This window comes from Capra hircus, chromosome 17 (assembly GCF_001704415.2).
Source record: "Capra hircus breed San Clemente chromosome 17, ASM170441v1, whole genome shotgun sequence".
NCBI lineage: Eukaryota > Metazoa > Chordata > Mammalia > Artiodactyla > Bovidae > Capra > Capra hircus.
Genome location: NC_030824.1, coordinates 31,732,095 through 31,804,183, shown reverse-complemented (window position 1 = coordinate 31,804,183; position 72,089 = coordinate 31,732,095). Strand labels below are relative to the sequence as shown.

General features: G+C 39.1%; 1 pseudogene; it reads right to left on the bottom strand.

Moving 5' to 3' along the window:
- Positions 48,701–50,790, bottom strand: LOC102190344 (annotated as a pseudogene).

The following is a 72,089-nucleotide window of genomic DNA, read 5'->3' as shown; positions in this document are numbered from 1 at the left end:
CAGTAAAGCATCTGCCTACAATGCAGGAGACCTGGGTTTGATCCCCAGGACAGGAAGATTCCCTGGAGAAAGAAATGGCAACCCACTCCAGTATCTTGCCTGGAGAATTCTATGGAGAGAGGAGCCTGGTGGGGTCTCAAAGAGTCGGACACAGCTGAGTGATTCACACACACACTGCTAGTTAGTCTCTCCTAATTCTTATAACAAGACCCCAAAATAGAGCTTGAATTAATCTCAGAATGCCTGATGACAAAATTCGAGTTTACTATAGAAGTCTACCTGTATGGCTGTGTCAAATGCATACTGAGTGTATTAGAGTATGGAGCTGCCTTAACAAAATATCACAGACTGAGTGGCTTATCTCCCAAAACTTTATTTTCTCTCTGTTCGGAAGGCTAGAAGTCCAAGATCAGAGTGTGGACATGTTTGGTTCTTTCTGAGGCACATACCCTAGAGGTGAGAAAGGACCAGCACCAGGTGGACGTGCACCCTAGGAAGAATCCCAATGAACTAGCTGTAAGATTCTTCAGTTGCTTGACATTAAATTAGTGTTTTCATGAATTCAAGCAGGTGCTTTCTTCTTGAAGTTATATAACCATTTTTAGACAACGGACTTATTGAGGAGAAAGAAAATCCTTCAAGGGCCTACAGTTTGTGGGCAGACCATGGACATTTTCACTAACAAGACTTCCATTCTGGTCTCCATAATTAATCACCTTAACCATCAGGCACAGAGAACATACAAAGTGCAGAAGACTGTCATGCTGAGGTCACATGTCTAAATCTGCCAGTGCTTCTCAACCCTTCTGTGCTAGTGGTGAACTAATATTTGGGGTCTATATCCTGTTCAAGGAGATGAGTCCACTTGGATGCTAGTGTGTTTTGACAATTTCAAATTGCTATAATATGTTTCTATTCACTGGCCCTGATTCTCCTCACTTACCTTTCTGCAGATTGGTAGCTTATCTTATGGTGGATAAGATAGCACAGGGTCTAAGTACCACAGCTCTCTGTAATCAATTGGCCACTAGAAGGAGGATGACAACCTCACCCTTCTCCTTCTCACTGCAGACAAAAATGGAAGCAGATGAAAGCAAATATGTCACACAGACTTAAAAGCTCAAAACCTATCTCCCTAACATTGACATAGATGAACATGGCAATCCACTCTCATCTCTCAGTTTTTTAATAGTACATCTGAAGTGGAAATGGATGTAAATCTTTAATGATAAAAAAATTCATTTTTTATTTTTAATATAAATTTATTTATTTTAATTGGAAGCTAATTACTTTACAATATTGTATTGGTTTTGCCATGCATCAGCATGAATCTGCCATGGGTGTACATGTGTTCCCCATCCTGACCCCCCTCCCACCTCCCTCCCAATACTATCCCTCTGGGTCATCCCAGTGCACCAGCCCCGAGCATCCTGTATCATGTATAGAATCTGGACTGGCAATTCATTTCATGTATGATATTATACATGTTTCAACACCATTCTCCCAAATCATCCCACCCTCTCCCTCTCCCTCAGAGTCCATAAGACTGTTGTATACATCTGTGTCTCTTTTGCTGTCTTGCATACAGAGTTATAGTTACCATCTTCCTAAATTCCATATATATGCATTAGTATACTGCATTGATGTTTTTCTTTCTGGCTTACTTCACTCTGTATAATAGGCTCCAGTTTCATCCACTTCATTAAAACTAATTCAAATGTATTTTTTTAATGGCTGAGTAATACTCCATTGTGTATATGTACCACAGCTTTCTTATTCATTTGTCTGCTGATGGACATCTAGGTGGCTTCCATGTCCTGGCTATTATAAACAGAGCTGCAATGAACATTGTGGTACATGTGTCTCTTTCAGTTCTGGTTTCCTCAGTGTGTATACCCAGCAGTGGGATTGCTGGGTCATAAGGCAGTTCTATGTCCAATTTTTTAAGGAATCTCCACACTGTTCTCCATAGTGGCTGAACTAGTTTGCATTCCCACCAACAGTGTAAGAGGGTTCCCTTTTCTCCACACCTTCTCCAGCATTTATTGCTTGTAGTCTTTTGGATAGCAGCCATTCTGACTGGCGTGAAATGGTTCTTCATTGTGGTTTTGATTTGCATTTCTCTGATAATGAGTGATGTTGAGCATCTTTTCATGTGTTTGTTAGCCATCTTCTTTGGAGAAATGTCTATTTAGTTCTTTGGCCCATTTTTTGATTGGATCGTCTATTTTTCTGGAATTGAGCTGCAGGAGTTGTTTGTATATTTTTGAGATTAGTTGTTTGTCAGTTGCTTCATTTTTTATTATTTTCTCCCATTCCGAAGGCTGTCTTTTCACCTTGCTTATATTTTCCTTTGTTGTGCAGAAGCTTTTAATTTTAATTAGGTTCCATTTGTTTATTTTTGTTTTTATTTCCAATATTCTGGGAGGTGGGTCATAGAGAATCCTGCTGTGATTCATGTCGGAGAGTGTTTTGCTTAGGTTCTCCTCTAGGAGTTGTATAGTTTCTGCTTTTACATTTAGATCTTTAATCCATTTTGAGTTTATTTTTGTGTATGGTGTTAGAAGGTGTTCTAGTTTCATTCTTTTACAAGTGGTTGACCAGTTTTCCCAGCACCACTTGTTAAAGAGATTGTCTTTTCTCCATTGCATATTTTTGTCTCCTTTGTCAAAGATAAAGTGTCCATGGTGAAGTCGCTCAGTCGTGTCCAACTCTTTGCGACCCTGTGGACTGTAGCCTACCAGGCTCCTCCATCAGTGGGATTCTCCAAGCAAGAATACTGGAGTGGGTTGCCATTTCCTTCTCCAGGGGATCTTCCTGACCAGGGATTGAACCCAGGTTTCCCACATTGGAGGCAGATGCTTTAACCTCTGAGCCACCAGGGAAGCCAAGATGTCCATAGGCACATGGATTTATCTCTGGGCTTTCTATTTTGTTCCATTGATCTATATGTCTGTTTTTGTGCCAGTACCATACTGTCTTGATGACTGTGGCTTTGTAGTAGAGCCTGAAGTCAGGCAGGTTGATTCCTCCAGTTCCATTCTTCTTTCTCAAGATTGCTTTGGCTATTCGAGGTTTTCTGTATTTCCACACAAATTGTGAAATTATTTGTTCTAGCTCTGTGAAAAATACCACTGGTAGCTTGATAGGGATTGCATTAAATCTATAGATTGCTTTGGGTAGTATACTCATTTTCGCTATGTTGATTCTTCTGATCCATGAACATGGTATATTTCTCCATCTATTAGTGTCCTCTTTGATTTCTTTCACCAGTGTTTTATAGTTTTCTATATATAAGTCTGTTGTTTCTTTAGGTAGATATATCCCTAAGTATTTTATTCTTTTCGTTGCAATGGTGAATGGAATTGTTTCCTTAATTTCTCTATTTTCTCATTATTAGCGTATAGGAATGCAAGGGATTTCTGTGTGTTGATTTTATATCCTGCAACTTTACTATATTCATTGATTAGCTCTAGTAGTTTTCTGGTGGAGTCTTTAGGGTTTTCTATGTAGAGGATCATGTCATCTGCAAACAGTGAGAGTTTTACTTCTTTTCCAATTTGGATTCCTTTTATTTCTTTTTCTGCTCTGATTGCTGTGGCCAAACTATATTCCAAAACTATGTTGAATAGTAGTGGTGAAAGTGGGCACCCTTGCCTTGTTCCTGACTTTAGGGGAAATGCTTTCAATTTTTCACCATTGAGGATAATGTTTGCTGTGGGTTTGTCATATATAGCTTTTATTATGTTGAGGTATGTTCCTTCTATTCCTGCTTTCTGGAGGGTTTTTATCATAAATGGATGTTGAATTTTGTCAAAGGCTCTCTCTGCATCTATTGAGAAAATCATATGGCTTTTATTTTTCAATTTGTTAATGTGGTGTATTACATTGATTGATTTGTGGATATTGGAGAATCCTTGCATCCCTGGGATAAAGCCTACTTGGTCAAGATGTATGATCTTTTTAATGTCTTGTTGGATTCTGATTGCTAGAATCTTGTTAAGGATTTTTGCATTTATGTTCATCAGTGATATTGGCCTGTAGTTTTCTTTCTTTGTGGCATCTTTGTCAGGTTTTGGTATTAGGATGATGGTGGCCTCATAGAATGAGTTTGCAAGTTTACCTTCCTCTGCAATTTTCTGGAAGAGTTTGAGTAGGATAGGTGTTAGCTCTTCTCTAAATTTTTGGTAGAATTCAGCTGTGAAGCCATCTGGACTTGGGCTTTTGTTTGCTGGAAGATTTCTGATTACAGTTTCAATTTCCATGCTTGTGATGGGTCTGTTAAGATTTTCTATTTCTTCCTGGATTAGTTTTGGAAAGTTGTATTTTTCTAAGAACTTGTCCATTTCTTCCAAGTTGTCTATTTTATTGGCATATAATTGCTGTTAGTAGTGCTGGGAGGGATTGAGGGCAGAAGGAGAAGGGGACGACAGAGGATGAGATGGCTGGATGGCATCATGGACTCAATGGACATGAGTCTGAGTGAACTCCAGGAGATGGTGATGAACAGGAAGACTGGTGTGCTGAGATTCATGGGGTCGCAAAGAGTTGGACACGACTGAGCGACTGAGCTGAACTGAACTGAGTCTCTTATGATCCTTTGTATTTCTGTGTTGCCTGTTGTGATCTCTCCATTTTCATTTCTAATTTTATTGATTTGATTTTTTTCCCTTTGTTTCTTGATGAGTCTGGCTAATGGTTTGTCAATTTTATTTATCCTCTCAAAGAACCAGCTTTTGGCTTTGTTGATTTTTGCTATAGTCTCTTTTGTTTCTTTTGCATTTATTTCTGCCCTAATTTTTAAGATTTCTTTCCTTCTGCTAATCCTGGGGTTCTTCATTTCTTCCTTTTCTGGTTGGTTTAGGTGTGGAGTTAGGTTATTTATTTGACTTTTTTCTTGTTTCTTGATGTATGCCTGTATTGCTATGAACCTTCCCCTTAGCACTGCTTTTACAGTGTCCCACGGGTTTTGGGTTGCTGTGTTTTCATTTTCATTCGTTTCTATGCATAATTTTTTTTTCTTCTGTGATTTGTTGGTTATTCAGCAGCGTGTTGTTCAGCCTCCATATGTTGGAATTTTTAGTAGTTTTTCTCCTGTAATTGAGATCTAATCTTACTGCATTGTGGTCAGAAAAGATGCTTGGAATGATTTCAATTTTTTTGAATTTACCAAGGCTCGATTTATGGCCCAGGATGTGATCTATCCTGGGAGAAGTTTCCGTGTGCACTTGAGAAAAAGGTGAAATTCATTGTTTTGGGCTGAAACGTCCTATAGATATCAATTATATCTAACTGGTCTATTGTATCATTTAAAGTTTGTGTTTCCTTGTTAATTTTCTGTTTAGTTGATCTATCCATAGGTGTGAGTGAGGTATTAAAGTCTCCCACTATTACTGTGTTATTGTTAATTTCCCCTTTCATACTTGTTAGCATTTGTCTTACATATTGAGGTGCTCCTATGTTGGGTGCATATATATTTATAATTGTTATGTCTTCTTTTTGGATTGATCCTTTGATCATTATGTAGTATCCTTCTTTGTCTCTTTTCACAGCCTTTGTTTTAAAGTCTATTTTATCTGATATGAGTATTGCTACTCCTGCTTTCTTTTGGTCTCTATTTGTATGGAATATCTTTTTCCAGCACTTCACTTTCAGTCTGCATGTGTCCCTTGTTTTGAGGTGGGTCTCTTGTAGACAACATATATATAGGGGTCTTGTTTTTTTATCTATTCAGCCAGTCTTTGTCTTTTGGTTGAGGCATTCAACCCATTTATGTTTAAGATAATTATTGATAAGTATGATCCCATTTCTATTTACTTTGCTGTTTTGGGTTCGAGTTTATACACTCTTTTTGTGTTTCCTATCTAGAGAAAATCCTTTAGCATTTGTTGGATAGCTGGTTTGGTGGTGCTGAATTCTCTCAGCTTTTGCTTGTCTGGAAAGCTTTTGATTTCTCCTTCACATTTGAATGAGATCCTTGCTGGGTACAGTAATCTGGGCTGTAGGTTATTTTCTTTCATCACTTTAAGTATGTCTTGCCATTCCCTCCTGGCCTGAAGAGTTTCTATTGAAAGATCAACTGTTATCCTTATGGGAATCCCCTTGTGTGTTATTTGTTGTTTTCCCTTGCTGCTTTTAATATTTGTTCTTTGTGTTTGATCTTTGTTAATTTGATTAATATGTGTCTTGGGGTGTTTCGCCTTGGGTTTATCCTGTTTGGTACTCTCTGGGTTTCTTGGATTTGGGTGATTATTTCCTTCCCCATTTTAGGGAAGTTTTCAACTATTATCTCAAGTATTTTCTCATGGTCTTTCTTTTTGTCTTCTTCTTCTGGGACTCCTATGATTCGAATGTTGGGGCATTTAACATTGTCCCAGAGGTCTCTGAGATTGTCCTCATTTCTTTTAATCCGTTTTTCTTTTTTCCTCTCTGATTCATTTATTTCTACCATTCTATCTTCTACTTCACTAATCCTATGTTCTGCCTCCATTATTCTACTATCTGTTGCCTCCAGAGTGTTTCTGATATCATTTATTGCATTATTCATTATATATTGACTCTTTGTTATTTCTTCTAGGTCCTTGTTAAACCTTTCTTGCATCTTCTCAATCCTTGTCTCCAGGCTATTTATCTGTGATTCCATTTTGTTTTCAAGATTTTGGATCATTTTCACTATCATTATTTGCAATTCTTTATCAGGTAGATTCCCTATCTCTTCCTCTTTTGTTTGGTTTGTTGAGCATTTATCCTGTTCCTTTATCTGCTGGGTATTCCTCTGTCTCTTCATCTTGTTTATATTGCTGTGTTTGGGGTGGCTTTTCTGTATTCTGGCAGTTTGTGGAGTTCTCTTTATTGTGGAGCTTCCATGCTGTGGGTGGGGTTGTGAAAAGTGAAAGTGAAAGTGAAGTCATGTCCCACTCTTTGTGACTCCGTGGAATGTAGCCTACCAGGCTCCTCCTTCCATGGAATTCTCCAGGCAAGAGTACTGGAGTGGGTTTCTGTTTCCTTTTCCAGGGGATCTTCTTGACCCAGGGATCAAACTCTGGTCTCCTGCATTCCAGGCAGACGCTTTAACCTCTGAGCCACCAGGGAGTCAGTGGTGTTGTACAGGTGGCTTATCAAGGTTTCCTGGTGAGGAAAGCTTGTGTCAGTGTTCTGGTGGGTGGGGCTGGACCTCTCTGGAGTATAATGAAGTGTCCAGTAATGAGTTATGAGATGTCAATGGGTTTGGATTGACTTTGGGCAGCCTGTATATTGAAGCTCAGGGCTATGTTCCTGTGTTGCTGGAGAATTTGTGTGGTATGTCTTGCTCTGGAACTTGTTGGCTTTTAGGTGGTACTTGGTTTCAGTGTAGGTATGGAGGCATTTGATGAGCTCCTGTTGACTAATGTTTGCTGGAGTCAGGATTTCTGTGGTGTTCTCAGGATTTGGACTTAAGCCTCCTGCCTCTGGTTTTCAGTATTATTTTTACAGTAGCCTCAAGACTTCTCCATCTATACAGCAACATTGATAAAACATCTAGGTTAAAGATGAAAAGTTTCTCCACAGTGAGGGACAACCAGAGAGGTTCACAGAGTTACATAGAGAAGAGAAAAGGAAGGAGGGAGATAGAGGTGACCAGGATGAGATGAGGGGGAATCAAAGAGGAGAGAGCAAGCTAACCAGTAATCACTTCTTTACGTGCACTCCACAGTCTGGACTGCTCAGAGATGTTCATGGAGTTATACAGAGAAGAGGGAGGAAGGAGACAGAGGGGGCCAGGAGGATAAACGAGGGGATCAAAAGGAGAGAGACAGATCCAACCAGTAATCAGTTCCCTATGTGTTCTCCACCATCCAGAACACACAAAAAGATTCACAGAGTTGGGTAGAGAAGAGAAGGGGAGGGAGGAGATAGAGGCGACTTGCTGTAGAAAAAAGGAGAGTCCAAAGTGGAAGAGAGCAGTCAAGCCAGTAATCTCACTCCCAAGGAAAAATGGCTACTGAAGATTGGGTTCTTAAAGGTATAAAATTGATAGCAAATACCAACCTCTAGAGTAGAGGTTGGATTTTCAAAAATAAAATATTAAAGAAAAAGAGGGGAAAAAAAACCCAAAATCACAAAAATTATAAAGTATATATATATATGAAGTTTGCTTTTAAAAATAGGGTCTCTCTTTCTTTTTTTTTTTTTTTGCAAAGTAATAGTAGGTTATAAAAATGAAAATTAAAGGAGTAATAGAGGACTTAAAATTTTTAAAAATTAAAGAATGATAGTAAAAATAGTAAAAATATATCTAGGACTCTTTCTGGTGTTTTTGTGGGCAGTATGGGGTCAGTTCATTTTTGGATAGTTCCTTGATACAACTTATATTTCTCAAGACCTATCCACCCCTTCCTATGTAGTCAGTATGAACTATAGGGTTGTAATCTATTGCACCTGTCACTTCCAAGGAGGGTCCCTCTGTTTTAGCTTCTTCTGTTTGCTGGTCTCTCCAGTGTCTAATTTCTGCCCTGGCACCAGGGGGGCAAAAAGTGAAGAGGAACTAAAAAGCCTCTTGATGAAAGTGAAAGAGGAGAGTGAAAAAGTTGGCTTAAAGCTCAACATTCAGAAAACAAAGATCCTGGCATCCGATCCCATCACTTCATGGGAAATAGATGGGGAAACAGTGGAAACAGTGTCAGACTTTATTTTGGCGGGGGCTCCAAAATCACTGCAGATGGTGACTGCAGCCATGAAATTAAAAGATGCTTTCTCCTTAGAAGAAAAGTTATGACCAACCTAGATAGCATATTCAAAAGCAGAGACATTACTTTGCCAACAAAGGTCTGTCTAGTCAAGGCTATGGTTTTTCCTGTGGTCATGTATGGATGTGAGATTTAGACTGTGAAGAAAGTTGAGAGCCAAAGAATTGATGCTTTTGAACTGTGGTGTTGGAGAAGACTCTTGAGAGTCCCTTGGACCGCAAGGAGATCCAACCAGTCCATTCTGAAGGAGATCAGCCCTGGGATTTCTTTGGAAGGAATGATGCTAAAGCTGAAACTCCAGTACTTTGGCCACCTCATGCGAAGAGTTGACTCATTGGAAAAGACTTTGATGCTGGGAGGGATTGTGGGCAGGAGGAGAAGGGGACGACAGAGGATGAGATGGCTGGATGGCATCACTGACTCGATGGACATGAATCTGAGTGAACTCTGGGAGTTGGTGATGGACAGGGAGGCCTGGTGTGCTGCGATTCATGGGGTCGCAAAGAGTCGGACACGACTGAGTGACTGAATTGAACTGAACAAGGGGGCAGTGGGGGACACCTTTTTAGGCTCACTTGTTCAGTCGTGCTGTGGGGAGGGAGGGACGCTGCAAACAAATAACACTGGCATATTCTCGCAGTGTCTCGGCCACACTGGGTTTGCCCCCACTCACGGTGTGTGTGCTTTCCCTGTTTACACTGGTTAGGCTCTAGGTTGCTCTGCCGGGACCTGTCTGAGGCCAGCCCTGGGTTGTATGCACTTCCCAGGTCTAAGCCGCTCAGGTTCAGGTACTCGGGTAGTCCTCAGAGGTGCAAACCCAGCTAGGCCTGCGTTTTGTGCCCTTCCCAGATCCGAGCAGCTCAGGCCCAGGTGTTTGGCGAGCGCGGTTGCTGTGACTTGTCACCTCCCCCGTCCCTGCCGCTCAGTCTTCTGGGTGTACAACTGGCGCACCTTCACAGGCAGATGTTGACCTTCCAGAATCCCAAGAAGTCTTGGTTAGCAACGAAGCCTGCTTGCAGTTTGGTAGATAATGCCTCTCTAGGGCCGCGATTGCCCCCTTCCAGCTCTGACTGCCCTCGCCTGCTTGTCTCCGGAGGGGGATTGGCCGGCCTGCAGCCGGCTAGCTCTGCTAAGTCCTTTGTTCTGTGAGCGGGCCTGGCGGTGTCTTAGGTTATGGCTTTTTGCGTGGTAGTTATCCCACAGTCTGGTTTGCTATCCCAAGTTGGTTCCCTCAGATTGCCCTCGGGGCATTCAGGCCCAGTCCTTACTCTAAGGTCCTTACTCTAAGATCCTTGCTCTAAGGTCCTTACTCTAATACAGCCCGTGTCTCCCTTCCCAGCCCCCACTTGCTGGTGATGAATGCAGGCATCTGCTCTCCTTCTCCACTGGGGGAGTTACCACTGGGCATGTAATCTGTGGGGTTTAATTATTTATTTATTTTTCCTCCCGGTTATGTTGCCCTCTATGGTTCCAAAGCTCACCACAGACTCGGCAGTGAGAGTGTTTCCTGGTGTTTAGAAACTTCTCTCTTTCTTAAGAAGCTTCCTGGGACAGAGCTCCATCCCTACCTCTTTTGTCTCTTTTTTTATCTTTTATATTTTTTCCTACCTCCTTTTGAAGACAATGGGCTTCTTTTCTGGGTGCCTGATGTCCTCTGATGGCATTCAGAAGTTGTTTTGTGAAATTTTCTCAGCGTTCAAATGTTCTTTTGATGAATTTGTGGGGGAGAAATTGGTCTCCCCATCCTATTCCTTCATCTTAGGCCATCTTAGGACCGCCTCCCAAGAAATTCATTTTTTAAAAACCATCTCTTTTTGAAATTCCTAAAGATTCATTGATGGATCAGTGTTAGTTCAGCAAGTACTTATTTAGGACACAGTACAAGTTCTAGGCTCTGCACTCAACATTGGACTGGCTTAACCTGTTGCTGAGGCTCCCTATCTAAAAGCCCACTCAGGAAAATATCAGATGAGAGAATTTGCTCACTAGAAGTAAAGCCCCAAGGTCTATAGTGGGTCTATGAGGATCATTTCCACAACCATACTACCAGAGTGAAGTAATTAATTGCAGAACTGGAAAGAATCCATTTCCACTGATTGCTGTGCACCAGGCTTTTACTGTCATCTCCTGTATGTAGGAGCATCTCTATTGCCAGGTTAAACCTGCAGGCAAGTCTGCACCACTGGTCTGGGCAACACACAGGTTTAGACAGCAACTTGAGATTTCACAGTGCCATGTATCACATCACATGAATTGCTGAAGTGTTTTTGCAACATGGATCATCTTTTTAATGAAAGAAATAAAAATATTTCTGGCTAATTAGCTCATTTGCTCAAAGTCAACCAATAATTCTTTCAAACAGTTTGTTTTCTGGTCAATAACCAGTCTTGTGATATTGTAAGGATCAGTTGTTTTGTTTGTTTGCTTTTCATTTTATTTCTTTTTTTTTTAATTTAGGCTTTTTATTTTGTTTTGTTTTGTTTTTTCTTTTTGACTGCACCATGTGGCATGTAGTCTTAATTCCTCAACCAGGGACCAAGTCCACACCCTATGCAGTAGAAAAACAGATTCCTAACCTCTGGACCACCAGAGAAGTTTCAGGATCAGTTGATTTTTATGTATAGTAGTTTGCATCTGCTAATCCCAAACTCCTGATTTATCATAAGGATCTGTTTTGAACCTCAAATATTTTTTGAATGACCAGTCGCAATTCCAAATCTTTCCTCAACAATGGAATAAGAAAAGCAATAGCAAATCATTTGTTTCCACGACACAGTCTACAGGCTGGTTTCTGTTAAGGAAGGTAAAAATAGATTGGTATGAAATAGTCAAAAGGTGACCCATATATGGAGAAGTTTTAAAGGGGAACCTTGTTGAGAATATGTGATAAATGTACTTAAAGAAAAGCCATGTGTGCCATATATGTTTGGCTAAAATGAAAGCGTTCAGAAGTTGGACTTCAGAATGGAATTCATGGGTAGTTTAAATTTTGCTTTAGCAAGTATTAAATAACTTAAAATTGTATAAAATAAGAACTACTTTAGCTACAATTATCTACTTAAGAAAACAAGGGCCAAATACCAAAATTTTAAATTAAACTCAAGTATTGCCCTAGATAAAGACACATCTACACTTAGAATATTATACAGGCATAGACATAGATATGCAGATATTTAATGCTTGGTGAGAAATTTTTGACACAATATTATGAAAAAAAATCGTGATAAAAATATCTATAGGACAGTTTCAACCATGCTAAACGGAATGGCATGAAATATACCAGCTTGTTAACAGCCAGTGATAATCTCAGATTAGAAGTATTCAGGGGTTAAAACTATTTTCCCTATCTTAAGGATATTATTTTTATAATGGGGAGGGAGGATAAATGAATTTTATTCAAAAAAACTAAAACAGAAATTATAAATTGGTAAGAAAGAAGTTGAAAAGGGCATGATTATCTTTTTTCAATTGACTAGGAAATAAAAATCTAAGTAGACTATAATTTTTTTAATAAATTTATTTATTTTAATTGGAGGTTAATTACTTTACAATATTGTATTGGTTTTCCCATACATCACCATGTATTTACCACAGGTATACACGCGTTCCCCATCTTGAACCCCCCACCCTCCTCCCTCCCTGTACCATTCCTCTGGGTCGTCCCAGTGCACCAGCCCCAAGCATCCTGTATCATACATTGAACCTGGGCTGGCATTTCGTTTCATATATGATATCATACATGTTTCAATGCCATTCTCCCAAATCATCCCACCCTCTCCCTCTCCCACAGAGTCCAAAAGACTGTTCTACACATCTGTGTCTCTTTTGCTGTCTCGCACACAGGGTTATCATTACCATCTTTCTAAATTCCATATTCCATACTAATGCATGGAATTTATACTAATTCCATGCATTAGTATACAAAGCAGATTAGCAGGGCAACGTCATGTTTCAAAATATAACAATGTCACGTAGAGGAATCCAACTACCTTTGAACAAAGTTTCCAGTAGCCCTAACTTCTACCCACCCCTACACCCCACCCCCTGCCTTTCTCCCAAGTTTTAAGACATGGTTAAGAAGTTTTTCTGTGCTCATCTTTCAGTGAAAAAGCAGATTAACAATTTGGTCTTCTAATCCCATCCTAATCAGCAAATTTGCCAAAATAGTCTTCAAATTGGCTTAGCTGGACTTCCCAGAATGGGGTCCAAGGAGTACAAAACCCCCAGTTCTCTTAGATTTCTCTCAAGCAAGGGTGAAAAAAAGTCTTCACACTGCATTTCATTTTCAAATTTCAACTAAAGAAAGTTATATTAATAAATTTGAATTTAAACTTACTCTCATTTAGATTTCTCCTCTCTGCTTTGTGCGTGCATGTATGCTGAGTCGTTTCAGTCATGTCTGACTCTTTGTGACCCTTTGGACTATAGCCTCCCAGGCTCCTCTGTCCATGGGATTCTCCAGGCAAGAATATTGGAGTGGACTCCCATGCCTTCCTTCAGGAGATCTTCCCAACCCAGGGATCAAACGCACATCTCCTGCATTACAGGTGAATTCTTTAATCGCTGAGCCACCAGAGAACACCTCTCTGCTTTATAGAACATTCTTAAATGTAACTCATCCCCAAACAATGTTTAATATGTTTAACAATATTCTCAGAGTCTCTGGAAATCTTATCCTAATATTTATGAGTTAGCATGAAGCCATTTAATGTAAATTCAATTAATATTTAAATCAAAAGAGACTATGAATCATATGAATAAAATAGATCTTTTATCAATACTCTGATACTAGCATTAATAATACCTTGGCTAATGTTTGATGTGTTAATAATAAAAATTCATATTAACAAACATTATCTCCATGTACCAGATGTTCAACTAAAGCTTATCTCAGTCTCTTGCCAGAATCGTTTATGACATCAATATCAATTATTATGGCAAAATTGAGATTACAGGAAATGAGAGTGTTTCTGTGCTGGAGACGCTGAGCCCCTCTTAGTAGTGATGATGTGTGTTCTCTGGAGCTATCTTTGAAGGAGGATCAGACTTTGAGTGGAAGATAGCCCAAACACCTGTCTCCCATTTAAGCACTGAAAATCATTTACATACAGGGTGGCGACTTATCATTAGAATATCCCTGTTTGAGCTGTCAGATGATTGCTTGTTGACAAGGAAAAGTGTTAGCCTAAAGTAGCAGGGTCTACAAGAATACTAAAATCCAAAGTAATTTAATGGGAAAATGTTTTCCTATCATTTACATAACGAAAGAAAAATAAAAAGACTTGCAAGAAAACATCACTCAAAATTACTGATTTCTGGGAGAAGAAGTGAGCAAGCAATTTCAAGACAGAAAAGTGCTATATCAGTCCAAAGTCTGGTGTAGTTTGCAGATTTAAACAAATATCATATCAAATTTATTCCCTTGAGTTCTAATAAGTGCAGCAAAAAATATGTTTTATTAGATATATGTAATTTTTGCTAATGTTCATGTTCAATGATCATGATCACATTCAAAACTCCCATAAGGAACAAAAATAAAAATTTTACTGATTAAAATGTGGCAGGTTAAATCAATTATATCATAAATGCAAATTATTAATAATTTTTGCTGTTATATACATATGTTTTATAAGCAATCACTTCCACATATACATAATAGCTAATGTAATTTACATTTTCATAAGATATTAAAAAAAAGAATCATGTTTAATGGTCCCAAATTTTTCTCAAGAATAATGTGTCTTCTCACAAAGAAGAGGGATGTGTTCCAGGCAGAAGGGTGTCTTGGACAGGGACTCTAAGACATGAACGAGTTTTGCTTCCTCATGAAACTTTAGGCATTTTTAGATGACCAGCATAGCTCAAATGTAGCGAAAAAAATAATAATAACATGTCCTCTGAGAACATTCTCTAGCTCTCCATTATTTATGCTTTACTTTGTCAACAGTTATTTGTTGTGTGTACATGGCAATTGGACTTTGCTGGGGTTTAAATTTGCCACTTGCCTCACACATAGGCCTTTGCCAAAGAATACACCCAATCCAGCCTGTCTGAAGTTGAGTTTGTGCTGCGGGATTCAGGTACCTCAATCACCCTATGTTAGCCTAGTCCAGCCCCTGAACACGTGGGAGAGCCCAGCAGAACCCAGAAGAGTCACCTGTTTTATTCATCTATCTCAATTCATGAGAAACAACTGTTTCATACTACACACCTTTGGCCATTTCTTGATCAATTGCTAAGACACAAAACTACTAAAGAAAACTGGTGAACAATACATAAGCTTTAACATTAAATATTAAGGAATTCTTAACTTTCAAAAAATTACAGAGAACAAGAGCTGACTTTTTCTGTGTCCAAAGAAAGAATCTAACATTATCTCCTAAAGAAGAAATATCATTTAAAAGAATTCAATACCTCAATACTACATTTCTGTTACTTTCCAGCTAGCTTCCCTGGTAGCTCAGATGGTAAAGAATCTGCCTGCAATGCAGGAGACCTGGATTCAATCCCTGGGTCAGGAAGATCCCCTGGAGAAGGAAATGTCAACTGGAGAATACCATGGACAGAGGAAGCTGGTGGGCCACAGTCCACGGTGTTGCAAAGATTTGGACATGACTGAGCAACTCACACTTTCACTTTCCTTTCCAGGTAATCATGTATGACTATTCCCCTCCCAATTTCATTATTCTTTACATTAGTTAAATTAAGGGCCCCTGTGAGGGAAAATATATACAAAAGTAAAGATAACAAACAATATATTGAGTTGACCAAAAAGTTTGTTTGGATTTTTCCTTAATATGTTACAGAAAATCTTGAAAATTTTAGTCTACTCAAATATTTTTCTGTACCTGGATTATAAAAATCTCTGTAACTCCAGGATTATGGTGTATAGTCTAGGGATAAAATCAAGGTTCATGATAGCTTGTTTGGGGGTTTTTTAATTTATTTTTTATTGATGGATAATTGCTTTAAAGAATTTTGTTGTTTTCTGTCAAACCTCATGAATCAGTCATAGGTATACATATATCCCCTCTCTTTTGAACCTCCCTCCAATCTCCTGTCCCATCCCACCCCTCTAGGTTGATACAGAGCCCCTGTGTGAGTTTCCTGAGCCATACAGCTAATTCCTGTTGGCCATTTATTTTACATATGATAATGTAAGTTTCCATGTTACTCTTTCCATACATCTCACCCTGTCTTCCCCTCTCCCCATGTCCATAAGTCTATTGTCTATGTCTGTTTCTCCATTGCTACCTTGTAAATAAATTCCTCAGAGCCATTTTTCTAGATTCTCTATATATGTGTAAGAATACGATATTTATCTTCCTATTTCTGACTCACTTCACTCTGTATAATAGGTTCTAGGTTTATCCACCTCATCAAAACTGACTCAAATATGTTCCTTTTTATGGCTGAGTACTATTCCACTATGTATATGTACCACAACTTCTTTATCCATTAATCTGTTGATGGACATCTAGGTTGCTTTCATGTTCTAGCTACTTTAAATAGTGCTGCAATGAATAATGGGATACATGTGTCTTTTTCAATTTTTGTTTCCTCAGGGTATATGCCTAGGAGGGGAATTGCTGGGTCATATGGCAGTTTTATTCCTAGTTTTTTAAAGAATCTCCATACCATCTTCCATAGTGGCTGTATCATTTTACATTCCCACCAACAGTGCAAAAGCATTCCCTTTTCTCCACACCCTCTCCAGCATTTACCGTTTGTAGAGTTTTTGATGATGGCCATTCTGACCAGCATGAGGTGATATCTCATTATAGTTTTGATTTGCATTTCTCTAATAAGGAACAATGTTGAGCATCTTTTCATGTGTTTGTTAATCATCTGTATGTCTTCTGTGGAGAAATGTCTGTTTAGGTCTTTTTCCCATTTTTTGACTGGGTTATTTGTTTTTCTGGCATTGAGTTATATGAGCTGCTTGTATATTTTGGAAATTAATCCCTTGTCAGTTGTTTCATTTGCTATTATTTTCTCCCATTCTGAGGGTTGTCTTTTCATCTTGCTTATAGTTTCCTTTCCTGTTCAAAAGCTTTTCAGTTTAATCAGGTCCCACTTGTTTTGTTTTTATTTCCATTATTTCAGGAAGTGGGTCATAGAGGATCTCACTTTGATTTATGTCATCTAGAGTTCTGCCTATGTTTTCCTCTAAGAGTTTTATAGTTTCTTGTCTTACATTTAGGTCTTTTATCCATTTTGAGTTTATCTTTGTGTATGGTGTCATAAAACTAAGATCATGGCATCTGGTCCCATCACTTCATGGCAAATAGATGGGGAAACAGTGTAAACAGTGACAGACTTTATTTTGGGGGGCTCCAAAATCACTGCGGGTGGTGACTTCAGCTATGAAAATAAAAGACTACTGCTCCTTGAAAAAAAAAAAAAGCTATGATCAACCCAGACAGCATATTAAAATGCAGAGGCATTACTTTACCAACAAAGATCCATCTAATCAAAGCTATGATTTTTCCAGTAGTCATGTATTGGTGTGAGAGTTGGACTATAAAGAAAGCTGAGTGCTTAAGAATTGATGCTTTTGAACTGTGCTGTTGGAGAAGACTCTTGAGAGTCCTTTGGACTGCAAGGAGATCCTACCAGTCCCTACTAAAGGAAATCAGTCCTGAATATTTATTGGAAGGACTGATGTTGAAGCTGAAACTCCAATCCTTTGGCCACCTGATGCAAAGAACTGACTCATTTGAAAAGACCCTGATGCTGGGAAAGATTGAAGGCAGGAAGAGAAGGGGGCGACAGAAGATGAGATTGTTGGATGGCATCACCAACTCAAAGGACATGAGTTTGAGTAAACTCTGGGAACTGGCAATGGACAGGGAAGCCTGGCATGCTGCAGTCCATGGGGTCACAAGAGTTGGACACCACTAAGTGACTGAACTGACTAACTAAGCTTGATCCAGTGGTATGTGTAAGTTTTGTATAGCTTGAGATTTGTCTTGAGTTTTTATTTGTTCATTTGTTTTTCTTCTGATGAGCAGGCTGAGTGAGATGGTAATCCTGTCTGCTGATGACTGGGTTGTTATTTTTGTTTTGTTTGTTGTTTAGATGAGGCATCCTGCACAGGGTGCTACTGATGGTTGGATGATGCCAGGTCTTGTATTCAGGTGGCTTCCTTTGTGTGAGTTCTCACTATTTGATATTCCCTAAGGTTAGTTCTCTAGTAGTCCAGGGTCTTGGAGTCAGTGATCAAGCCCACTCCAAAGGCTCAGGGCTTGATCTCTGTTCAGGAATGAAAATTCCACAAGCGGTTTGTTGTGGAATTTTCACTTGTTCCACAAGTGAGATTAAAACAAAAACCCAAAAATGAGAAACCAAAAATGAACCCCAGACAAATGGCAGTTACAAAATCAGGCAAATATAATAATTAAAATATGGAATATGCTCATATACATATACACCTATGAGCAAAGTCAAACAGTCCAACAAAAATAAAGTACAGTAGATTGACCCAGCAAGAAAGGAAACCAAAAATTATATTTAAGAACAAAACTAAGTAAGCATAAACTGGAAGACAAAACTAAAGCTAGGAGCCAAGTAGGGGAAAAAGCAATGAAAACAAAACTAACAAATAGGTTGAGAGGAAAGGAAAGAAAGTAAAGAAATGAAGAATAGATATCCAAAGTTAAATAGAGGTAGATGAAGATTTATATACATTAAAGATTAACTACAAGGGAGAAAGAACAGTAGGAAAGGCAAACAAAGGAACAAATATAGAAAAAATAAAACAAGTTTTAAAGAATTAAAAATTAAAATTATAAAAAAGAGGAAAGAAAAAGAAAAAACGGGGGGTGAGGAGAAAACAAAAAGGTAAAAAAAAAAAAAAAAAAAAGAAAGAAAACTCACAGAACTGTAAAAGTCCAATGTAGAGGCAGAGGTTCATAACAACAATAAAAATTGTGATTGAATATACACATATACAAATACACCTATAACCAAAATCAAAACAGTCGAACAAAAATAAAGTAGAATAGATTGACCTGGTGAACAAAGGAAATCAAAAATTATATCTTCCATAACAAAACTAAAACATAACAAACTGAAAAACAAAACTAAAGCAAGGTGCCAACTGGGGAATAAAACAATGAAAATAAAACTAACAAATATGATGAGAGAAAAGGAAAGAAAGAATAGATATGCAAAGTTAAATAGAGGTAGATAAAGAAGACATATACACTAAAGATTAACTGCAAGGGGAAAAGAGTAGTAGGAAAAGCCAACAAAGGAATAAATGTACAAAAAATAATAGTAGATTTTAAAAATTAAAATTAAAAAAAAAAAGAGAGAGAGAGAAAAAAAAAAGGAAAACTCCACAGAACAGCAAAAGCCCAACACAGAGGTAGAGGTTTATAACAACAATAAAAAATGTAACTGAGGAAAAAGGAAAGTTCAAAAACTTAATTATATTTAATTGTGTCAGTAAAACTGACAACTACAATGGGTGGAAGGAGTGGGGAATGGGAAAGAAAAGAAAGAAATCCAAAAGAATCTATAGAACAAATCAAAATGTAAGAATAATAAATGTTTTTCTAGAGTCACTGCTGTCAGAGTCCTTTCCTCACTTGGAGTCACAGTCCACCTCACCTCCCTAAGGTGCCCTCCAACACTGTGCTAATCTCTGGACCTGCTGTGGGGGCAGCTCAGATTCTAATCTGGTCCTACTCCTGTGTGTTCTTGCCTCCAATGTCCGCAGCTATCAGAGCTAGTGTATTTTCTTTTGTGGGAGCTCTCAATGACCTTTTATGTATTCCCTAGACCCAGAGTCTGCCTAGTTGATCATGTGGGTTTAATCTGCAGCTTGTACAGCTGGTGGGAAGCTTTTGAGTCTTCTTTAGCCACACTGCCCCTGGGTTTCAATTGTGGTTTTATTTCCACCTCTGCTTGCAAGTCATCCACTGGGGTTTGCTCCTTAGGCTGCCCTGGAGGACTTGGGTTTGCCCCTGTGAGGGCCAGTTGTGGAGATGCCACAGCTTCTTGGGTTGCAGAGGTTCTGGCAACATCAGGTATTCAGGGGAGTTGGCGGCTAGGGCAACAGTGCTTTAGAAAGATATGGCAACCGAGTATTGGCCAATACACTCCAGTATTCTTGCCTGGAGAGCCCCTTCCCTGACAGAGAAGCCTGGCAGGCCACAGTCTACAGGGCTGCAAAGACACTACCGAAGCAACCCTGTGCACATGGATGCAAGACTTCTTTTGCCTGTGGCAGCTCTGCCCCAGTGAGAGTTGAGCATGAAGGTGGGACAGCTGCTTGGCTTCTGGGGACCCTGGCAGCGCCAAGTGTGCAGGCACACAGACTGCCTCCATTGGAGAAGTTATGGCCCTACCAGAGTCTTTTTTCGAGCCTCTAGTAGCTGGCATTCAGAAGGCCTCTTTGGCCAGTCTTTCTCTGTAGCTCCGCCCACTCAGGAACTTAGAGGGCTCCCTTCGCTGAGGTCCTTCTCTGTTGTCGAGTCAGGCGCATAGAGGGGCCCCCCTGACTGGGGTCCTACTCTTTAGATCGGTGAGTCAGGGTCTTAAAGGGGCACCCTGCGTGGGGTCCTACTCTGTAGTTCAGTGCATCAGGTGTTTGATGGGCCAGCCTCTCTATTGTTCAGCTGCCAATGCTGTCCTGTAGGAAGAGAGAAGCTATGGTGATGGCTCCACCCCCTACATATGACTCAGCAGTATCTCCTTGCTTCCACAGAGCAAGCTTTCCTCCTCAGGCATTTCCCACCACAATCTCCTCCCTCAGATCCCCTCAATCAGTCCCTCTGCAGTCAACAGTAGCTCTCACCCTGGGATTGCTCCACAATCCCTAAACTCCAGCTTCCAGCCGCTGCACTTTCCAAGGGACCTGCGTCCCTGTCTGGGGTATGTATGGCTGTGGCAAGGACTGTCTGATTCTCATTCCATTTAGGCTGCCACAGATCAGTTGTTTCACTCTCAGCCTTAAATGTTTCTCCTTTGACTCAGACAACTGCCCCACTGTGGGGATTGGAACCCTGCTTCAGTTCCCCCACCCGCTGAGGGCAGGTCCAGTCCTACTAACACTCCCGTTTTTCCCCCTAGTTCCTTGGTCCTACTGAGTTTTTATGGTTCTATATATTCTTTTCCACTGGTCAGGTACACCTGTCCACTCTCAGCTGGTGTTCTGCATGCACTTCTGTGTCTGAAGTTGTCTTCCTGATGTATCCATGGAGAGAGATGTACTCCATGTCAACCTACTCCTCCACCATCTTGCTCTCTCCTAGCCTGTTTGTTGAGGTTGTAAGCTATGAGACTTACATAGAAAATGCAAGGCTTCTGAATAAATCAAATGTCACAATCCTCTCCTACTTTTTTTGTTACTGAGGTCATCATCATGATAGAAGAGGAAAGACTTGGTGGGTGGGGGGGATCAGGGTGATATTCATAAATATTTGAGTTAATAAAAGTAACTTATTCAAGTATAGAGACACAGATAAAGAGACACCAAGGGGCACACCAAGATGGGAAAAGGAGTTAGTGGGATGAACTGAGACAATAGGATTGACAGTATATACACTACTATGTATAAAATGTCTCCCCTGATGGCTCAGATGGTAAAGGATCTGCCTGCAATGCAGGAGACACAGGTTCAATTCATGGATTGGGGAGATCCCCTGGAACATAACGTGGCAAACCACTCCAGTATTCTTGCCTGGAGAATCCCATGGACAGAGGAGCTCAGTTGGCTACAGTCTATGGGGTATAAAGAGTCAGACGCAACTGAGCAACTAACACACACACACAAATGTATAGATCGCTATTGAGAACCTGCTATACAGGACATGGAAATCTACTCAATGTTCTGTGGTGACATAAATGGGAAAGTAATTCAAAAAAAAAAAAGAGGGGGTATATATGTATACATATAGCTGATTCCCTTTGTTGTACAGCAGAAGCAGAGCATTGTAAAACAACTATACTCCAATTTAAAAAAAAAATGTTTTTTAACTCATTCAAGCATCTAAGAGAGGTGTGGGCTGAGATTCCATCTCTCTCCATGGGATGCTAGGAACAGTGTGGTTGATAAAGTTCTCTCCACTTCTGTGTATCAAACATGTACAGGTTTTCTAGATAAGTATGAGTCAAAGAGCCATAGCTGCTGCAGGAATAGGACATGTGAGCAGGTAACAAGTGTGTAAAACTTAGTGGAATACATCAATGTTATATATTGTCACCCTGCTTATTTAACTCATATGCAGAGTATGTAATATGAATTGCCAGGCTACATGAATCACAAACTGGAATCAAGATTACCAGGAGATATATCAATAATCTCAGATACGCAGATGATACCACCTTAACAGCAGAAAGTGGAGAGTAACTAAAGAGCCTTCGGATGAGAGTGAAAGAGGAGAGTGAAAAAGTTGCCTTAAAACTCAACATTTAAAAAGCTAAGATCATGGCATCCAGTCCCATCTCTTTCAATTCAGTTCAGTTCAGTCGCTCAGTCGTGTCTGACTCTTTGCGACCCCATGAATCGTAGCACACCAGGCCTCCCTGTCCATCACCAACTCCTGGAGTTCATTCAGACTCATGTCCATCGTGTCAGTGATGCCATCCAGCCATCTCATCCTCTGTCGTCCCCTTCTCCTCCTGCCCCCGATCCCTCCCAGCATCAAAGTCTTTTCCAATGAGTCAACTCTTTGCATGAGGTGGCCAAAGTACTGGAGTTTCAGCTTTAGCATCATTCCTTCCAAAGAAATCCCGGGGCTGATCTCCTTCAGAATGGACTGATTGGATCTCCTTGCAGTCCAAGGGACTCTCAAGAGTCTTCTCCAACACCACAGTTCAAAAGCATCAATTCTTTGGCACTCTGCCTTCTTCAAGGTCCAACTCTCACATCCATACATGACCACAGGAAAAACCATAGCCTTGACTAGACAGATCTGAGTCAGCAAAGTAATGTCTCTGCTTTTGAATATACTATCTAGGTTGGTCATAACTTTTCTTCCAAGGAGTAAGCATCTTTTAATTTCATGGCTGCAATCACAATCTGCAGTGATTTTGGAGCCCCCCCAAAAAAAGTCTGGCACTGTTTCCACTGTTTTCCCATCTATTTCCCATGAAGTGATGGGACCGGATGCCATGATCTTCATTTTCTGAATGTTGAGCTTTAAGCCAACTTTTTCACTCTCCTCTTTCACTTTCATCAAGAGGCTTTTTAGTTCCTCTTCACTTTCTGCCATAAGTTTGGTGTCATCTGCATATCTGAGGTTATTGATATTTTTCCCAGCAATCTTGATTCCAGCTTGTGTTTCTTCCAGGCCAGCGTTTCTCAAGATGTACTCTGCATAGAAGTTAAATAAGCAGGGTGACAATATACAGCCTTGACGTACTCCTTTTCCTATTTGGAACCAGTCTGTTGTTCCATGTCCAGTTTTAATTGTTGCTTTCTGACCTGCATACGATTTCTCAAGAGGTAGGTTAGGTGGTCTGGTATTCCCATCTCTTTCAGAATTTTCCACAGTTTATTGTGATCCACACAGTCAAAGGCTTTGGCATAGTCAATAAAACAGAAATAGATGTTTTTCTGGAACTCTCTTGCTTTTTCCATGATCCAGTGGATGTTGGCAATTTGATCTCTGGTTCCTCTGCCTTTTGCAAAACCAGCTTGAACATCTGGAAGTTCACGGTTCATGTATTGCTAAAGCCTGGCTTGGAGAATTTTGAGCATTACTTTACTAGCATGTGAGATGAGTGCAATTGTGCTGTAGTTTGAGCATTCTTTGGCATCACTTTACTTCATGGCGAATAGATGGAGAAAAAAAGTGTAAATAGTGGCAGACTTCATTTTCTTGGGCTCCAAATCACTGCGGACAGTGACTGAAGCCATGAAACTGAAAGACACTTGCTGCTTGGAAGAAAAACTATGACAAACCTAGAAAGCTTATTAAAAAGCACAGACATCACTTTGCTGACAAAAGTCCCTATAGTCAAAGCTATGTTTTTTTGTTTTGGTTTTTTTGTTGTTTCCCAGTAGCTATGTACAGATATGAGAGTTGGATCATAAAGAAGCTGACTGCCAAAGAAGATGCTTTCAAATTATGGTGCTGAAGAGGACTCTTGAGAGTCCCTTGGACCACAAGGAAACCAAATTAGTCAGTCCTCAAAGAAATCAACTCTGAATAGTCGTTGGAAGGACTGATGCTGAAGCTGAAGCTCCAGTACTTTGGCCATGAGATGCAAAGAGCCAACTCACTGGAAAAGACTGATGCTGGGAAAGATGGAGAGCAAGAGGAGAAGGGGGCAACAGAGGATGAGAAGATTGGATGGCATCACTGATTCAATGGGCATGAGTCTGAGCAAACTCCAGAAAACAGTGAAAAACAGGGAAACCTGGCATGGGGCAGTTCCATGTCCAGTTCTAACTCTTGTTTCTTAATCCACATATAGGTTTCTCAGGAGACAGGTAAGGTGGTCTGGTATTCCCATCTCTTTAAGAATTATCCACAGTTTGTTGTGATGCACACAGTCAAAGGTTTTCACATAGTCAATGAAGCAGACATAGATGTTTTCCTGGAATTCCCCTGCTTTCTCTATGATCCAACAAATATTGGTGATTTGATTACTGGCTTCTCTGCCTTTTCCAAATCCAGCTTGTACATCTGGAACTTTTCAGTACACATACTGCTAAAGCTTAGCTTGAAGGATTTTGAGCATGAAGGGTTAATGCGGCCACAATAGGGAAAGTGGAGATGTGCTGCTTACAAACAAGATGTTCTGCCAAGGAGACAGACATAGCCTTGAGATTAATGGTCCCTTGCTAACGAGGGAACCTTTTCTTCTTGTGATAAGAACTCTGGACAGACTTTGCAGTAGACAGGGATTTCACTCCCCTTTGCTGTACGATAACATGTATGCACCTGCACTGTACTGAAAAGGCTTATTCATACAGTCTGGAATTCTGCCTAGGGGGGCTTTATAATAATAAATGGCAATTAGTTTGCCCAGTTGTTCCTCTGGCCAGAGTGGTGTCCTGTCTGTCTTTTGTATGTCTTGTATGTTTTATGTCATTTCACTCGTAATCTCCAGAAATCTCCTACAGAGCATAACCTTACTAGCGTGAGAGGGCTTCCAAGGAGGAAGACTCTGCCTAACAATGCAGGAGACATGGGTTCAAAACCTGGGTCAAGAAGATCTCCTGCAGTAGGAAATGACAGCCCATTCCAGTATTCCTGCCTGGAAAATCCCATGGACAGAGGACCCTGATGTTCTACAGTCCATGGGGTCACAGAGTCAGACACAACTGAGCATGCACATAAGCACATTATGGGCGTGCAAAATGAGCAAAATTTTATAGTAGTTTGAACATTCTTTGGAATTGACCTTCTTTGGGACTGCAATGAAAACTGACCTTTACCCATTCTGTGGCTGCTGCTAAGTTTTCCAAATTTACTGATATATTGAGTGTAGCACTTTAACAGCATCATCCTTTAGTATTTTAAATAGCTCAGCTCAAATGCCAACACCTGGATTAGCTTTGTTTGTAGTAATGCTTCCTTAGGCCCACTTGACCTCACACACCAGGCTATCTGGCTCTAGGTGAATGACCATTGTGGTTAGACCTTTTTTGTATAGTTCTGTTTATTATCACCACCTCTTCTTAATCTCTTCTGCTTTAGATCCTTACCATTTCTGTTCTGTACCTTACCCATCCTTACATGGAATGTTCCCTTGATATCTCCAATTTTCTTGAAGATATCTCTAATGTTTCTCATTCTATGCTTTCCTCTATTTCTTTGCATTATTCATTTAAGAAGGCTTTCTTATCTCTCCTTGATATTCTCTGAAACTTTGCATTCAGTTGGGTATATCTTTCCATTTCTCCTGTGCTTTTCACTTCTCCTCTTTCCTCAGCTATTGTAAAGTCTCCTCAGACAACCACTTTGCCTTTTAGCATTTTTTTTTTTTTTATGGATGGTTTTGATCACTGCCTCCTGTACAGTGTTACCAACTTCCATCCATAGTTCTTCAGGCACTCTGTCTACCATATCTAATCCCTCGAATCTATTATTCTCCTCCAGTGTAAAATTATAAGGGAATTGATTTAGGTCATACCACAATGGCCTGGTTGTTTTATCTACTTTCTTCAATTTAAGCCCGAGTTTTCTAATAAGGAGCTCATGACCTGAGCCACAGTCAGCTCCAGGTCTTGTTTTTGCTGACTGTATTAAGCTTCTCCCTCTTTGGCCGCAAAGAATATAATCAATTTGATTTTCTCTTGAACATTTGGTGATGTTCATGTGTTGAGTCATCTCTTGTGTTGTTAGAGAAGTGTGTTTGTTGTTAGAAAAGTGTGTTTGCTATGACCAGTGTCAACAAAACTGTTAGCCTTTGTCCTGCTTTATGTTGTACTCCAAAACCAAACTTGCCTGTTACTCCAAGTATCTCTTGACTTTCTACTTTTGCATTCCAATCCCCTCTGATTAAGGAGACATCTTTTTCAGTGTTAGCTCTAGAAGGTGTTAACCAGTCAACTTCAGCTTCTTTAGAGTCAGTGGTTGGGGCATAGACTTGGATTACAGGAGTCTGGTGGGCTACAGTTCATGTGGTCACAAAAAGTCAGACATGACTGAGCAACTAAGCACAACAACAGCTATAGTGATGTTGGATAATTTGCCTTGGAAACAAATCAAGATTATCTTGTCATTTTTGAGATTACACCCAAGTATTGCATTTCAGACTCTTTTGTTGACTATGATGGCTACTCCATTTCTTCTAAGGGATTCTTGCCCACAATAGTAGACATATTGGTCACCTGAATTAAATTCACCCATTCCCATCTATTTTAGTTCACCGATTTCTAAGACATCAGTGTTCACTCTTGCCATTTCATGCTTGCCGCTAAGTCACTTCAGTCGTGTCCAACTCTGTGTGATCCCATAAATGGCAGCCCACCAGGCTCCCCCGTCCCTGGGATTCTCCAGGCAAGAACACTGGAGTGGGTTGCCATTTCCTTCTCCAGTGCATGAAAGTGAAAAGTGAAAGTCAAGTTGCTCAATCGTATCCAACTCTTAGCGACCCCATGGACTGCAGCCTACCAGGTTCCTCCGCCCATGGGATTTTCCAGGCAAGAGTACTGGAGTGGGATGCCATTGCTTGACCATGTCCAATTTACCTTGATTCATGGACCTAACTTTCTGGATTCCTATGCAATATTGTTCTTTATAGCATTGGACTTTACTTTCACCACCAGACACACGCACTACTGAGTGTCATTTCTGCATTGGCCCAGCTGCTACATTTTTTCTGAAGCTATTAGTAATTGCCCTTTGCTCTTCCCCAGTAGCACACTATACACCTACTGACATGGGGGCTTATCTTCCAGTTTCACATCTTTTTACCTTTTCATATGGTTTGTAGGGTTCTCACAGCAAGAATACTGGAGTGCTTTGCCATTACCTCCAAATGTTTTGTCATAATTCTTCACTATGTCCCATCCATCTTAGGTTGCCCTGTGTAGCATGGCTCATAGCTTCACTGAGTTATGCAAGTCCCTTTGCCATGGCAAAGCTGTGTTCCATGAAGGGGGAATATCCTTTAGGCACTTCAGATTCGGCATATCCAATATAAACTGCTCCTGCCATACCTGTTTCACATTTCTTTTTGTCTACTCATTTGTATTACTGTGTTACTGTCTTTCCGGCACAGAAGCTTCTCTCTTGCCACAATTCCATACCCTTGAAAAGCCACAAATTCCAGGACACTATCTTTCATCCCTTTCCTATAGATCCCTGCCTCTTTATTTCCACTTCGATAGTATTAAGTTGGTGTCTCATCATTTCTTTTTCTTTCACATTAAAAAAAATTTATTGAAATATATATAGTGGATTTACAATGTTTTGTTTGTTTCAGGTGTATGGCGAAGTGATACAGTTATACATACATATTTTTTATATGTGTATATATATATATATGCTATCTAGGTTGGTCATAACTTTCCTTCCAAGGAGTAAGCATCTTTTAACTTCATGGCTGTAATCACTATCTGCTGTGATTTTGAAGCCCCCAAAAATAAAGTCTGACATTGTTTCTGCTGTTTCCCCATCTATTTCCCATGAAGTGATTGGACCAGATGCCATGATCTTCGTTTTCTGAATGTTGAGTTTTAAGCCAACTTTTTCACTCTCCTCTTTCACTTTCATCAAGAGGTTCTGTACCTCCTCCTCACTTTCTGCCATAAGTTTGGTGTCATCTGCATATCTGAGGTTATTGATATTTTTCCCAGCAATCTTAATTCCAGCTTGTGCTTCATCCAGTCCAGTGTTTCTCATGATGTACTCTGCATAGAAGTTAAATAAGCAGGGTGACAATATACAGCCTTGATGTACTCCTTTTCCTATTTGAAACCAGTCTGTTTTTCCATGTCCAGTTCTAACTGTTGCTTCCTGACCTGCATACAGATTTCTCAAGAGGCAGGTCAGGTGGTCTGGTATTCCCATCTCTTTAAGAATTTTCCACAGTTGATTGTGATCCACACAGTCAAAGGCTTTGTCATAGTCAATAAAACATCTATGTTTTCTGGAACTCTCTTGCTTTTTCCATGATCCAGCGGATGTTGGCAATTTGATCTCTGGTTCCTCTGCCTTTTCTAAAACCAGCTTGAACATCTGGAATTTCACGGTTCACTTATTGCTGAAACCTAGCTTGGAGAATTTTGAGATTTACTTTACTAGTGTGTGAGACGAGTGTAATATGCGGTAGTTTGAGCATTCTTTGGCATTGCCTTTCTTTGGGATTGGAATGAAAACTGACCTTTTCCAGTCCTGTGGCCACTGCTGAGTTTTCCAAATTTGCTGGCATATTGAGTGCAGCACTTTCACAGCATCATCTTTCAGGATTTGTGATGAATCTAGATAGTATATTAAAAGGCAGAGACATTACTTTGCCAGCAAAGGTCCGTCTAGTCAAGGCTATGGTTTTTCCATTGGTCATGTATGGATGTGAGCGTTGGACTGTGAAGAAAGCTGAGCACCAAAGAATTGATGATTTGAACTGTGGTGTTGGAGAAGACTCTTGAGAGTCCCTTGGACTGCAAGGAGATCCAACCAGTCCATCCTAAAGGAGATCAGTCCTGGGTGTTCATTGGAAGCACTGATGCTAAAGCTGAAACTAATACTTTGGCCACCTCATGCAAAGAGTTGACTCATTGGAAAAGACTGTGATGCTGGGAGGAATTGGTGGCAGGAGGAGAAGGGGACAACAAAGGATAAGATGGCTGGATGGCATCACCAATTCGATGGACATGAGTTTGTGTGAACTCCAGGAGTTGGTGATGGGAAGGGAGGCCTGGCATGCTGCGATTCATGGGGTCACAAAGAATCCGACACGACTGAGCGACTGAACTGAACTGAATATATATATATGCAGCTTTATATATATAATTATATCTGTGTATATATATTATATATTTAGGTTTCTTTCCACTACAGGCTATTACAAGATATTAAGTACAGTTCCCTATTCTATACAGTAGGTCCTTGTTGGTTTTCTATTTTATATATAATAGTGTCTACACTCTAATTTCAAATAATCATCTCTTAATAAAACTCTGCACTATTTGTTTCCAGATTTCCCTGATTATGCTTACCCAGCCCTCCCAATCTTGCCCCTACTCTAAATCACAAACATTATCAAGCTATCTGGTCACATTTTTTTAAATCTCTTAACAGCTATGTATGACTTGCCCTTACACTGAAGTTCTTTATAATCTTCCAGTTTGTAGTACACACATAACACTACCTTGTACCCTTCAGCTCTCCCTTCCCTTCATCCCTGGAAACCATCAACTCCACTCCATAATTCTAGTCCTTAGGTGCTTGTCTGTCCACATTCCTTCTGCCCCAAACCATTTTTCCTGCTTTTTTGTCTAACTTCCTACAGTTCCTACTGATCCACCAGAACTGAGCTGAAACATTTCCTCCTCCATGGAAATGTCCTTATGCATCCTTATTCTTCCTCCATGCTTCCCATGGCATCCTAGAACAACTGTCACATGAAATGGTATCTTTGAATAAACAAATGCTCTGAAGAGTGCAGTGTTGCACACAGCTTGCACACAGCATAAAGATGAAATAGCACCATTATTAAAAGCATCATTTGTTATCACAAGGATGTTAAAGCTTAAATAAGTACAGCAAAGACAGCAACAGAACCTTGAACAGGAATGTGTACTATTTCTCAGGGACTGGGTAAAATGCTTTACATAATTTACTTAACTCTCACAGTATTCCATTGAGTTTTACTGCTATCATCCCCACTTTATAGATGAGAAAATGAAGACTCAGAGAAGTAAATCTGATAATCCATCCAGATATGCAATGCTGATGGCCATTTCCCTAGTAAAAGAGTCATCAGTATTCCCATTGATGCTCAGGAAGGATAAAAATGTTGGGGTGTGTATAAGTCAAGTACATCACTCTTCATAAGCAAAAGTCAAATATCATATTTTAGAAGTTTTATTCAGTACTGAAGACCAGGAAGTACTTCTTCTGCTCAGGTTCCAACTGTTTTTCATCAAGGAAAGAATATATTAGTTTAAGAAATATATACATCACATTATAGAATTCACAGCATTTTTTATCATCAGTTAAGAGTAACTGTGTAAGAGGAACTGGGCCTTTGAAAACATGGATAGTACTTCAGCAATGTGTGTATAAATATCTTTACAAAATACTAAAAGTAAGTGATGAATTATAGCATTTGGGTCTCTATCATGATCTGGAAAAGATCTTAGTTAAATAGAAGTCTATGTGGTTGGATTTTTCCAGAAGTTATCTAAAATTCTAAAAACTAACTTTATCTCGAGTTACGTTTTCATTGTCCTACACACACACACACACACACACACACACACACACACACACACACACACACACCTGAAATTTTCTGACCTTAAACATCACAGCAGACGGTCTCAGCAGGCTGCTTCATGCTACAGGCCATGTACTTGAGCATTGATGCCTCGAGATGAACAAGATAAATGAGGTCTAAAAATTTGCCTCACCTATGCACCTTTATCATCAAAACTATGGATGAGTCTCACCAGGAATTTTGAGTCAGCCTGCCTTTCAGTGAAAATGAATTATGAATGAGTTTATCAGTATCTCAGAATGAAACATAAATCTTTGAATCTAATGCAACCAGTTCTGATAGAAATAGAACAGGATAATTAAATAGATAGTTTAGACATCTCACTAGGGGATTAAAGACAAAAAGAATTATTTAGAGGTTTGGGAGACTGTTGTAAGCTAATGACCACTCAAGAAAATAACCCAGTAACCTAGCAACAATCTACATTATCTTGAAGGAAGACCAGGAGCATTCAAGCACTAACCACACTGAAGTCACCAACCCTGATAGCTAACACAGAAGATAATAGATATAGGGTATGAATCTTGTTACATGAAGTCAGGGAGTTAACAGTCCTTGAAGAGTAGCGTTTCTGCATGTAGCCAAGATATGAATACATGTGAAAGGGAAAAGAAACTTGCTGAAAGGGGACATTATACCAAAACCTGAGATGAATTACCATATTTTGATATATGTCATCACCGCTTTGCAAATATATATGTGATTTAAATAGCACATGACAATTCCCATTAGATCATATAGGGTCAAAGGAGAAAGTAATGATATAAGCCTTGACATCTGCCCAAAAATGAGGAAGAAAGTGGTCTTCTCACCCCCCCCTTTTTCCTTGATAATAAAGATGTAGCCCTCCGGGTTCTCTGGGCTGCACTCCCTTGCCTGCCTGCCTATATCGCTCTCATACATGTCCTGTGCTAATAAACTCACTCTTTGCCTATTACTTTGCCTCAGGCTGAATTCTGTCTGTACTGAGACAAAGAACCTGAGTTTCAGTCCTGACACCAGGTGAAGCAGTTTCAGTTAAGAGACAGCAGGGGATTCAAATCCCCTCCCAAGTCAGTGATTGTGGGTTCAAGTCCCAGCTTGAAGGGCATAGTTTCAGCTCTGTATTTGTCTTAATGTCAGTGAATATTTCTACAAAGGAACTTGACTACAATATTACAATTGCTTCTGTGTTCAAACATATTTATTTTATTGAGACAAATACACTTTCAGTTTTTTGATAGCTGTCTCTTCCTCTCTTCCTGTGAATAAGTTTAATCAGGAAATCAGAAACCTCTTCAGTTTTATTCAGTTTAGTGAGGCCCTTCCATCTGTTGTGGCTTTAAAATACTCCAAGTGTTTTCTAGCCAAGGTCAAGACATAGCAGAATGATATACCTCAGCCATTCAATTTAAAAAAGAGAGAGAGCAAGAAAGAAACTGCATATCACAGTCCTATTGTCAGAGGCTTTCAGTGTGATGAAAACGTATTGCACACTGGTGAGCTTCAAAAGGTCACCGAACAGAAAGCTTTCTTCTTCCTCTTTGCCTGTTCAGTATGGCATTGCAAGCTCATAGCATTGAAGTTCCAGCAATGGTATTTTATTCATGTACTCCTCTGTTTTTTCTTTCTTTATCATTCATTTCTTTATTCAGAAAATTCCAAACCAGAGTGATTTCAGATCAGCAAATCAGTTCAGTCGGGAGAAGCAAGGCTTCCATCTGAAATAATTGTTTTAAGCAGTCACTACTCACACTTAAGAATCTGAATTTTAACAAGAGCTCCAGCTCCACAAAAAAATATCAGCTTAACTTCATCATTGTACTTTTCCTCTCTCTGTGCTCACAGCTCCCAGCTTAATGAAAGACTGGAAATAACAAGGCATTTCATGAGAAAGATAGTTCTCATTTTTGCTTTACATATGAAAGGTTATCCCAGAATGTTGGATCAGCATTTGAGGCTGGAGATGAGCAGAGTGGCTCACATCATACTTCTGAAGTGCTAACCCAGCCTCAAACATCCTTTGATCTGTCATGGCTCAGAAGTTCCTTGTTCCCTCTTTCTACACTCAGCTGCATTTTATCCAGGCTGCTCCGTGAGCTCTTCATCCAACTCTTCTCAATACCTGCTGAAAATGAAAGGCAACAATTGACTTTTCCATGAGTCAAACTCCATCTGGTAAGGGTGCCCCCACCCCGATTAACTCTGCTTAGGAAGACAGGTTCCTGCCTCCTGCTTTCTTCCCCAAGCTTAGCTGGAGGCATTAACTAAACTAAGAGGCTTCATAACTTTAATCTGATAGGCTGCCAGGAGAGAATAGAAAGAGAAAAAGAAAGTGAATAACTGCTTTCCTACACAGCAGGAAAGTGGACAGACTCCAAGTGTGAGAAAACTTCCCCGGTTGGCTGGACCATTCACATCCAACAAGAACAGTTTATAAGCATCCTAAGAACAACTGCCATTGTCATATGCCAAACCATGCATGACAGTCCTATTCTTTTGTTATAAACTCTCCGTTGGCCACACTGTAACTAGGAATTCATCTCTAAATTTCCCCCTTCACTGCAGTCAGCCTCTGCAAAGAGAGGGCCATCTGCCAGGGCAGCTCTGCCTGTGGAGGTAACAGGATACCCTAGGGGGCAGGAGATGGCATCACCCTACATCCAAGTGCCCTCTGAGGTGACTTTGGCTTTGGGTCTACACTATAAAATCTAACCAACCAATCCTGTTTCTTTCTTTATTTCATTTTCTGAAACACTTAAGGGCTTGGGGGAGGCATGGTAATTGGGACTGCCAAAGGGCATAAATATTCCATTACAATAAGACAAGTCACAATTCATTTGCCTCATTTCACACATAATAGCTATGAATGTCAATGCATCTCATTGTTTTTATTTTTAGAAACAAAGAATTAAACCTTGTAAAATGCCTAAAGCATGGCCATGACCTCCATATGGATAAAAAGTTAAACATCCTATAGCAGTAGTTCTTTGAGTATCATATACATTTTCCTCTTTCAATAAAACTTATTAACATGACCTGAGAAGACATTCTGAATTAGTAAAATGTTTGATATTGGCAGACTCTTTCTAGAGAATAATGTGTCTGGAACTAAACTAATAGAAGATTGCCTAATGAATTTTCTGGCTTCATTGAACAGATATGATTTCCTACCAGCATATCTTTTGTCTCAAATGTAAATATTTATTTATAATGTACTTAAGGAAGCTTCCAACATTTATTGACACTACATATTCAACAATTACATGGTTAGAGACAGCATCAAGAAAAACTCCAAGATGTGCTCCATCTAATAATTTTAAAACCTGACACAGGGTTTGTGCAAACCAAACTTCTTAGCCCACATTTAATGTGAGGAGTAAGCTAAAACTGGAGATGCGAAGAATTATATAAGATAAATCTCTCCAAAAAAGTTTATAATGTAATCTAAGACTTCCACAAAAAAAATACTGCATTACTCAGTGTTCTCTAGAGAAACAGAACTAAAATGATACATATAAAAATAAATAAGTAAATATACATGGATTTATTATAATACATAATTTATATGGTATATATTCCTTTTAATATTATTACAATGTATAATTATTTTGTCACTATAATAATATAATTATTAAATATTAATAACATGTAATTTTACATGTGTGTGTGTATATATATATATATATATATATATATATAAAGAGATTTATTATAAGGAATTGGCTCACATGATTATGGAAACTGAGAAGTCCCACTATCTGTAATCAGCAAAGTTGAAATCCATGAGAGTCAGAGTTCCAGATAAAAGCTGAAGTTCTGAGAAACAAGAAAACCAATGATGCAGTTTCAGTCCAAGTCCAAACCAAGGGCCAGTGCTGTAAATTCTGGTCTGAATCCAAAGCACTGAGAACCAGGAGAACCCATTATATAAGTCCCAGTCTAAGAGCAAGGGGCTTCCCTGGTGGCTCAGCTGGGAAAGAATCTGCTTGCAATGCGGGACACCTGGGTTTGATCCTTGGGTTAGGAAGATCCCCTGGAGAAGGGAACAGCTGTGCACTCCAGTATTCTGGCCTGGAGAATTCCATGGACTGTATAGCCCATAGGGTCACAAAGAGTCAGACATGACTGAATGACTTTCACTTTCACTTTCCAAGGTCAAGAGAAAACCTATGCTCGCACTCAAGCTGTCAGACAGAGAGCCAAGTGAATTCTTTCTTACTTGGCCTTTTTGTTCTATTTAAGCCCTCAATGGATTGAATGAGGCCCACCCATACTAGGTATACAGTTTCGAGTATTAGTCTCATGCAGAAACACCCTCACAAATACACTCAGAAATGTTTAACCATCTATCCAGGCTCTCCATGACCCAGTCAAGTTGACACACAAAACCAGTCATCACAAATCCACCCTTTGTCAACTTGACACTCAAACACATGTCCTTATTTCCAAATAAAAATAATACCAATGTCATAATTCTACCTAACGTGATACAACAGCATGCATACAACTAAAAATCACACAAACTCTTTTCCCAGAAGAGGTGGTAAAATAAAAAATGTTTAAACATGACAATATAAAATCAATGTATGTTACATGATAAAGGTATAAAAGAGGAAAGAAAACAGAAGTATTGCAAATACATTTGTGTGTGACATATATGTGTGTGTGTGTGTGTGGAAAAGTATACATAGTGGAACTACATTCTTCCATTACTCAATTTATGTTCCCTCAGACTTCAGCAAGCATCTCAGGTAGTCATAGTTTTATAACTGGTAAGGTGACCTAAACCTTCCTTCCTGAAGGGTCAGAGCCATTAGTAGTGCTGCCTGACTTCAGTTGTTGTAGTTTTCTGTTGATCTTGATCACAGCGATGGTAACACTAAGAAATGCCCTAAGGGATCTGCTATATTCCTTCTTACTCTCATTGTGTAGCAGTATTCCAATTTCCCCTTGCTAGTCAAGGGCAATCACCCCAACCAGCACACTCATTACCTTCATTGCTTGTTGATTCAGAGGAATGAGGCATCCAAATTGGCCATGTAGTCCTAACTTCTTCTTCAATAGAATCATTATGGTGCCTCCTGGTGGAAACATTCTTCCCTCTGAAACTAAGACGTCTAGGTGAGCATTCAGCAGAACATAAAGCTGAGGGGACAGAAATTTCGCTAATGGTGACTATGGGTAATAGTGAGTGTGCCACTCCTAGATTCTTGGACCCCAATAACCTTGGCTACAAGAGAAAGAACACCATACATTGGATGCTGGTTCAGAACATACACAGCCTTCTGGAAAACCTTGCCCAGACCTACAAGGTTTTGCCGTCTAGCTGGCACTGTAACCAAGTCTTCAAAAGGCCACTCCACTGTGCTATCAAGGCAGCTGCTTCAGGACTAAAGGAAACATGGTAAGACCAGTGGGTTCCATGAGCATGGGCCCACTGCTGTGCTTTATTTGCTGGGAAGTGAGTTTCATGATCGGAAGCAGTGATGTGTGGAATGCCATGATGGTAGATAAGATATTCTATAAGTCCACAGATGGCAATTTGGTAGAAGCACTGAGTTCAGGGCTTGCAAAGCTATATTTAGAGTGTCCATTCCAGTAAGAACAAAACACTGGCTCTTCCACAGTAGGAGTCTGAATTAATCAGTCTGCTACCAGGTAGCTGACTGATCACCCAGGGAATGATGCCTTATTGGGAATTCAGTGTTGGTCTCTGCTGTTTCTGGATTACACTCTCAGCAGTGCCTGGAACCAAGCAGACCTTCCTGAGAAGTCCATGTGCTAGAACCCACACATCACCTCCATCCCTGACACCATGATCACTTTGGTCACGAGCCCACTGGGTGATAACAAGGATGAATGGAGAACAAGGCTGATAAGTATCCATAGAATGGGTCATCTATCCACTTTATTATTAAAACCATCCTCTACTAAGTTCACCATTTGGTGAGCACTCACATGAACACTAATATCTTCACATTTGTTACCCGTTCATGGAGGACTATCTACATACCTATTCCCTAAATCTCCTTGTCACCAATTTTCCAATCATGTCTTTTTAAAATCCCTGACTGTCCAACTGGATAACTGGCCATAAATCAGTATATAATCCCACATCTGGCCATTCCTCAGGGTTGTTTGGGATACTGGAGACTGACAGTGTATGATAATAATCTTAAATAGGTGGTGACTCCAATTATAGCTGCCCTGCCTGATGTGATTTCTTCTTTTTGTTATTTGAATTTCAATTATTTTGCCAATTATCTTTTAAAAATATTATTTTTTATTTTTGGAGGTGCCAAGAGGTACACAAGATAGTAGTTCCCTAATGAGAGATCAAATCGGTGTCCCCTGTGTTGGAAACTCAGAGTCTTAACCACTGGACTACCAAAGAAGTCCCTAATGTGATATCTTGAGTCGGTTATCATATCCCCTGATATAAAAAGGATTTCCCTGGTGGCGCAGATGGTAAAGAACCTGCCTGAAATGCAGAAGACCCAGGTTCAATCCCTGGGTCGGGAAGATCCCCTGGAGAAGAAAATGGCAATCCACTCCAGTATTCTTGCCTGGAAAATCCCATGGACAAAGGAGCCTGACTGGATACAATTCATGGCGTCACAAAGAGTTGGACATGGCTGAGTGACTAATACGCACACACATTCTGGTACCAAAAGTAACAAAACTGGACCCATCACACTTCCTGATTTCAAACTACATTTCAAAACTCTAATAATCAAAACTAAAAACTTTTGCATATCAAAAGAAAAATAAACCAAGTGAAAAGGCAACTTATACAATTGGAGAAAGTATTTGCAAAGTACACACCTGGTAAGGGAATATTGTCCAAAATATACAAGGAATTTATACAACTCAATAGCAAATGATAAATAATCCAATTTTAAAATGGTCAAAGAATCTGAATAGACATTTTTCTTTTCTTCTTTCTTTTTTTCATTTTTAAATTATGAGGGCTTCCCAGGGGGCTCAGTGTTTAAAAAAAAAAAAAATCCACCTCCCAATGCAGGAGATGCAAGAGACTCAAATTTGATCCCCAGGTCAGAAAGATCCCCAGAAATGGCAACCCACTCCGGTATTATTGCCTGGGAAATTCCATGAACAGAGGAGCCTGGTGGGTTATAGTCCATAGGGTTGCAAAGAGTCGGACACAAATGAATGACTGAGCACACAAGTGGCTTCTTTTTCTCTTTTCTATTGTTTAAATCATGAAAGTATGATAACACATTTATAGGAGACTTGGAAAATACAGAACAAAGTTACATATAATTCTACTATAACAACTTTTAAGAGGATGGTTTAAGATTTTAAAGTTTGGGTTTCTACATTAAACTCTCAAAAATTAATAGAATGAATAGACAGAAAAGTAGAAGGATATAGTCAGACCTGAAAAGCAGTATGAGCAAATGCAACATAATTAAGATTTATACAATTTACACACTATAGTAGTAAACAAATTCTATTCAAGTTCCCACAGATTACAAACCAGAATACACTGAAACATATCTAAAGACATAAAACAAAATGCAAAAATTTCATGGTCAAAAGGTACTGAAATCATACAAAGTCTATTATCACTGTGGAATTATGTGGGAAATCAGCATCAAAAGATATTTGAAAATAACCCACATATTTTAGAGTGTAATGTGACATTACCAAGAGAGATCTTTGACTTAGCCATTGAAGCTTGAAATTTCAAATCCAATTCTGAGAATATAAAGAAATATTATGTTGTAATAACAACAACAACAAAAAAAAACAGGAAATTAACATGTAATACAGTATTATTAACAAAAGTCCAGACTTTGTCAGAATTTCACAGACTTTCATGCTAGTGACTGGTATTTGTTTTCAGACCTTATTCAAGATTCCACATCGTATTTAGTTACATTGAGAAGCTTCAGCTGCAAAAATTTCTGATAAATACTCTTTCCATTTTTATTCTGTTACAAATGTTTTCTAATTTTCCTTGCTATAGCTTCTTAGATACACCCACTCATCATTTAAAAGTGGACATTTAATTTCCAAATACACAGATTTTTAAAGTATTTTCGATATTAATTTCATATTTAAATGCTTTTTTCTCTGCAGTCATCTCAGTGTTTTTTCAATCTTTTAACATTATTGAGTCTTTCAATGAACAGAGATTTTTCTAAAGAGGACATACAAGTGACCAACAGGTAGATAAAGAGGTGTTTAACATCACTATTCTCAGGGAAGTTCAAATCAAAACCAGAAGGTATCACTTCACACATTTTGGAATGACTATTATCAAAAAGACAACAAATGACAAGTTTTTGCTAGGATGTGGAGAAAGCAGAACTTTCATGTACTGATGATGGAATATAAACTGGTGCAGACACTATGGAAAATAGTATGTACATTCCTCAAAAAAATTAAAAATAGAACCACCATATGATTTGACAATCATATATAATCCTTGGCATAAATCCAAAGGAAACAAAATCACTATCTCAAAAAGATTTTGTACTCCTGTGTTCATTGCAGCATGACTTACAGTCAGTTCAGTTCAGTCACTCAGTCGTGTCCGACTCTCTGAGACCCCATGGACTGCAGCACACTAGGCCTCCCTGTCCATCATAAACCCCAGAGTTTACTCAGACTCATATCCATTGAGTTGGTGATGCCATCCAGCCATCTCATCCTCTGTCGTCCTCTTCTCCTCCTGCCTTCAATCTTTCCCAGCATCAGGGTCTTTTCAAATGAGTCAGTTCTTCGCATCAGGTAGCCAAAGTACTAGACTTTCTGCTTCAGCATCAGTCCTTCCAATGAACACCCATGACTGATCTCCTTTAGGATGGACTGGTTGGATCTCCTTGCAGTCCAAGGGACTCTCAAGAGTCTTCTCCAACACCACAGTTCAAAAGCATTAATTCTTTGTCGCTCAGCTTTCTTCACAGTCCAACTCTCACATCCATATATGACCACTGAAAAAATCATAGCCTTGACTAGATGGACCTTTGTTGGCATAATAATGTCTCTGCTTGTTTAATATACTGTCTAGGCTGGTCATTGGAGAAGGCAATGGCACCCCACTCCAGTACTCTTGCCTGGGAAATCCCATGGACGGAGGAGCCTGGTAGGCTAAAGTCCATGGGGCCGCTAAAAGTCGGACACGACTGAGCGACTTCACTTTCAATTTTCACTTTCATGTATTGGAGAAGGAAATGGCAACCCACTCCAGTGTTCTTGCCTGGAGAATCCCAGGGACAGAGGAGCCTGGTGGACTTCCGTCTATGGGGTTGCACAGAGTCAGACACGACTGATGCGACTTAGCAGTAGCAGCAGGTTGGTCATAACTTTTTTCCCAAGGAGCAAGCATCTTTTAATTTCATGGCTGCAGTTACCATCAGCAGTGATTTGGAGCTTCCCAAAATAAACTCTATCACTATTTCCACTGCTTCCCCATCTATTTGCCATGAAAGGATTGGACCAGATACCATGATCTTCGTTTTCTGAATTTTGAGTTTTAAACCAACATTTTCACTCTCCTCTTTCACTTTCATCAAGAGGCTTTTTAGTTCTTCTTTACTTTCTGCCATAAGGGTGGTGCCATCTGAATATCTGAGGTTATTGATATTTCACCCTGCAATATTGATTCCAGCTTGTGCTTCATCCAGCCCAGCATTTCTCATGATGTACTCTGCATAGAAGTTAAATAAGCAGGGTGACAATATACAGCCTTGACGTACTCCTTTTCCTATTTGGAACCAGTATGTTGTTCCATGTCCAGTTCTAACTGTTGCTTCCTGACCTGCATACAGATTTCTCAAGAGGCAGGTCAGGTGGTCTGGTGTTCCCATCTCTTTCAGAATTTTCCACAGTTTATTGTGATCCACACAGTCAGAAGCTTTGGCATAGTCAATAAAGCAGAAATAGATGATTTTTTGGAACTCTCTTGCTTTTTTGATGATCCAGCAGATATTGGCAATTTGATCTCTGGTTCCTCTGCCTTTTCTAAAACCAGCTTGTACATCTGGAAGTTCACGGTTCATGTATTGCTGAAGCCTGGCTTGGAGAATTACGAGCATTACTTTACTAGCATGTGCTGCTGCTGCTGCTAAGTCACTTCAGTTGTGTCCGACTCTGTACAACCCCATAGACAGCAGCCCACCGGGGTCCCCCATCCCTGGGATTCTCCAGGCAAGAATACTGGAGTGGGTTGCCATTTCCTTCTCCAATGCATGAAAGTGAAAAGTGAAAGTGAAGTGAAGTCACTCAGTCATGTCCGACTCTTAGCGACCCCATGGACTGCAGCCTACCAGGCTCCTCCATCCATGGGATTTTCCAGGCAAGAGTACTGGAGTGGGGTGCCACTGCCTTGAGATGAGTGCAATTGTGCGGTAGTTTGAGCATTCTTTGGCAGTGCCTTTCTTTGAGATTAGAATGAAAACTGACCTTTTCCAGTCCTGTGGCCACTGCTGAGTTTTCCAAATTTGCTGGCATATTGAGTACAGCACTTTCACAGCATCATCCATTAGGATTTGAAATAGCTCAATTGGAATTCCATCACCTCCACTAGCTTTATTCATAGCGATGCTTCCTAAGGCCCGCTTGACTTCACATTCCAGGATGTCTGGCTCTAGGTGAGTGATCACACCATCATGATTACCTGGGTCATGAAGATCTTTTTTGTACAGTTCTTCTGTGTATTCTTGCACAGAAGAACAGACTGGGAGCTGACTGTGGCTCAGATCATGAACTCCTTATTGCCAAATTCAGACTTAAATTGAAGAAAGTAGAGAAAACCACTAGGCCAATCAGGTATAACCTAAATCAAATCCCTTATGATTATACAGTGGAAGTGACAAATAGATTTAAGGGACTAGATCTGATAGAGTGCCTGATGAACTATGGACAGTGGTTCATGACATTGTACAGAAGACAGGGATCAAGACCATCCCCAAGAAAAAGAAATGCAGGAAAGCAAAATGGCTGTCTGAGGAGGCCTTACAAATAGCTGTGAAAAGAAGAGAAGCAAACAGCAAAGGAGAAAATGAAAGATATAAGCATCTGAATGCAGAGTTCCAAAGAATAGCAAGGAGAGATAAGAAAAGTTTCCTCAGTGATCAGTGCAAACAAATAGAGGAAAATAATACAATGGGAAAGACTAGAGATCTGTTCAAGAAAATTAGAGATACCAAGGGAACATTTCATGCAGAGATGGGCTCGATAAAGGACAGAAATGGTCTGGACCTAACAGAAGCAGAAGATATTAAGAAGAGGTGGCAAGAATACAGAACTGTACAAAAAAGATCTTCACGACCCAGAGAATCACAACGGTGTATTCACTCACCTAGAGCCGACAGTGATTTACAATAGCCAAGACTAGAATGAACCTAAGAGTTCACTGATGGATGAATGGACAAAGTTGTGGTACATACATACAACTGAATACTATTCAACCTTTTAAAAAAGAAGGAAATCCTGTCATTTGCAAAGACTTAGATGAAGTCTAAAGGCATTATGCTAGGTGGAATAAGTCAGATGGTGAAATAGAAATACTATATGATTTCATGTGGAATCTAAAAAACGAAAGAACAAATTGGTGGTTGCCAGGTGCGGGTGTGTGGGAAATAGGAGAAGGGAGTTATAAGGTATAAATTTCTAAGGATAAAATGAATAAGTTCTGGGGATGAATAAGTAATATAGAGAATGGTAACCACAGTTAACAATATGTTATTGCTTATTTGAAAATACTGAGAAAAGATTTAAAGTTTTTATCACTACCAACAAAAAATTATATCTATGTGAGGCAATGGATTAACTAACCTTACTGTAGTAATTGTTCTGCAATATACACATATCAAAACAACTAATGTATACCTTAAACTTACTAATTTTATACTGATATGTCAATTATGTCTCAATAAAGCTGAAGGGGATAAAAAAGTTAAAAATTACCAATATGTCCAAAAACAAGGAATAAATATAATACAAAAATATCTAGTAAAAGACATGTTTACACATGTTGTAATACAAAAAAGGCAGAATACAAAAAACAAAAACTACATGTATAGAATTACCATATATATGTCAATGTGTTTCATATGTTTGCATTTATATCTATGTAAAATATTTAAACGTCTTACTCTGCTACCTAAAAGTACCTGAAATAACAGTGGTTAACTCTTAAAAATAAATTTAAAATAACACAACTAGTAAATAATGGACTTAATTCAAGCCCATAGCTATCAGATGTAAAAATCCTTTATTTAAATGGCATATGCTGATTTTAAACATGAGAGCATGTAATAGAAAGATTCTGTTCAAGTACCTTGCTTAGTCATAAGAAAGATTAGCAGCAGAATCAGACCAAAAGCTGAAAAAATAACAAGAACTTCATGCCAATGCCTATGCCAAACATTTGTCAAAAATGGCTTTCTAATGTTCATCATTCAACTCTTAAAAACTAAGGTGAACTCTTTTGACTATTATTTATAAATGTGATCAAGTTATTCTTAAAGTTAAATTCATAATTAAAAGATATATTTTCACTTTATAGACATTAGAAAAATTACTAATTTTCTCTCCAGTGCTCTATTGTGTTCTGTTGAAAAACATTTACCTTGTTGTAGTTCATTAACAATAGTCTGAAAAAGAGCTCATGGTGTGGAAAGTAATTTCTTCCAATGAACTTGGATCAGTAATTTTTCTTGAAATTAGATAAACCAGCATGAAAATCAAGAGTCAAATTGAGACCAGCTTGTTCAAACTCAGCTTCTCCAAAGCAAATTATGATACAGTAGCAATTTCTTTTCCACCTTATTATATATTTAAATGTAAAATCACCAGTTACATCAGATTCACAGACTGCCAATTTGTTTAGTTGAATTCTGATGAATTAGCTCTTGCTACATCAGTATAAAGTTATTCAAGCTTGAACTGTTACCACCAAACAGAGCTTTTCTTAGTCTGCAAAATTTACCTGACTCTTATAAGAACTAGCCACAGCCTTTTATTATCAGATTAACTATCTGAGAAAACATATTCTTTCAACCTAAACAGCCAAGAGCTATTATTATTCTTTTCCTAACAAGAGAAATTTGACCTCCTATCCACAAGTTTCATATCCCAGAGTGAAGCAAGTTTATCATTTAATTTCCAACTAGATAACTTTAATGATCTTCTTGGCAGAGAGTGCAACATTTTCATCAGGTACCTTAATGTTAAGCCTAGAAAAGAGATTTCAGAAAGAGAGAAAGGAGAAAACAACATTTCTCCATGTTTGGTTTGGAACTTGTGATTTGGTACCACCTTGGGGCTGGGGGGCAGAGAGAAGGAGGTGGTGGCGGTTAGGATATTTATAGCTGTTACCATGAGCAATATACTCATATACATTATATTGTTTGGTACTCTCAAACCCACCAAGGTAGCATTATAATTCTTAATTTATAGACAAATAAATTGAGGCTCAAGAGATCAAATGATTTGTTGAAATTCATTCAATAAGTGGCACTGCAAGAATTTCAGTCCTCGCCTGATTCCGCACCTTTGCTATTTCCACTGCTTCATTCTCTCTCTTAAAATACATCTGCTTCTTGCCTCTTATACTCCCTAGGTCCACAAGAACTGACAAAGACTCATTCCCATCTTCTCACAAAGATAAGAACAGCCTTAACTTAAGATAATAAAAAGCAAGAATCTAACTATTAAAATATCATGAATTACAGAACCTGAAACCAGGAACTTCATACCAAGTTAAGCAGTCTCATGCTTCAGTAATAAAGCTAATTAATTCTCATAAAGATATTAGGCTCTTAGATACTATTTAAGTCCAAGGAGGAATATATTAGAGTTTTATGAGAAATCCTGAATCTTGAGTTAATTAGACTTGACAAAAATTGATGAATTTTTACTAGAGACTAGTGAAATTATAATAGACTCTAAGCCAAATATATATATATATATAAGTTGAGGCAAGATTTGTTTTATTTACTGAAAATCTCCTGTACCTAACATTTTCATAACAATTAAATATTTGTTAAATCAAAGATAAATAGTATCCTTTATGCTAAACCTTTATAACTCTTAAAGATTTTGTTTTATAGTGTTCTAAAGTAAATGACTTCTTTTGGAAGAAATTATTATTGGCTGGAAATAAGATTAGTTCAGGAATTTTTCGGGAGATCTCATCACTAGGAATACTTTAAGATCTCATTACACAGGTACCACTGAATTCAATAGCTCTCTGAGGACAATAATTAACACAACTTAACTAGAAGATTCAGTTGAATATTCATAAAGGGCAAATGTTATAGCCAGATATATTATACAAAAATACAGTATCTTTTCTACTATGACACCACCAATAGCAATGAATACCATTGATTTAATGATAGCTCTTTGAGCAAAAAGTAATCATTTATTAATTACAGCTAAAAAAAGAAAAAAAATCATATTACCCAACCATAGAATATTCATAAAATATAAAACTTTATTCATAAATAAAACAGAGCTTGAATCTTAAGATTTCTTCATAATGAACCTTTGGGAATACTTCTGAATGCTTTTCAGCCACTGCAAAAGATTAAAGGCTCCATGTAGTTTTTTATAGCATATGATTGGAATCTCAACCTCCATATTCATTAGGACAACTATTAGGGCATTATTGTCATTAGGACAGCCATTAAAATTCTAGGTCTTATAAAATATAACAAGGCTATCATATCCAGTATCAGTAAGCAAGACATTTCAGATTAACCCCGCAACCCCCAAAGAAGTAAAATGTTAGACAAAATTAGAAAAAAAAAACAAAAAAAGCATTAAAGAACTAAAGAGAGAGCTGGAGTTAACTGAACCAAGATACAGGACAATAAGGAAAGAAGCCAATCATAAAGAGTTGATCACGAGATTAAGGAGTATTTTAAAATCTAGGACCCCCCAAAATAAAGAAACCTTGCTGAGACAATTCGCCTCAATTTTTCCTCTTCTGTGGAATTTTATCACCTTAAAATAAGTAGCATATTAAATAAGGAGTTTATAAACCTGCATCCACTATTCGAAACATATTCCTGGTTATTTTCAAGTAAAATGTTTCAAAATATTAAAGGATAATCTCTAGTAGGTCTTTTGAGATTCTCAATATGTTTTAGCCAGTTAGTAATTTTCTTCTGTAGTGCTAAAAAGTCAGTTCCTGACTTACTTTATACTCAGCACTAGAGATGCGGTATATGCTTAAATAAATACTTCCTGCCTATATTGTGCTGCCAAAAATAGAAAATGATAAAAAATTATATTAGATTTTCCTCTGATGCATATTTCAATAAATGTGTTAGGACTTATTCATGAATTTCAAAAATATATTATGCCAGTAAACCTTTTTGCAAAGGCACTTTGTAAAATGCAATTGAAATTTGCAAAAATACTCTACCTTAAACTTGTGATTGCATTATGATCTATTACAACTTTTCCACAGTGTAGGTAATATTAAGATTTTTTTTCCCCATGGAAATAGTCTCTAGAGTTTGATATCGATCAAAGATAAAGCCTGATACATAAATTATGTCAGTGACTTCAAACATCAAGCTAACATTTCAGACTGGATATGTAAAAACCTCTGGGCTGCCATCTTCTTTCTGAAATCAACCAAAAGCAAGGAAAGAAAGGAAATAAAATGGAAATTTCCTTTTATAACAACAAAAACCCTTGATACTCAAATTCAAAATAAAGGAAAAAGGGCTACTGAGTGGAATGCACCTTGGACCAAGGTAATGGAAAAAAGGAAAAAGGAGACAAGGTGTTCACCACTGAAAAGCTCAGGTAGAAAGAGGAAATTAAAACCAACAACCCTAGTTTGGACCACCTACAACAGAAGGGATGGAACCAGTTACAAGAGCTTTCTGCTACCCTGTTGAAAAATGAATTTGCAGGGGAAACAGAGCTGAAGAAATAGACACATTCTTTGTAACTACTGCAGCAAGACAGAGAAGAAGCCCTGAGTAAACCACTGTACCTACCATCCCTTGGTCAAGGATAAACATACACACATACAAATACACACACACAATTTTTTATCCTATGGAGTTCCACTGAGAACCAGGGAGATTTCCTGCTAGCCCAGACTAAGTCTGGTTTCTGTTCTATACCATCTGTTCTATAGTAGCTAACTGAAAAGAACTCCAGTCATTAAAAAGTAATAATTAATTTATAATAGCCAGCACTAGAGATAAGCAAAACAACTTTAAACAGGAAGGTCACTATCATATAAGTATGTTTGAGGAGAGGGAATATATGCATATACATGGTTAATTCGTGTTGATGTATGACAGAAGTCAAACCAATATTGTAAACCAATCATCAATCAATTAAAAATAAATAATTTTTTTCAAAAAATTGCACACACACACATACATAGCACATATACAGCTTTTTAATACTTCTTATAATCCCAAAGAAAACAGGTAAAGACATTCAAATTTCCCATGTGTTCAAGTTTTCTATAAACTCTTGTCCTGACTTTTCTAACAACAGCAAAAAAAAAAAAAAAGATCAGTACATAAACTCTATGGTACAGACAGACCAATGGACCAAGCCCAAAAGCAGTCCCACAGATACATAAAAGCTAAACTATTAATAAAAGTGACATTGACAGTATGTGAAATAGGGGAATTATTCAATAAATGGTATGTAAACAATTTTATAGAAGAAAAATGAAATCAGAATCTTGCATAATCTTCCATACAAAGATCAATGCCAGATGAATTAGAGATTTAAACATGAATGTCAAAGTTACAAAATATTTCAGAAGAAAAAGGGAACTATCTCTGTTACCTGGGGGTTAAGAAGAAATTTTTCAAACAAAAAGAAAAATTTCTTTTCAGACAAAAAGAAAACAAACTGCAAAGGATAAGACTAATATATAAGTCTTCATTGAAATTAAAATTATGCTTATCCAAAATATTATAACGAGTGACTACATAACCCACAAGCTTTCAGAAATTAAATGCACCATAATAATTGAAAAAAGATTAGTGAAGACATAAAGAATGCCTTCAAATCAATGTGAAAATTGAAATTAAACCAGTAGAAAATTTGGGGGAAAATTTAAGTATTGGAAATTCTAGCCACTTATATGAAAAGAAGATAAAAATAGAAATAAAGACTTTAAAGGTGTTCACCTTCATCAACCATCATGCATGCTCAGTTGCTTAGCCGTGTCTGACTCTTCGTGACCCCGTGGACTATAGCCCGCCAGGCTCCTCTGTCCATGGGATTCTCCAGGCAAGAATACTGGAGTGGGTTGCCACTTCCTCCTCCAGGGGATCTTCCCAAGCGAGGGATCCAACCAATATCTCCTGCATCTCCTGAATTAGCAGGCATATTCTTTACCACTAGCACCACCTGGGAAGTCCTCATCAATAATCAGGGAAATCCAAACTAGAACCAAAGTTTAGAGTGAGACACCATTTTACTCTGATTATAATCAAAAATTTTCTCTCTTTAATGTGATAGCATCAGTGCTGGCAAGACTGTAAGACCCTGAGAATTGGCATGCACTACTGATGAGACTGTAAAAAGACACAACCATTTTGGAAGGCAATTTCACATTCTCTAAAGCCGAGCTCAACTCTTTTGCAACTCCATAGACTGTAGCCTGCCACGCTCCCCTTTCCATGGGATTTCCCAGGCAAGAATACTGGAATGGATTGCCATTTCCTTTTCCAAGGGATCTTCCCAACCTAGGAACTGAGCCTGTGTGTCCTGCAGATTCTTTACCACTGAACAACCAGCGAAGCCTACAGCACCAAAACTGAGTTGAGACTCATATAACTTAGAATGACTTTAAAAATAGATATATTTTTTAAAGAGTTCAAAATAATTAACACTATACTTGAGGGTGTTTTCCTAGTGCTGAAGACTTACCTTGGGATCTTTCCAGGGTAATGGTTTTGATAGTAATGTTGGAGATGCTTGGTGAACTTTCAGTCATGGAGCTGCTCCTGTAAGCTAAGTTGCAATAAACTCTCAGATCCTATAGAAGCAGGATCTATTTACATGTGATGATTTCAAATTCTATCCCCAGGTACCTATGAGCACTGTGATCAAGCCCAGACTCTGAGGGTATGATCTCATGATCCTGAGCAAAAGGCAGCGCCATCAGGGGAAACTCATAGAGTACTAACATGGTTTTCATGTTCAAACAAGAGGTGACTGGGGACTCCTTGAGGACATCCCAGACTTTGATGGTATAATCATTGTATCCAGCAGGATACACTGAGGAAGAAGTCCAAGCTGGAAGCTGCCCAGAGGCTATATAGGCAACACACAGCATCATCTGATCCTGAAACAAAGGCATCTCCACCCAGGTTAGTATCAGACACTGTTGATGTCAGATTCTTGTGTTTGAAAGGCCTGCACACACTGTCCAGGGCACATGTCCCACCCAACGGCTTTCTTGTCACATCTTCCAAACAAAAAGGTGTTCCAGGTCTCTGAGGCGGCCAGGTCCAAACAAAGCACGTCAGTCGCATGCCCATAAAAAGCACTGCAGCAGCTGCCTGCTCTCCATGTTCCACAGGCACACGTGCCGTCGCCACAGGCCGTCAGAATCTGCACATCAGAGTTGGTGAAGCTGCAAGCTGACAGATAGTCGGTTTGCATAGCAACAGACTTCTTTTTGGCAGCCATGTTTTCATTTTTGTCAAACGTCGGTAGATACACGAAACACTTATTATCCAAACCACCGCATGCAGTGACACATCCCGACGGGGCGTATGCACACGCCACCACCCACTTGCAGTTCATCGCGACTGTGCACTCCTTGTTAGTAGTGAAGGAATCCCACACTACCACATTCCCATCCTGCGAGGAGGTCACCATCCTCCTCTTATTCTTGAACCAGTCCATGCACAGAACCTTGTTCCCATGGCCTGTGAGGGTCCTTCTGGTCTTCATGACAAACTGCTCTGGGGCCTCCACGTGCTTGGCCACCTGGTGCAGCTCCAAGTCCGGCAACTTGGCCTTCTCCTCCTCAAGTTTGCCCTTGAGGCTCGGCCTAACTCTTGATTGACGCCAGCATCTCGTTTTCATGTAGCCCGTGGCCTGCTGTCTTCCTGCGGGGACCCACCTGGAGGGAAGTAGGATGCAAGTTAGCAGGCTGCGAAGGCACAGACCAGAGCACCGTAGTAGTGGGTCCAGCTGCCTCCCCATCCTCAGGCACATATCCCAGAGCAATGGATTTAACCTTTCCTGCTAACGTAGTCCCTTAATATTTTGAAAGTGATAAACCTTCTTGCCAATTTTTAAACTGGCCATCATCTTTAATCAGCAGTGTTTGTAATAGTTCTGAAGGATGTTAATTCCCAGTTAAATATAAATATGGCATTATTAAATGAAATTGTTACATCTCTCTTTTTACATGTGTCTAAGGAATATGAATATAAGAATACATTTTTAACCAAACATCCTTTATTTGAAAAAACTTAATCAAGCTTTTCTTTAGCATTCAGAAATTTAACATCTGTCATGTTGCTCCTTAAACTTGTATCTCTGTTTCTTCTTCCTCAAATAATTTTATCCTAAGGGAATATATTTTATATTTGGAAGTTTATCAGTAAAAAATATATGAATTCAGAAGATAAGAAAATAGTAAAGACAAAGCACTAGTGAGTAAAATGTAAACAAAAAGAAAAACAACAAGGAGACTTCTGTTTCTGGGAAGATAGAATAAACGTACTTCTTATTCTTCCCAATAAGGACAATTTATGAAGAAGAAAGGAGAAGAAAGACTGTTTAGGGACCATAGGACCCACAGAATGACACAGTGGTGAGTTCCTTGGAGTATTTTATATCCCAGACATGTAGCCAAAGAAATTGGCAAACTGAAACTACCAATAGGCACATGTAAGAAGAAGCTCCAACAAAAGCCTCTCTCCCTAGTCTGGCTCAAGGCACATGAATCAGAGCAAATTCTGGGAGATAGTGAAGGATAGGGAAGCCTGGTGTGCTGCAGTCCATGGAGTCACAGAGAGTTGGACATGACTTAGAGACTGGACAATAATAGCCAAGGGAAGGAGGCAAGTGGCAGCCTAGCAAAAGAGAAGACTTTAAAAATATATATATATACCTTCTCAATTTCATTCATTCAAACACCAAATGAGGGGGGGGAAAAGGGTGGCTCCACCTCAATCATGCTAGCAAAAACCAAGTGAGGAGCCTACACCTTCATCCTTATAAGACTATAAAAGCTACCCCAATCCCCTCCCTGCCAGGATGGTTTCAGAGATAAACAAGCAGGCAGACAAGCCTTTCATCCCTCCTGGCTAGTGACAAGCCTACCCTGCAGTGTTAGTGGAGACCACATGGAGAATTGCAAGTCCCAAACTCCTAAGCTTGCCAAGCAATAATGAGGACTCTCCAACCGTGTATCAACAGAGCACACTGTTTTAAGAAACTTGTACTTCTATTTCCAACTGTCAGTGGCAAGGCAAATCTTCTCCTGCTAAGGTAGTGTCAACATAAATCCATCTAAAATAGGTTTAAATATGCTATGGTCTCACAATATCATACAAAAAATGTCCAAGTATCAGTCAAAACTCGCTGCTTATACCAAGAAACAGGAAGATACAAAACTGAATTAAAAAACAGAAGTCAATAGATGCCAACACAAATATGACAAAGTTGTTAGAACTATCTACAAATATTTTAAAGTAGTCATAATTAAAATACTTTAATAAGCAATTATGGAAAACAAATGAAAAAGTAGAAAACCTCAGCAAAGAAATAAAATGTAAGAAAGATTTCTGTATGATAGTAGAGTAAGACGCTCCTTTTTTCTCCTCTTCAATCTAAAAGTAAAAAATCTACAACTCCAAAAATGTGCCTCTGCCCAATATACCAGAACACAGGAGAATTCTACTTATCTGCACACCTATAATGGGTGGACCAGAACACACAGAAGCAGGACTAGGGGAACACTGGAGGCAGTGCCTGAAATCTTGGCTTCCAACCCTATAGCCGAGAGCCTGCAGCCTTATAGAACCTGGTAGAAGCAGGGAAGGTAGCTCACACAACACCAGCCTGGCACAGGCAGTTGGGGAGCAATGGCCGTAGAGTCTGGAACCCCATCCCTTCAGTTGCAAAGTGAAAGTCACTCAGTCATGTTCGACTCTTTGCGACCCCAAGGAATTCTCTAGGCCAGAATACTAGAGTGGGTAGCCTTTCCCTTCTCCAGGGGATCTTCCCAACCCAGAGACTGAACCCAGGTTTCCCACACTGTAGGTGGATTCTTTTCCACCTGAGCCACAAAGGAAGTCCAAGGGCGTCAACAATTCCAGTCCTCCACCCCCCCAACTGGAAGCAGAAAGATCCATGAATATAACAACACGTGACATGGCAGAAGTACCCATGGCAACAGAGCCTCCTGTACCAAATCCCTCCCGCCAAAGCTACAGAGCCTGCAAATTAGGGGCACAGCAGACGAGTCCGTCATTCCAGTGCTCCAAGCTACAACACAAGCAACACTCGCAGCAGCAAGACATCAACAGACCTGGAGGCTCAAGCACTGATACCAGGAGTACTTGGTGACATCTCTGACAAGGCAGTGAAAGGTCAAAAGTGTCAACTCTCAAATATAATCAGAGACAGATGCCAAAATGAGATATAGACATTACAATAAAGAAAACCAAGCCAGTATCTATTATGAATATAGACACAAAAATCTTCAACAAAATGCCAAACCATGCAACTTATGAAAGGGATTATATACCATCACCAAGGGAGACTTGCCTCAAGAATGAAGGTTGGTTCAGCATATGAAAAGCAATCAGTGTAATACACCGTATCAGTAAAATCAAGGGGGAAAAAAACACATGATCATCTCAATAACACAGAAAAAGCATATGACAAAATCTAACATCCTGTCAATAACAACAAACTAGGAATGAAAGGAATCTTCCTCAGTGTGATGAAGGGCATCTAGGAAAACGACACTGCTAATAATGAAAAACTGAAGACTTCTACTAAAGAAAAGGAACACATGTTTTCACATCTCTTGAGTATATACCTGGAATTGCTGGGTCATACCTTGCTACTATGTTTATCAAACTAGCAATGTATGGAAATTCCAATTTCTCCAAATCTTCACCAACATTTATTAGTTTCAATGTTTTAGACCATAGCCATGCTCGTGGTTGTGAAGCAGTATTATACTCTGGTTTTGATTTGCATTTCCCCAATGGTTATTGAGGTTGATCATCTTATGTATTTAGGTCAATTCTATATCCACTTGACACATTATGTCTTAGTTCAACACAATGTGCATTAATTGTGCGTTTGTCAATAAATTTCAAGTGGAAAAAAATGAAAAAGAAAGTCTATTTTGCCTGAAAAAAATAATCAGAGACAGTGCAGGTAAGAGCAATCAAAAACTTATGCTATAAAACCACCTATTGGAAATAACAGAAGAGAGTCTAATTTCTAACGTGTTGAATCCTTATTTTAAGAAAAAGTGTTACCTTCAGGTGCACCAGCAGGCAAACAAATGATCAAGCACCATGAGAAACCGCAATAACACTATACTTTCCCCCAATATGCACACAAAGATAATTCTTCAGAAACCAAACTTGAAGTTAGAAAGAATTCAAAATAGTAGTCATGAAAAAACTCAGAAATGCAGTTCAGTGAGCTCAGAAGTAAAATTAATGAACAGAGTAAACACAAGGAATACTTTACCAAAGAAACTGAAACTCTAAAATAGAACTAAGGAGAAAACCTGGAGCTGGAGAACTCAATGAACAAGCTGAACAGTGCATTCAAAAGCACTGCAGATAAAGCAAACCTTGAGGAAGAGAGAATTAGTGATCTTGAAGATGGAGGTCCAGAAATGATGCAATTAGAAGAGGAAAGAAAATTAAATTTTTTTAAACAAGGAAATCTATGAGAGCTATTCTATTCTTTTAGGAAGGGTAACATTAAGGTTCTCCAGAAGGAGAAGAGAGAGAAAAAGAAGCAGAGAGTTTATTTGAAGAAATAATAGCTGAGAACTTCCCAAACCTGGGAAAAGAACTAGACACACGAGCCCATGAACCTGAGAATAGCTTGTTACTGCAAAGCAAAAAGACCTTCTCCAAGATATATTATATTAAAATTGTCAGAAGTCAATGACAAAGAAAGAATTTTAAAAGAAGCCATGGAAAAATGGATGGTAACTTACAAAGGAACCCCCATTAGGCTATGGGCAGTTTTCTTATCAGAAATACTACAGCCCTACAGGAAGTAGAATAGCATTTTCAAAATACTGAAAGATAGAAACTGTCAACCATGAATACTCTACCCAGCAAAGTTGTCATTTAGATATGAAGAACAAATAAAGGCTTTCCTAAACAAACAAAAGCTGAGGGAGTTCATCACCACTAGACATGCTTTAGAAGAAATGTTGTCCCGAAACAAAAATGCGGAAGTACACACCACTTTGATTGGGCTCCCCAGTTGTGGAGTCTGACATTGGGAAGATTAACTCTCTTCGGTGTTTAGCTTGTTTGAAAACCAGTGGACTTATCAGAAGGCTGTAAGAAGCCAATACTCAACTCCTGAAATGTACAGGCACACACTTGCTTACTCGTGGGAATGAGGCATGGGCAGCAGATTGGAAATAGCCTGGGGCTCAGGCCGGTTTCCTGTAATCACAACAGGGTGCACCCCAACGCACACTGGCTGCCTGCTTCAGCCCCTTTTTCTCTAGGACTGCTGCTGCTCTCCACTGGGGCAAAGGTGTCCTTGCCAGGGGAAGACTGCACACATGGAGGAACCAGAGCCCGCTTACACATGACAATGCTTCTGAATGGGACCATGGCAACTGTTTCCAGGGAACATGAGGAGGCAGTGTGTTGGAGACTGCCTGGGGCTCTGACAAGCCTGGTGGGACAGTCCCAGCATGTACCCGAGGCCACACCAGGTGACTGCTGGAGCCCTTTCTGCCTCTCCCTCCACTGGCCGGGGATGGGGGGGAGGGGAGTGCCCTTACTGAGAAAGTACACACTTAAAGAGAAAGAAACTACCTAGGACCCAACTCCCAGAGCTTCTGCTCTAGCACCTTGGGCTCTAGTTCTGACTCTGATTAGAGCAGGGAAATGATGGTCCCTGGGCAGAGGAGAAGCCTGGCTCACACCTGGCACCGGCTCTAACCACTCCGTCTCCAGCCCCACCTCCAATCAAAGTGATAGCTGCTAGCACACCCTGGAAGAAGATGTGATCCATGCTCACTTCAGACCCAGTTCTCCCATCAAAACCACTGGGTACACACAACTGCGTAGGAATGCTCACACACTAAGGACACCCCTTCAAGACTGGGGTAAACAATAGCATCACCAAATTTTATAGTGACAGAGAAAGTTAAACAGAATGATAATCAGCAGGAAAAAAAAAAGAAGGAACATTGCTATATCCAGAAGTAAGAAAGAACCAAGCAAATAGAAATATGGGTGAATACAATAGGCCTTTTTTCTTACTCTAGGGTATTCTGAATCATGTTTGACAGCTGATGCAACAATTATAATATGGCGGTTCTAAATACAGACAGTCATATTTAAAATGATGATATTATTTTAATGATATTACTTTAAATGGTAAAGGGATGTAGAGGATGGAAGAATTGCTATATTCATTTGAACTGATAAAATGATGATATATGTGTATATAATGTAAACCAAAAGAAACCACTAAAAAAGAAAATGCTGAAAACATACTTCAAAAACCCTAAAGGTAAATCAAAATGGATTATTAAAAGTATTAAATAACCCACAAAAAATGCAGCAAAAAGGAAACAAACACTGAGTACAAAAGAAAACAAACTAAAATGGCCAATTTAAGCCTTAAGTCATCAATAATTTCATTCAATATAAATAGTTTAAATACACAAATTAAAAACTAGAGGTTAGCAAAGTGAATTGAAAATTTGAAACTCACTTCAAATATAATGATATATGTAGATTAAAAGGAATAAAATACAAATATAAAGAAAATGTAAATATTTCAGTTATGTGAAAGCATGAATACCTTTTTTTCATCTTCTCTGCCCTGAAGTCAACTTTATATTAGTTGATATCAGGGCAAAGACGGTATTTCCACAATTGAGAATTTAACACTCATTTTCTTAACAATTGGTCAGATATCAGAAAATCATCAGGAGCATAAAATAAAGACAATCAATCAATAAAATCTAATTGTCATTTATACAACACTTCACTCAACAATGGTAGATTTTTTTTTTCAAATATCCATGGAATATATACCAAGAGAGATCACATCCTGGGCCATAAAAAATTCTCAGTTAATTAAAAAGAAATCATTTTGTTGTTGCTGTTGTTCAGTCACTAAGTCTGACTCTTTGCGACCCCATGCAGAATGCCAGGCCACCCTGTCTTCTACTATTTGCTCAAATTCATGTTCATTGAGTTGATGATGCTAAACATCTCATCCTCTGCTGTCCCCTTCTCCTTTTGCCTTAAATTTTTCCTTCAATCAGTCTTTTTTAATGAGTTTGCTCTTCCCATCTGGTGGCCAAAATATTGAACCTTCAACTTTAGCATCAATCCTTCCAGTGAATAGTCAGGGTTGATTTCCTTTAGGATTACTGACTTGATCTGGTTGCAGTCCAAGGGACTCTTGAGTCTTCTCCAGCACCACAATTTGAAAGCATCAATTCTTTGGCCTTCAGCCTTTTTTAATCTTCCAGCTCTCACATGTGTACACGACTACTAGAAAAACTATAGCTTTGACTCTATGGACCTTTGTCAGCAAAGTGATGTCTCTGCTTTCTAATACACGGTTCTAGGTTTGGCATAGCTTTTCCTCCAAACAGTCAGTATCTTTTAATTTCATGTCTGCAGTCACCATCTTTAGATCATATGGTTTATATTTTCTGACCAAAATGGAATCAAACTAGAACACAATAATAGTAAAATAAAAGGAAAATTTCCAAACGCTTGAAGACTAAGCAGCATACTTTTAAATAACCTATAGAATAAAGAGAATATCACAGAAAAAAAAAAGTATATTGATGAATGAAAATTCAGCATATGAAAATTTGTGGTTGGCAGATAAAGCACTGCCAAGAGAGACTTATAACATTTAAATGTTTATGCTATCAAGAGGATTGTCTCAAGTCAAAAGTTTTTCTCCATCTGAGATTCTAGTTGCATGTATTAATATGTTAAAGTTTGATTTTGCCCCCCAGCTCTTGAGTGCCATGATACACTCTGCTCACTTTTATTTTTCTTTGTGGTTCAGTTTGTGTTTCTAGTTCTAGCATTTACATTTTTTCCTTGTAATTATCTCTCTGCTGAAATCCCTTACACATTAAATGCTATTGTCCACTTTTTTCACTACAGATTTTTAACATGTTAGCCAGTTACATCAAAATCCCTGTCTGACAGTTTCAACATCCAGGTTGTACCTGAGACTGATCCTATTATTTTGTCTCTTGGCCAGATAGCTGTGGAGTTTTTTGTGTTTGCGTGTGTGTGTTTACATCTTATAATTTTTCATTGCATTGCACACATACTATATGGACCAGTAGAGACTCAGGTAAATGATATTTATGCTTGTAATGTGCATGTCTCTTCCTCTGTTAATCTATTGTGAAAAGGTGAGAAGGGGTGAGTCAGTTTGGTCAGGGGTTGACCTGAATTTGTTTTGGCATTGTTATGGTAACTTTCACTGTACCACTTACTTCAACTTGCTTTAGCATGTGTTTGCAGGCAAGAATGCATCAATATTTCCAGTGGGTTTTGTTTTTGCTAGTTTGATTGTTTATGCTAGTTCTCAACTTTCAGTCTTCCATGTTGTTAGGGAAATTAAATGAATAGTCTTTTTTAGGCTTCAAAGATGAAGCAGAGCAAGCCTCTGACCTTGCTTCCAACCTGCCTGGACGCCACTCTGACTGGGAGTGACTGGGAGTGACTGTCTGGAGTAAGTGCAAGACTTGCAGCACCATAGGTAAGATGGGGGAGAAATCTTGAGATTGTGGAGACCCTGGAACAGGTCTGGTCAACCCAGCCCCAGGCTTAACTGCATTCCAAGTTTTATACAACAAAGCAAATAGCATTAACAGGAAACCAGGCTTGCAATTTGATCACAGATTGATAATGATATCAGTTTGCACCTGTCCTGGGATTATAAGCTGGAACCCTGAACTGCAATCTTGGAAGTCTCACTCACAGATGCACCGCTTGGGACCCTTTCCCAATTGGGACTCCAGATGTGCTGTGACACAGGACTTCCCAGTGCTGTTTAAGTCTGGATGTTGGTCAAAACCCAGTTTGGTGATGTACTCTCTGCTCTTTCTATTTCTGTTTTCATTTAATGTTAGTATGTTGAAAGTAAGCTAGATAATTCTCTAATAAATATCTGTAATATTTATTTGTATATGATGAGTGGCTTATTTTGTTAACAAATCCTTTGAACCTGAGATGAAAGTGAAAACCTTTGGCAAAACATCCTGTGTCCTTGCATCACGCAGGAGCTTTTTTCATAAGTCACTGCTATTGCTTGCTACCCAGATGCACAAGGAGACAAGGTGTTTCTCTCTGGTCTTAGTCCAGCCTCATTCTTAGGCAAGCCCAGGGCTTAAGTCTCTGGAGTGGAGCTTTGTTAATAACCATGGTCTTTTTTTCACATTGCAACCATACTCTGACTTGAATCTTTGGTGAGCCTTGTTTGCAAGAGAGCTTCCAGCCCATTGCCCAAGTATTGTGGATGCATGCCTATTGACTCAGTCATGTCCAACTGTCTGCATCCCCATAGACTGTAGCCCACCGGGCTCCTCTGTCCATGCGTAATTGAGCTAGTGTAGCATCCTAGCGCCAGGAATTTTTCTATCTTTCCCCCTGGGGTAAAAGGGTCCTTTTTTCCTTTTGCCTTTTCCCAGTTGCAATGGGTCTTCATATGTTCCTTGGGAATGACAGCATTCATTTTTCTTTCCCTATCATTATAAATTTCTAGGAGGAGCTTCATGTCTTTCTCATAGTCACTGTTTCCCATCTCTGACTCCTGGTTCCTAGTTTTACTCATGAGCACCCGCTGGAGGTTTGTGAATAAGAATTTGTGAGTGAATGTAAACTCTCTTTGTGTCTATGATTCCCAGGATTTCAATACTCTCACTTGGCCTTAAGAAATTCATTAAAAACTTTAGCTCAACAGCATCCACTCTCTCTCCTCACCATGTCCTGCCACATAAGTCACTGCTTACACTTCATTTCTCCTTGAAGCAGAATGCCTATGGGTTTTCAGTTGAGCTCCCTTTCACATGAGCTCTCTGATAATCTCAAGTTCTGATTTTGTAATTTATCTGACTTTTTCTTGTCTTTAGGTTGGAAACATTCTTTTCAACTTTTTGCATCCTAGGCAAAAAGTACAAGTCTCAAAATTGTCAATTTATGATTAACATCTTGAATTTTATTCACTAAATGTGTAATTCCTTCCATAGCACCTCATGTTTTCCTGGTTTCCTGAATGATGCTGTCCTTTCTCATATAATCTTTCTGCAAACTGCTCTCAAGTCAACACATCTCAACTACTGGGTTTTTAAAACTAAAATTTTGATATTCGATATATGATAAGGCTATTTTAGCTATTTCTGTTTCCTTCAGTTTCTTTGGAATTTAAGTTCTTAATTTAACTTATATTGATAAATTAATAAAAATTTAACAGTATTCACAATTATCTTTAAGGTTTTATTTGCTAGACATAAAATTGTTATATCATTTGAGGAATTCACTAAATAATAGTCAATATTTTAAGGTTTTCAAAGCTGTAAGAATGCAGGTGCATTCTTTACCAACTGAGCTATGAGGGAAGCCCTTTCAAGTTAGGACAAATATCGAGTATAGTTTTCTGTGCCATACAGTAGGTTCTTGTTGGTTATCTATCTTATATATAGGGTGTGTATATGTTTATTCCATCTTCCCAATTTATCCCTTCCCCCTCTTCCCCTTTGGCAACCATAAGTTTATTTTCTATGTCTGTGGATCTATTTCTGTTTTGTAAGTAAGTTCATTTGTATCATTGTTTTTTAGATTCTACATATAAGCGATATCACATATTTCTCTTTGTCTGACTTACTTCACTCAGTATGATAATCTGTAAGTGCATTCATGTTGCTGCAAATGACATGATTTTATTCTTTTTTATGTCTGAGTCAGTGCCACTTTTCAACAGCATTTTCTCACTTCATATCTCTGTGTCACATTTTGGTAATTCTTGCAGCATTTAAACCTCTGTTATTATATTTGTAATGATAATCTATGATCAGTGATCTTTGATGTTACTGTTGTACTTGGTAACACCACCAACCATGCCCATATTAGACAGCAAATGTAATTGATAAGTGGCATGTGTGTTCTGACTCCTTACTGATCAGTCATTCTTCTGTCTCTCTTCCTCTCCTTGGGCCTTTGGGTTCTTTGAGACACAAAAATATTTAAATTAGGCCAACTAATAACCCTAAAATGGCCTGTAGGTGTTCAAGTGAAAGAGTGAATTTCATATCTCTCTCTTTGCATTAAAAGCTAGGAATGATTAAACATAGTGAGGAAGGCATGTCACAAGCCAAATAGGCTGAAAGCTAGGCCTCTTGTGCCAGTTATCCAAGCTGTGAATGCAAATAAAAGTTCTCGAAGGAAATCAGAAATGCTACTCCAGTCAACACATGAATAATAAGAAAGCAAAACAGCCTTATTAATGATTCGAGAAAAGTTTGAGTGGTCTGAACAGAAGAAAAACCAGCCACAACATTTCCTTAAGCCAAAACCTAATCCAGAGCCACGCCCTAATTCTTTTCAACTTTCTGAAAGCCAAGAGAGGTGAAAAAACTAGAAGAAAAGTTTAAGCTAGCAGAGGTTGGTTCATGAGGTTTAAGGAAAGAAGCCATATCTATAATATAAAAGTACAAAAAGAAGTAGCAAATTCTGATGTAGTAGCTGCAGCAAGTTATCTAGATTATCTAGCTCAGATAATTAAGGTGGCTACACTAAAAAGCAGACTTTCAAGCAGACAAAAAAAAAAAACAAAAAAAAACAGCCTTGTTCCATAGCAAGAGAGAAGTCAATGCCTGGCTTCAAAGCTTCAAAGGACTGGCTGACTTGTTAGAAGCTAACACAGCTGGTGACTTAAGTTGAAGCCAATAATCATTTAGCATTCCAAAAGCCCTGAGGCTCTTGAGAATTATGTTAAATCTACTCTGCCTGTGCTCTACAAGACCTCAGAAACAAGACCTGGATGACTACCAATCTGTTTACTGAATATTTCAAGGCCACTGTTAAAATACTGCTCAGGAAAAAAGACTCGAAATAGTATTGCTTATCTTTTTTAAAAAAATCAGTGCAGTAAATGCATTTTTTTGTTTGTTTGTTTGCTGGCTATGCTGAATCTTAGTTATAGCACTCAAGATCTTCGTTGCCGAGTACAGGACCTTCCTTGCAACACGTGGGGCTCTTAGTTGTGGCATTTGGGTTATACTTCCCCGATCAGGGATCAAACCTGTGCATCTTGCATTGGGAGCCCTGAGCCTTAGCCACTAGACTATGGAAAGTGCCTATATCTGTGATTAATGGGAAGAGGTCTTGATCCCTGTCTCCTGTACAATGTCACAAACCTCATTCCATAGGTCATCAGGCACTCTATCTATCAGAAGACCATCCCCATGGAAAAGAAATGCAAAAAAGCAAAATGGCTGACTGGGGAGGCCTTACAAATAGCTCTGAAAAGAAGAGAGGTGAAAAGCAAAGGAGAAAAGGAAAGATATAAGCATCTGAATGCAGAGTTCCAAAGAATAGCAAGAAGAGATAAGAAAGCCTTCTTCAGCGATCAATGCAAAGAAATAGAGGAAAACAACATAATAGGGAAGACTAGACATCTCTTCAAGAAAATTAGACATACCAAGGGAACATTTCATGCAAAGATGGGCTTGATAAAGGACAGAAATGGTCTGGACCTAACAGAAGCAGAAGATATTAAGAAGAGGTGGCAAGAATACATGGAAAAACTGTACAAAAAAGATCTTCACGACCCAGATAATCATGATGATGTGATCACTAATCTAGAGCCAGACATCTTGGAATGTGAAGTCAAGTGGGCCTTAGAAAGCATCACTACGAACAAAGCTAGTGGAGGTGATGGAATTCCAGTGGAGCTATTTCAAATCCTGAAAGATGACGGTGTGAAAGTGCTGCACTCAATATGCCAGCAAATTTGGAAAACTCAGCAGTGGCCACAGGACTGGAAAAAGTCAGTTTTCATTCCAATCCCAAAGAAAGGCAATGCCAAAGAATATTCAAACTACCGCACAATTGTACTCATCCCATATGCTAGTAAAGTAATGCTCAAAATTCTCCAAGCCAGACTTCAGCAATACGTGAACCATGAACTCCCTGATGTTCAAGCTGGTTTTAGAAAAGGCATAGGAACCAGAGATCAAATTGCCAACATCTGCTGGATCATCAAAAAAGCAAGAGAGTTCCAGAAAAACATCTATTTCTGCTTTATTGACTATGCCAAAGCCTTTGACTGTGTGGATCACAATAAACTGTGGAAAATTCTGAAAGAGATGGGAATACCAGACCACCTAACCTGCCTCTTGAGAAATCTGTATGCAGGTCAGGAAGCAACAGTTAGAACTGGACATGGAGCAACAGACTGGTTCCAAATAGGAAAAGGAGTACATCAAGGCTGTATATTGTCACCCTGCTTATTTAACTTCTATGCAGAGTACATCATGAGAAACGCTGGACTGGAAGAAACACAAGCTGGAATCAAGATTGCCGGGAGAAATATTAATCACCTCAGATATGCAGATGACACCACCTTTACGGCAGAAAGTGAAGAGGAGCTAAAAAGCCTCTTGATGAAAGTGAAAGAGAAGAGTGAAAAAGTTGACTTAAAGCTCAACATTCAGAAAACGAAGATCATGGCATCTGGTCCCATCACTTCATGGGAAATAGATGGGGAAGCAGTGGAAACAGTGTCAGACTTTATTTTTTGGGACTCCAAAATCACTGCAGATGGTGACTGCAGCCATGAAATTAAAAGACACTTACTCCTTGGAAGAAAAGTTATGACCAACTTAGATGGTATATTCAAAAGCAGAGACATTACTTTGCCAACTAAGGTCCATCTAGTCAAGGCTACGGTGTTTCCTGTGATCATGTATGGATGTGAGAGTTGGACTGTGAAGAAGGCTGAGCACTGAAGAATTGATGCTTTTGAACTGTGGTGTTGGAGAAGACTCTTGAGAGTCCCTTGGACTGCAAGGAGATCCAACCAGTCCATTCTGAAGGAGATCAACCCTGGGACTTCTTTGGAAGGAATGATGCTAAAGCTGAAACTCCAGTACTTTGGCCACCTCATGCGAAAAGTTGACTCATTGGAAAAGACTCTGATGCTGGGAGGGATTGGGGGCAGGAGGAGAAGGGGACGACAGAGGATGAGATGTCTGGATGGCATCACGGACTCGATGGACGTGAGTCTGCGTGAACTCCGGGAGATGGTGATGGACAGGGAGGCCTGGGGTGCTGCGATTCATGGGGTCGCAAAGAGTCGGACACAAATGAGCAACTGAACTGAACTGAATGGGAAGAGGTCAAACTATCAACATGAATCGGCATTTGGAAGAAGTTGATTTCAACCATCAGGATAACTATGAGCAGGGCAAGACTTCATGGGAGGAAGTAACTGCAGATGTGGTGGAAATAACAAGAGAACCAGAGTTGGAAGTGGAGCCTCAAAGTGTGACTGAATTGAATCTCATGATAAAACTTCAACAGATGAGGAGTTTCTTGTTATGAATGAGCAAAGAAAGTGGTTTCTTGAGACGGAATCTACTCTTGGTGAAGAGAAGCTGTGAAGACTGTTGAAATGGCAACAGAGGATTTAGGATATTCCATAAACTTAGCTGTAAAATAGCAGCAGGGTTTGAGAGGATCGACTGCAATTTTGAAAGAAGTTCTACTGCAGGTAAAATGCTGTCAAACAGCATTACCTGAGACAGAGAAATTGCTCCTGAAAAAAAGTCAATTAGTGAGGCAAACTTCATTATTGTCTTATTTTAAGAAATTGCCACATCCTTAAGCAAGCACCACTCTTATCAGTCAGCAGCTGTCAACACGGAGTCAAGACCCTCCATCAAGAAGATTAATATTTACTGAAAGTTCAGATGATGCTTAGCCTACTTTAACAATAAAGTATCCTAAAAGTAAGGTAGGTACGTTTTTTAGACCTAATGCTATTGCATACTTAATAGGCTACAGTATAGGATAAAAACAGCTTTTATATCCATGGAGAAAACAGATATGTGTGCAACTTCCTTTTTTCACTTTGAGATAGTTACTTTATTGTGGCAGTCTGAAACTGAACCCACAATGTCCCCAAGGTATCCCTGAATATACTCATTGCTATTTCTGTAGTTTGTAAGCAGTTTTAAGATTCTCTAGCCAATTTCATCAATAACATATCAATCTTATTTTAATTTATTTTAAGAAAATCGTGTGTCACCAATCACCAAAATTGAGCCTTCTTATTGTGGTGGTGGTAGTTTAGTCACTAAGTCATGTCCGACTCTTGCAACGCCATGGACTATAGCCTGCCAGGCTCCTCTGTCCATGGGATTCTCCAGGCAAAAATACTGGAGTGGGTTGCCATTTCCTTTAAATCATTTTTGTTAAAGCCATCAAAACATTCCTGATAAGACTATGATTGGTAAGTTCATCAAATTAGATATTCTACAAATTGAACTTTACTTTCTGTGAATTGATTTGAAAACTGTATATTAGGTAAATTTTCAATTTTGGAAGATTGAATGTTGACCAATTTACCTGCACTCATTAAACTTTCAAACATTAGGAACACCCTAAGCATCCATCAACAGGGATGCATTAAGCACATTATAATATATTCATAGAGCTCAAGTGTCCAAAAGAAAATGGTGCAGTTTCAAACAAAATGACATGAACAAATCTTGAATAGATAAGGAACAAAGCCAGTTACTGCCATTAATATAATTCACTGATTATAAAGGTGTGATTCTAAAAGTGTGATCATCAACACCTGGAAACTTGTTAGAAAAGCAAATTCTCAAATCTCAGTTCTAACCTGTGAATCCGAAACCCTGAGGGGTGCTGTGTTAATGCAAGCTGTGCTTTAACAAGCCCTCAGATGACTGTGAAGCATGCTGAAGTTAGAGAACCACTGATATAATTAAAAGAGGAACAGTGCGTATATGCATGCACAGACACACACATATATCATTTCATATGCACAGACACATTCTCATCCTTCTGGATGCAGAGACTACCCTCTAAAAGCACACAGGAATCCGTAAGAATTGCTCTTTCTAGGCAAGAGAACAGAAGCAGGAGGGACCCAGAGTGAAAACAAAGCTTACTGTTGATATAACCTTGTGTACTATTAGAATTGGTTTTCTGTGAATGTCTTTGACAAAGTAGATTTTTTTCTTTAATCCTCAGGTTTAATGCTAACGAAATGTTCACAGCTATTACTCATGTAAATTTTTTTCATTTAATTTCCATGTTGAAATAAAGGAAAATAAGAATTCAGGCAGGTGGGAAAGAGAACATTTCTAAATATTTTCTGCCCTTTCTCACAGTAAGCATATTAAGTTTGAGGAAAAGGTTGGGTGGATTCATGTCAATGTATGGCAAAACCAATACAGTATTGTAAAGTAAAATATAGTAAAAATAAAAATTTAAAAAAAAAGAAAGGTTGCAGGTTAAAGTCAAGGTATATATTTCATTGTTAGAAATCTGAAACAACTGAAGTAACAAATAGTAACTTTAATTAATATGCTATTATCCTTCTAAAGGTATAACCACTTGGGCATTTTTAGAATATCTACACGAGATAGAAAATTATTTATAAAATTTATCAGAGTAGGAGTCTACAGACCATAACTTTAAATGCAATAAAAGATATCATGTATAATTCATCTCCTTCACACTGTAGTGAACTTGGCAGTAACCTCAGTTGAAGCTTACAGACTCAAGCTTACATTAAATCTCTGAAGGCAAAAATTTGCAATTTTTTTTTCATTCTATATGGTTTTCTGAGTTTGTGTTAAATATTTCAAAATGTTTAAAATATAATCTTATCAGCATATCTTTAAATTTCTTTCTATTTTTAAATCAATTCAGGTAATCAACTAATTATAACCATCATTACAAAAATTATTGAGTATTTCCAAAGTCCAGTATTAATTTCTTTTTTGAGACAGTAAGATACTTTCATTTTTCAGACCACAAATCAAGTAAATTTATATGTAAAGAAATAATTGAAAGACTATAAATCCTTGTGATTACTGTAAGTCTTAATTTCTACTTATATTAATAAGTTACATAGTGGTTTAAAAACATGCTTCTGTCCCTCAGTCATGTCTGACTCTTTGCAACCCAATGGACTACAACCCACCAGGTTCCTCTGTTCATGGGATTTTCCTGAGAAGAATACAAGAGTAGTTTCTTATTTCCTTCTCTGGGGATCTTCCTGGTTCAAGGATCAAATTTGAGTCTTCCGCGACTCCTCGATTACAGGTGGATTCTTTACCACTTAAACCACTGGGGAAGCCCCAGTTTTAAAAATATATCCACAATTTTTAAAAATTTTCTCCCTTCAAGAGATGGAACTTTACTCCTTTTCCCTTGAGTGGAACATGCAGAAATGATGTTATTGCATTTCTGATGTTAGGTTACAAAAAGGCTGTAGCTTCCATCATAGATACAAAAAAATCTTTCACTTAGTTCATTCACTCAGGGAATTCAGCTCCTGTATAGTGAGACCTCTTAGGCAGCTTGGGGAGCCCTATGTGGTGGGAAACTGAAATTTCCAGTTAACAGCCAGCAAAGAACTAAAATTTGCCAATGAAAAAGGGAGAGGGCTTGGAAATGGATCCCACTTGCACATCCCCAGGCAAGCTTTAAGATGACAGTAACCCTGGGCAATCATTCACTGTAACTTTAAGACAGACCCTGAACCACAACCATCTAGCTACAGATGACTCTGACTTAAAAATCCTTGACTCACAGAAACTATAAGCTAATAAATATTTGTTGTCTTAAGCTGCTAAATTTTTGAGTAATCTGTTATGCAGAGATAAATGATTAATCTATGCCTTAAATAGTACTGTTAAATGGAGACCTGGGTTCGATCCCTGGGTCGGGAAGATCCCCTGGAGAAGGAAACGGCAACCCACTCCAGTATTCTTGCCTGGAGAATCCCATGGACTGAGGAGCCTGGTGGGCTACAGTCCACAAGGTCGCAAAGAGTCAGACACGACTAAGTGACTTCACTCACTTACAGCGTACCTTGCTTTGCATAATCACTCCCTCCCTACAGTAAATAGTCCTACATAATCCATGACATTCCTGGTATGGCTGACTTTTATTCCCTCCTGGGCAAGGAGGCCTGCACCAGCCCAGCAAAGCAGAATACCTCAACCATAGTGACTGCTTCAGAGCTGCATGTGCAAGTTGAACTGGCCAATCAGTTCAATTCAGTCACTCAGTCATAACTGACTGTTTGCGGCCCCATGGACTGCAGCACACCAGGCCTCCCTGTCCATCACCAACTCCCAGAGCTTGCTCAAACTCATGTCTATTGAGTCAGTGATGCCATCTAACCATCTCATCCTCTGTCGTCGCCTTCTCCTCCTGCCTTCCATCTTTCCTAGCATCAGTGTCTTTTCCAGTGACTCAGCTCTTTGCTTCAGGTAGCCAAAGTATTTCAGTTTCAGCTTCACCATCCATTCTTCCAATGAATATTCAGGACTGATCTCCTTTAGGATTGACTGTGTTGATCTCCTTGCAGTCCAAGGGACTCTCTAGAGTCTTCTCCAACACCACAGTTCTAAAGCATCAATTCTTCAGTGCTCAGCCTTCTTTTTAGGCCAGTTAGAATCCCCTCAAATAATATTAAGAGTTATTTGGAAAAATAACTCCTCTGAGAACAGCAGTCTAAGTGTCACAGAAGATTAAAGTGGCCAGACCATGTTTACACTCTATGAAAAAAAAAAAAAGTTTTCTGAAAATGAAGCGAAGATAATACATGAAAGCAAACAGATATGAAGAAAAAAGAAAGGGTTGTTCTCATCATAGTTTTAAACCTCTGTATTTGAAATCTACATTTTACCTCCCACTTAGGTGAGCTTTTCCACAGATTAGCTATTTCAGGAAGTCAGATAGGGTTTCTGTTTCCAAATGAGTCTGAATGAGTCAACTGAATGAGTCTTGATAAATTTGACTAATTTTATGAACTCAAATTATACCTTAGACTCTTGCTTATGGCCATGATGAATTAACACAAATCAGTTTTATTCTGTCACCATAAACATGAACCGTGAACTCCCTGATGTTCAAGTTGGTTTTAGAAAAGGCAGAGGAACCAGAGATCAAATTGCCAACATCCGCTGGATCATCAAAAAAGCAAGAGAGTTCAAGAAAAACATCTATTTCTGCTTTATTGACTATGCCAAAGCCTTTGTGTGGATCACAATAAACTGTGGAAAATTCTGAAAGAGATGGGAATACCAGACCACCTAACCTGCCTCTTGAGAAATCTGTATGCAGGTCAGGAAGCAACAGTTAGAACTGGACATGGAACAACAGACTGGTTTCAAATAGGAAAAGGAGTACGTCAAGGCTGTATATTGTCACCCTGCTTATTTAACTTCTATGCAGAGTACATCATGAGAAACGCTGGACTGGAAGAAACACAAGCTGGGATCAAGATTGATGGGAGAAATATCAATAACCTCAGATATGCAGATGACACCACCCTTATGGCAGAAAGTGAAGAGGAGCTAAAACGCCTCTTGATGAAAGTGAAAGAGGAGAGTGGAAAAGTTGGCTTAAAGCTCAACATTCAGAAAACGAAGATCATGGCACCTGGTCCCATCACTTCATGGGAAAGAGATGGGGAAACAGTGTCAGACTTTATTTTGGGGGGCTCCAAAATCACTGCAGATGGTGATTGCAGCCATGAAATTAAAAGATGCTTACTCCTTGGAAGAAAAGTTATGACCAACCTAGATAGTATATTCAAAAGCAGAGACATTACTTTGCCGACTAAGGTCCGTCTAGTCAAGGCTCTGGTTTTTCCTGTGGTCATGTATGGATGTGAGAGTTGGACTGTGAAGAAGGCTGAGCGCTGAAGAATTGATGCTTTTGAACTGTGGTGTTGGAGAAGACTCTTGAGAGTCCCTTGGACTGCAAGGAGATCCAACCAGTCCATTCTGAAGGAGATCAGCCCTGGGATTTGTCTGGAAGGAATGATGCTAAAACTGAAGCTCCAGTACTTTGGCCACCTCATGCGAAGAGTTGACTCATTGGAAAAGACTCTGATGCTGGGAGGGATTGGGGGCAGGAGAAGAAGGGGATGACAGAGGATGAGATGTCTGGATGGCATCATGGACTCGATGGACATGAGTCTGAGTGAACTCCGGGAGTTGGTGATGGACAGGGAGGCCTGGCATGCTGCAATTCATGGGGTCGCAAAGAGTTGGACATGACTGAGCAACTGAACTGAACTGATAAACAATTTAAAATAAACAAAATGTACAAAACAACAGCTTTCAGCTTTCGACAAAAGTCATCTCAAAACAGTGATTTCAGAGAAAAAGGAAATAAATGAAGTGAGACCTAAAACTTCTCCAGCCTATGATCTGCAGAGTTCCTAGGCCTCAGAAAGTAGAAACCAAACAGACGATGAATGTCCTTCTGAATTGAAGAGATTGAGCTGAGAGTTTGTGGAGTCCAAAAAAGCTAAAGTTTGTAGATCAGCATAAAAAGCAGGGAGTCCTACAGAGAGAGAGGGTGAATTCTAAAAATATGCAAGGAGTTTCTCTTGAGTCCTCAGCTGAGTGCTTTTTTAAAATTTTTATTGGAGTGTAATCACTTTACACTGGTATGTCAGTTTCTGCTATACAGCAAAGTGAATCAGTCAAATGTATACATATATCTCCTCTTTTTTTTTTTTTTTTTTAATTTCTTTGCCATTTAGGTCACCACAAAACACTGAGTAGAGTTCCCTGTGCTATAGCCTCCTAGGTGGCCCTAGTGGTAAAGAACCCGCTGGTCAGTGCAGGAGATATGAGACACACAGGTTCGATTCCTGGGTGGGGAAAATGCCCTGGAGAAGAAAATGGCAACCCACTCCAGAATTCTTGCCTGGAGAATCCCATGGACAGAGGAGCCTGGCAGGCTAGTCCATAAGGTCAGAGTCAGACATGACTGAAGTGACTTAACACACATGTGCTATACAGTCGGTTATCATTAGTTATCTATTTTATACATAGTGTTAATAGTGTATATGTGTCAATCCCAACCTCCCAATTTAGACCCCTGTACCCCTTGGTATCAATATGTTTGTTCTCTATGTCTGTGTCTCTATTTATTCTTTGCAAATATCATTATCTGTACCTTTTTTCTAGATTTCACATACATGCATTAACTTACAATATTTGTTTTTCTCTTTCAGATCTACTTCACTCTGTAGGACAGTTTCTAGGTCCATCCATGTCTTTACAAATGACCCAGTTTTGTTCCTTTTAATGGTTGAGTAATATTCCATTGTATATATGTACAAAATCTTCTTTATCCATTCAACTGTCAGTGGACACTTAGGTTGCTTCCACCTGGAAAACACATAATTCAAAAAGACATGTGCACCCAAAAGTCCATTTCAGAACTATTTTACAAGAGTCAACTGAACACTTTTTAGCACTTGCATGTGAAGTAACTACCAGAGGTAGATGAAACAATTTCAGACATCATTGTAGGCTGGAAATAATCCATCTTTCCAATAGCTAGAGTGTAGAAATCTCTTCATGTATGAGGCAACTGGTTATGTATTCAAACCATAATAGAACCAAATTAGCTCTGGGCTAAAGGTTACTCTACTGTTATCAAAGAACTTAGGTAAATTATAGAATAAGCTTCAAAAATCTGTGAAAGAATACAAAAATTCCAGAACCAGACAACATAAAATTCACTAAATCACTCTGATAATTTAATGTAACACTATACTGGCAGCCCTCAGCAGTATAATAAAGAAGGAAATTTTGTAAAAAGAAAAAGAAAAACAGATTGGAGGAAAAAGAAAACTTACAGATGACCTTGTTAGGGGAAGCACACTGACTGAAACCGCCCACCCTGGTCAGGCCCTTCAGTAACCATTCGCACGAGCTGTTTTATGACAGGAGATCCTGATAAGGAATACGTAACTAATAAGGTACCACCAACCAGAAGAGCTCGGGAAAGGTCAAAAGGAGACACTGCGTGTCCGTCCTCTTCCCAGACTCCCTCTCATTAGCATCCAAATTGGCTGAGCAATGCGTGCACCACCAGGAAAAACTCTGAATTAGAATGATTGGCCAAAGACCACCTGAAAACTAATCCCATCACCATAAAACCCAAGACCGCGAGCCACGTGGGAGAGCTGTTCTTCTGGGTTCCCTTAGGCTACTGCTCTCCACCCAAGTGCCCTTTCCCAATAAAATCTCTTGCTTTGTCAGCACATGTGTCTCCTCAGACAATTCATTTCTGAGTGTTAGACAAGAGCCCAGCTTCGGGCTCTGGAAGGGGTCCCCCTTCTGGCAACAACATGGTCTTCCATGTAAAACATCTTAAGGAATTTCCAAAAATATACTAGAATTAGCAACAGAGTTTAGTAAGGTTTCTAAAATCAATAAACAAAACCCAGTTATAGTTTTACAAACTAACAATGCTGCTGGAAAATTCTGAAAGAGATGGGAATACCAGACCACCTGACCTGCCTCTTGAGAAATCTGTATGCAGGTCAGGAAGCAACAGTTAGAACTGAACATGGAATAACAGACTGGCTCCAAATAGGAAAAGGAGTACGTCAAGGCTGTATATTGTCACCCTGCTTATATAGCTTATATGCAGAGTACATCATGAGAAACGCTGGACTGGAAGAAACACAAGCTGGACTCAAGATTGCTGGGAGAAATATCAATCACCTCAGATATGCAGATGATACCACCCTTATGGCAGAAAGTGAAGAGGAACTAAAAAGCCTCTTGATGAAAGTGAAAGAGGAGAGTGGAAAAGTTGGCTTAAAGCTCAACATTCAGAAAACGAAGATCACGGCATCTGGTCCCATCACTTCATGGGAAAGAGATGGGGAAACAGTGTCAGACTTTATTTTGGGGGGCTCCAAAATCACTGCAGATGGTGACTGCAGCCATGAAATTAAAAGACGCTTACTCTTGGAAGGAAAGTTATGACCAACCTAGACAGCATATTCAAAAGCAGAGACATTACTTTGCCGACTAAGGTCCATCTAGTCAAGGCTATGGTTGTTCCCGTGGTCATGTATGGATGTGAGAGTTGGACTGTGAAGAAGGCTGAGCGCTGAAGAATTGATGCTTTTGAACTGTGGTGTTGGAGAAGACTCTTGAGAGTCCCTTGG